At 36.8% G+C, this 56,735-nt stretch overlaps 3 protein-coding genes and 1 long non-coding RNA gene across 4 annotated transcripts; 1 reads left to right on the top strand and 3 right to left on the bottom strand.

The window, feature by feature from the left end:
- Nucleotides 1-37,733: 37,733 nt before the first annotated feature.
- Nucleotides 37,734-38,150, bottom strand: LOC138904496 (secreted RxLR effector protein 161-like). Its single transcript, XM_070192995.1, has one exon. It carries the CDS (start codon nucleotides 38,148-38,150, stop codon nucleotides 37,734-37,736), a length of 417 nt encoding a protein of 138 aa, XP_070049096.1.
- A 2,296-nt stretch (nucleotides 38,151-40,446) lies between these two features.
- On the bottom strand, nucleotides 40,447-41,160 carry LOC138904495 (secreted RxLR effector protein 161-like). Its single transcript, XM_070192994.1, has one exon. The coding sequence runs from the start codon at nucleotides 41,158-41,160 to the stop codon at nucleotides 40,447-40,449; it is 714 nt and encodes a 237-aa protein (XP_070049095.1).
- Nucleotides 41,161-44,775: 3,615 nt separating this feature from the next.
- Nucleotides 44,776-47,352, bottom strand: LOC104114376 (uncharacterized). Its single transcript, XR_004511628.2, has 3 exons — nucleotides 47,188-47,352; nucleotides 45,137-45,938; nucleotides 44,776-45,029 (listed from the first exon to the last, which is right to left on the bottom strand). It is a non-coding gene; the product is annotated as an uncharacterized lncRNA (long non-coding RNA).
- An 814-nt stretch (nucleotides 47,353-48,166) lies between these two features.
- Nucleotides 48,167-53,663, top strand: LOC104114374 (acyl-coenzyme A oxidase 4, peroxisomal). Its single transcript, XM_009624801.4, has 13 exons — nucleotides 48,167-48,303; nucleotides 49,291-49,395; nucleotides 49,672-49,778; nucleotides 49,972-50,049; nucleotides 50,127-50,250; nucleotides 50,504-50,577; nucleotides 50,667-50,726; nucleotides 50,859-50,968; nucleotides 51,193-51,352; nucleotides 51,945-52,021; nucleotides 52,800-52,971; nucleotides 53,049-53,141; nucleotides 53,302-53,663. Exons 2-13 carry the CDS (start codon nucleotides 49,296-49,298, stop codon nucleotides 53,431-53,433), a joined length of 1,287 nt encoding a protein of 428 aa, XP_009623096.1. The 5' UTR covers nucleotides 48,167-48,303; nucleotides 49,291-49,295; the 3' UTR covers nucleotides 53,434-53,663.
- Nucleotides 53,664-56,735: the final 3,072 nt, after the last annotated feature.

Here is a 56,735-nt window from a genome sequence, read left to right as displayed (position 1 = left end):
TGCCTAAAGTGAATTACCATAACCACAGAGAAGCAAACGACACCATGCCACATAAAACCCGAAAGGACATAACTAATACGCTATCAACCAAGCAATATCCAATACTATTCTCGCTCAAATTACGCTATAAGGCCACAATAGAACCGCACCATATGTGCATATAACCACGAATCGCAATTCCTCGTAGCATAGAAGAGTAACTCACAGATCATTTCAGAACACGAATAAGCTTCACATCAACCGAAGGGCACATCCTTCAACAATAGCAGTATGGAGCCAGCAATCCGGCTCGGTGTAGAATACACATCCTAATAGGGCCTACCAATGGGCCCCCAAATCAACTATGGTCAGCCACCAATAGATAAACAACCTCCGAAAGTCCACAATGACGGAATCATAATACCTTCTATCATCTAGCTAGCTCCGGCCACAACTTCACAGTCCACAACCATGAAACAATCTGCTCCTGAGAACTCCAAATCTCCAATTCCATAAAACACATGAATCACCATATTTGATTCCACCTCCACCGCCCGAATGCCTAACACCTCTCTCATACACAATCATCCCACGAGAAATACTTAAAATTCTTCAGTGCCACCTCGCAAAAATTTGAATATCAACAGTCGATCAACCAGGAGAGTGTCGCAATACCAGCAAAGTACCCATAAATCAAAACACACTGCCCCTTCTGAAATGTACACTCTCATCAAGCTATACCAGATAGTAATATCATTTACCTAGTCATCGAAAACCGTTCATGCTGCCTAAGAATTTATGTCCTTCCCTTCAAAACTGAACTGTGACCTTGTACATGTAAATCATATTCCCGCACAACATACCACATCTATTATGCCATCGTGTGACAAGCATACGAATTCTATTATCAACTCTGAGTCACTAGAAAATTACATACCTTAATAGTCAGAAACCTCTTTCTTTCTTCTTTCAAGGAGAAAATCATAACACACAACACGTTCCGTACATCGGTAGAAAATATCCGGTTCAAACCATGGTAGAACCTATCATGAACACTTTGAAAAATATTCGCACATAACCAAGCTATCTGAACTGAATTCCTCTAACTCCACCAAGCCACACGGGTTGCCAAATTAAAGAGCATTGCCACGAAACACCTGTAGATACTAGCCACATCATAAGTACCCAAAGAACCGATCATACCCATTACTGTGCTAACCCAACCTACTACCAAGCTGTCCTATTTCTCCAAGTTCTTTTTAAATTGCCTTCAAATTGCTACTTTTTCCTTGTTAGAACACTACTATCCTTAACTAAAACTTACCCCACGAACTCTAGCATAGAATCACACCGCCCTAAGGCTTATAAGCCGCCGAATTCACTTTGTATGTATTCCAAAGTTTCCACAACCAAAAATGCTTACTCCGAAGAGGCTTTATGTGAATCTAAAACTGTTTCCTTCACCTTCTTGATACTGAAATGCATAATTCACAATGATATAAGATGCCACGAGTCTCAACACCGTTCAATGCAACTCCCAGTTTTTTAGCCATATTTATAAATCTTGAATCCATTGTAACCATTCTCGAATTAACCGACCAAATGGACCGAAACGACCTGTGCCCCATTAGCACACCAACACCCAAGGGAATAAAGAGTAACCCACACTTCTATACAACCGAGCAAATTCCTGCTTCATGTACACTACATTCTCTGTGAATAACCACTCAATTATTTTATGGTCCTCCAATAACCATAGAGTGTAATACAATTTGTGTCCAGAAATTCCTTTACCCGAGTCATCCTCGACCTCTGCAAGTCAAAACTGATTTACCGGTATACCCCGAACCGAAACTAATACGACCCATAACCGTGCAATCAACTCATCGATGGCAGATTCCCTCACTTAGCCTTAAGCTGTAATTATATAAAATTAGAACCCGTAAGGATTTCTCCTTCTTAATTACCAAGGTCTCGCATCGTTAACCTGCCAGACTTCTCGAAGTTTTTTATTAAGCCTTTCATGAACATTCTGAATCTCCAGCCAGAATCACACACGCGACCTCCTACCGGATAGCAAGTAATATTCCTCGCAAAGCTTCATCAACATCACGCCACCGCTAGCTGCACACAGGAGATAACCCACATGTGGAATTCCTTACCGACATCTTCCAATGACACTGCACTGAGTGCAACGACCACTAAATCTGTAAATTCTCCTAAGTTCATGCTCGCCCACCATTTGTATAAGTCTACACTTTCACTATTGATATCAACTGTATGTCAACAATACCTTCCGAACTCAAGTCATATTGCACCTGACATGATAATCAGACCTTCACGCCTCTATTCATTTCAAACACACTCCTTTCTGCCATATTCAATTTTCCTTTGTACACTAACTATCACTCCAAATAGAGTCTGCAGGCCGATTCACATACTAACACGATTCCAAAACATTCTACACTTTCTCAAGGCACACGACTACCCTACTAGTGAATTAATATGCTAATCTGCTACTCTTACTTCGGTTAAATCATCTCCTTTAAGAAACTTCTCAACCTCTACTTCTCCTACTTGACCTGCTAGTACTTCAACCACCACGAAACACTTCCCGTCATGTCTTCCCTCATACTTTGCTACCCAACCACTGCATCAAATCGAAATGTATCTCTGTCGCACTTGAACCAATAAAATGTTACCGACTCTAAGTCTCTTCGAAGATCATCTTTCTCGAGCCATCAACATCAAAAATACCCATTCAAAACCATAATTACTACACAATCACTTACTCTTCTTGAGTCCAAACTCATTGACAAGACATGAGAATATAATTTGCCCCAAAATTTAACAACGTGAAAGATCCTTCAAAACATTCACACTCGAGACCGTACGTCACATCAAAACCAAAATCAAGCGCCTAATGGCCTTCCTTTACATTTCAAGGAAACACTTCTCGTCACATTCAAATCGTCTTAACACATCCCGCAGTTACATCATAGTAATCACAAAGCCATTCCATCGTTCATCGAGCCACGAATTCCACTCGTAGGGGCATTACCGGACATATGAGTCCGAATGTACAGGTTACAATTGAAGCTACCAAGCCAAAACTGCGGTTTAAACCTGGCCTCAAGTCCTCCAGACTAGCCCATCACCAAAACGCATAATACACATCACGAACATCGTTCATAGAATCACAAGCCAGCAATGCACAACTGATACCTAGCGCTCATGTGCGCATACGAATACGTGAAAGGAATTCAAAGAGTTATGTTTCAAGCTGAATCAATTTCGCACGATAGAATACAAGAAAGTGAAATTTTCCAAAGGGTTCTGCAGCCTCTCGAAGATAAGTACAGACGTCTCCGTACCGATCCGCAAGACTCTACTAAACTCGCTCATGACTCGTTAGACCTATGTAACCTAGGCTCTGATACCAATCTGTCACGACCCAAAACTAACCTCTGTCGTGATGGCGCCTATTGTGGAACTAGGCAAGCCGACTCATTTCCAAAACAAACCGATATATTTTCATTTCAAAGATAATTTCAAGGTTATTTAACATAAAACCTCCATTTAAAGAGTTCAAATCAAAGAAAAATAGAAGTACGAAAAAGAAAAGCCCGACATCGGGGTGTCACTAGACATGAGCATCTACTACAATCTGTCTAACAATATCAAGGATAACTCAGCCTGGAAAATAGCTAAATACAACTAGAGGAAGATAAGAGGGAGAAGAGCAGGGGCTGCGATCGCCAAATAACTACCTTGCTATCTCCAAGAAAATCTGCAACCAGAACACTCAATAACCACTACTGTGTCCAGCTAAACCTGAATCTGTACACAATGTGCAGGGAGTAACGTGAGTACGCCAACCCAGTAAGTAACAACAATAAATAAAGACTGAGCAGTAGTGACGAGCAATAAAGCATATAACGTTCATATCATGAAATCTTAGTAAAGTACAACATGCTTTAAAAATCAGTGTTTGAATCGAATCATCTCGTTTAAACCCGGTTCCAGTAAAAATTATTTAAAGATATTTTTCCAACAGTTTTTCAAACCAAGGCTTAATGCAAAGGTGAGCAAAAGAAATAATGAAATCATAAACAGTCCCTCGGGCAAAACATCACTCATAAACATCCTCTCGGGCAAACCTCACAGCCACTCGTGCCACTCGGGCATACCTCACAATCACTCTTGCCACTCGGGCATACCTCACAATCGCTCATGCCTCCCAGTCACTCAACACTCGGCACTCGCACTCAGTAGGTACCTACGCTCACTGGGATTGTGTACAGACTCCGGAGGGGCTCCTTCAGCCCAAGCGCTATAATCTGCACGGACAACTCACGTGCTATAATAATAAAGTATGTTGCAGGCGGGCAGTCCCGATCCACACTCATCCTCACAAATCAGGCCCTCGTCCTCACTCAGTCATAAATATGCTGCAGCCGGGTAGCCCCGATCCACGATCATCCTCACAAATTAGGCCCTTGGCCTTACTCGGTCATAAATATGCTGCAGGTGGGAAGCCCCGATCCACACTCATCCTCACAAATCAGGCCCTCGGCCTCACTCAGTCATGAACCTCTCAAGCCACTCAGGCATTTCAATAAAATAGGGCATTCAGCCCAAAACATTTATATGCATCAAAATAGAGTCATAAAACTGAGTTATGCGGTAAACAAGTATAAACATGACTGAGTATAGATTTTCAATCGAAAACAATGAGAGGATGGTAAGAAACAACCCCTAAGGGTCCAAACAGCATTGGCGCAAGGCCCAAACAGGACATTCGGCCCAATTTACAGAAATTCTTTCTAAAACATATAAGTATCAAATGGTTTCAACAAAGTATGCAACTTTACAGTTGCTACGGGACGGACCAAGTCACAATTCCCCAACAGTGCACGCCCACACGCCCGTCACCTAGCATGTGCGTCACTTCAAAATAGTAGAATGATACGAAATCTGAGGTTTCATACCCTCATGACCAGATTTACAATCGTTACTTACCTCAAACCGCGAAATTCTTATTCTGCAATGTCCTCTCGTGAATTGGTCTCCAAACGCCTCGAATTTGGTCATAAATAATTCGGTTCAGTCAATAAAATTTATTGGAATTAATTCCACAAGATAAAAATGATTTTCCATAAAAATTCGAAAATTAGCTCAAAAATTGCCCGCGGGGCCCACGTCTCGGAACTCGACAAAAGTTACAAAATCCGGAAGCACATTCAACCATGAGTCTAACCATACCAATATTACCAAAATCCGACCCCAACTCAACCCTCAAATCTTCAATTTAAACCAAGAGGGTTTTCAAATTTTCCCAACTCAATTCACTAATTAAATGATAAAAACAACCATGGATTCGGGTAATTTAACCAATATTGAGTTAAGAACACTTACCCTATTGTTTCCTCTAAAAATCACCCAAAATCGCCTCAATTCCAAGCTCCAAATCGCCAAAAACTGAAAATTTTCAGAACTTAAACTCAATGCCCAGACTTTTCTTCGTCGCGAACGCGGTCAGTGCCTCGCGTTCGCGAAGCACAAAATAGCTCCCGTCCAAATTCCTCCTTCGCAAACGTGACATCACCCTCGCGTTCGCGAAGCACAAAAATGCCTCTGCCTCAATGCCTTCTACGCAAATGGGTTCAACCCATCTCGAACGCGATGCTTCGTTCACTCTCACTACGCGAACGCGACACTCCCTACGCGAACGCGTAGACCAATTGCCTGGGGGTCTTCGGCTGCTTCCTCTCTTCTTCGCGAATGCATAACACCTCTCGCGTTCGCGATGCACACCCAGTCCACCCTTCGCGAATGCGTGCTTCTCTTCACGAATGCGAAGAGAAAATATGCCAGCCTCTCAGTTCCTCTTTGCGAATGCGAGGCTCCACTCGCGAACGCGATGAAGGAAACCAGATGGTGCATCATAAAAATTCCAGCAGAGTTCCAAGTCCAAAATCTAACCCGTTAACCATCCGAAACTCACCCAAGCCCCTCAGGACCTCAACCAAATATACCAATAAGTCCTAAAACATCTTAGGACTTAGTCATACCCTCAAATCACCTCAAACAACACTAAAACCATGAATTACACCCCAATTCAAGCCTAATGAACTTTGAAATTTCTAATTTCTACAAACAACTCCGGAACCTATCAAATCACGTCCGATTGACCTCAAATTTTGCACATGAGTCATAAATGACATAACAAAGGTATTTCAATTTTCAGAATCAGATTCCGACCCCGATATCAAAAAGTCAACCCCCGGTCAAACTTCTCAAAAATAAAACTTTTGGCATTTCAAGCCTAATTCCTTTACGGACAACCAAATAATATTCTGGACACACTCTTAAAGCCAAAATCACCATACGGAGCTATTGGAATCATCAAAATTCGAATACGAGACCGTTTATACATAGGTCCATATCCGGTCTACTTTTCTAACTCAATTTTTCAATTATGAGACGAACTCCGAGTTCCTCCCAGACCCGAACCAACTAACCCGATATTACATAATATAGCTGAATAACATAAAAGAAGTAGAAATGGGAAAAACAGAGCTATAACTCCCGAAACGACCGGCCGGGTCGTTACAATCTCCTGCGGAGTAATCTACGTAGGTGTGTTCCTTATAATGTTGAGTGAAAAGTTTCTTTTCTACCAGCTGGGCGTATGTGTTGAGATTTGAATTTGAATCTGGTTGAGAAAGTTGACTTGACTGTCACAAGAATAAATGCGAACTTAGCAGATGATTGAGGTATTTTATGGTGGGTGTTGCAAAAGCTTGAGAAGAACTTTCGTTGAACTGACTACAGTATTATGACAGTAATAAAGTATGGGTATTATGAGTTATTAGTATTTTTCTGTATGGCTTTGAGCCAAGTGGGGGAGCCTGCTATTGATAGTTCAATTTCATGGATATATGTTAAATTGTAGTTTTGGTCTGAGGCATACTAGTGCATTAGTTATGATTTGCAAAGGTGGAGATCGAGGATGACTCGGGTAAGGAAATTCCTGGATACGGGTTACATTGCACTTTATGAAAATATAAAAATTATGGAATGATTAAGTTGTTATTTTGAAGGATGTAGTGCGCACGAAATATGAATTTTATTGGTCGTGTTAAGGCAAGGTTACTTCTTTGAGTATTGATTGTGCTAAAGGAGCACGTGTCTTTCGGCCCGTTTGGGTGGAGAAAATTAGATTTGAGAAGAGTGGATGACTCTCGAGAGGGTTCTAATGGATTCAAAATGTATATGTGGCAATTGAATTTTTTTTTCGAATTTGTATATCACTAGAATCGATTACTTACATTGGATGGTATCGGGACATGCAGTAATTCTTTTTGACTATGGATTTTACATTTCAGTATAAGAAAGGAAAGAGGAAAAAATTTAAATTCACATAAGGTCCTTAAGGGTGGGTATCTCGGTTGTGGTATTTACGGAGATGCTTAAGAATAATACAGTGGCTTATGGGCCTTAGGGAGGTGTGATTTTATGTTAGGATGTCTTGTAGTGAGATTTGGGTAAGGATCCTAGTGTTCTGACAAGGAGAAGTGTCAACTTGAGAATAATTCAGAAGGAACTCGGAAAAAAAAGGACAACTGGATAGTAGGCTAGACCAATATGGTAATGGTATGTTCGGTTATTTTGGGGTAATTATGATATGGTGAGACTTTACGGGTGTTTTGTGGCAATACTCTCAGATTTAGCAACCTATGTGTCTTGGTCGAGTTAGAGGAATTCAGATATGATAGATTGGTTAATGTGCAAATGAATTTCAAAGTGTTCTTGATGGTTTCTACCATGGTTGAACCGGATATTTTCTACCGGTGTGGGGAACGTGTTGTGTATTGTGATTCCTCTTAGAAAGAAGCAAGAGAAAGGTTTCTAACTAATAGGGTATGTAATTTGCTGGTGACTCAAAGTTAATAATGAGATTCTTGTGCTTGTCACATGATGGCATGATAGATGTGGTGTGTTGTGCGGGATTAAGATTTACATGTACAAGGTGGCAGTTCATTCTTGAAGGGAAGGTCACGAATTCTAGACAGAATGGTCAGTGTTATATATTTATATGAATGTTATAACTGCTCGGTAATCCCTGAGAAGGGTGCGCATTTCAAAAGGCACATTGTGTTTTGATTTACGGATGTCATTGGTACTGTAGTACCCACCTGGTTGATAGAATATTGATATTCAAATTATTGCTATGTGGCACAGAAGAATTTTAGAAGTATTCCTAGTGTGCATGAAAGATGTGTTAGTCATTCGAGTGCTGGAGTTGGGATCAGTTACAGTGATTCATGTGTCTTATAAATTTGAAGACTAGGAGTTCTCAGAAGTATATTGTTTCAGGGTTGCGACCTATTTGAGGTGAGCATTTTATTTAAACTCAGTGGAGGCCCTAGTGGTATTAATTATTTGTGATAGCTACGCGCTATGAGTGCACATATATGTGAGGTTTGAGCCCATGTGCGGGTATTGGGGCAAGTATTCCTACTCGAAAAAATGCTTAGGCTATGATATGACTAGAGTTGACTGTTAAGATTAAAGTTATAATTTTTCTCGTATTCGTACCTTTGTTGAGAACTATCTAGACTATAGTTAAGGTTACAAAGAGGCTAATTCCCTAATTAAATTGGGTAGTTACTAATTCTTCGTTAACTTGCCGATTTGAGCTGTGATAACATAATTGCTCACGTCTACACTATAGCATATTATTTATACCAGTCTAGGAGCATGAGAATCTTATTTCATTTAGCTTATACATATATACCTGTTTAAATGCTCCAATATGATATGTTTGGACTGGAGGCCTGGGACTTTATCGGGTTGATTATGTTATGGCATGTGAGTTGTCAGTGCTGTTGATGTTAATGTGAGATCTAGGAGAGCTGGCTACCGTTATTAGATTTGTGTGCCTTGGTTCTACTATGTATGATGAGCTTATAGCATTGCAGTTGTGGTGGTACTTGTTGAATTTGCAATACAGTTCTCTACTTTGAGACATCTTCCATTTTGGGTACAAGGTTGCGCAATTGTGGCTTGAGTTGTATTGGTGTGGAATGTCAGTGGGATAGTTGTGTTTAATAATATATGATCATTGGACCTGGAATGGGTACTATCAGATTTTATTACGGTATATTGGGAGGATAATATTAAAAGTTGTCTTAGAAGGTGATTATGATTCTGGTTGGGTCAAGAAAGCTCAATGACTTGTGGATTTGATAAGGGGTTATGAGATTACACGTGTTTCTTTCATTATCAGCAGTGTACGAAGGTTTTAGAATGAGATTTTGGTTGATAGGGGTTTAATACCAATACCGGGTTGGTTTGAATAGTAACTGTGATCGAGAATGGTGCTGCGAGTATGTGAGTTGTGTAGTATGTTATGCGATTATATCTGGAGTTATGGCTATGGCTTGATACAGTTTTTTCAGACTTATACAGTGTATACAGACTTATACAGTGTATAGATATGAGATTCGGGTCTTGAAAAGAAATTCTAAATGTAGAAAACTGAATTCCAAGGTTTATGGGCTAAGGCTGAAGTAATGATCTTCAATTACGTGATATTGTCAGGCTTATATGGAATAGGGTGACGTGGGATCACCCCCGAGTATATGCGTCATAAGATGGAATAGTGATAGCTTGGAAACAACCCTTGGCACGTTCGAGGATGAACGTATGATTAAGCGGAGGAGAATGTAATGACCCAGTCGGTCATTTTGAGTATTACAACCTCGTTCCCCCATTTATGCTTTACAGTTGTTATGTGACTCGCCGGGGTGATTGGTTCGGGTCTGGTGAGGTTTTGGAATGAATTGGAATACTTAGTTCTAAGGTTTAAAGTTTAGATTAAAATAGTGACTAGATATCGACTTATGTGTAAACGACCCCGAAATAGAATTTTGATGATTCTAATAGCTCCATATGGTAATTTTGGACTTAGGAGCATGTCCGAAAAATTATTTGGAAGCTCTTAGCTAAATTAGGCTTGAAATGGCTAAAATAGAAATTTAGGTTTAGAAGTTTGATCGGAGAGTTAACTTTCTGATATCGGGGCCGGAATCCGATTCTGAAAATTTGAATACCTCCATTATGTCATTTATGACTTGTGTGCAAAATTTGAGGTCAATTGATCTTGATTTAATAGGTTTCAGCATTGAAGGTAGAAGTTGGAAATTGTTAGTTTTTCATTAGGCTTGAATTGGGGTGTGATTCGTATTTTAGTGTTGTTCAATATAAATTAAGGCATCGACTAAGTTTGTGTCATATTATGGGACTTGTTAGTATACTTGGTTGGGGTCTCATGGGCTCGGATGAGTTTTGGAGGAGTTTTTGGAAGAGTTTGGTGTTTTGAGCATAAGCTTGATCTAAAGGTCTATATTTAGTTCTAGAGATCGAAATTCGATTTCGAGACTTCCGGGATTTTGATAATGAATTATAGGAGTGATTTGAAAAGTTTGGTCTAATTTCATCAAGTCGCGATTGACTTTTTAGCACTAAACATGAGTTAATTGTTTAATGAGCGAAATTGGTATCGCATTGAGCAAATGAGCTATGAATTGAGTTTCGATTGAACGACTGGGTTCGTATTATTATTTGTGACTCATAGGAACAAGAGTCGTCGAATTACAAGTTCGTACGATGGAGTTAGAGCCTTTTTAGTGAAAAAATAACTGCTGGTGCAATCAAGTTCTGGTGTGGACTTTTAGTGACGAAAAATGAACTTTTAGTGACGGATGGGTAGAAACTTAAGGACCAAAAATGGTCATTTCCTTCATTTCGTTTTGGATTTTTGGAGCACGGCTCTTGAGCGATTTTGAGGATTTCTTCACGACTTCGACTTAGGTAAGTGTCCTATATCCAAAAGTGATTATATTTCATAAATCCATGGTTATATTCATCATTTATTTCAGATTTAAATGGAAGAAATCAAGATTTTTGCAAAACTTTTCAAGAATGAAAATTTTAGAATTGGAGGTCGAGTTATTATCGGAATTTGATAAAATTGGTATGGTTGGAATCGTAATTGAATGGGTTGTTGGATTTTGTGAGTTTCATCAAATGCTTAGACTTGGGCCCCACGGTCGATTTTTGAGTTAAATTTCGGATTTTATTGGAAAATTACTATTTTCATATGGAATTAATTCCTATAATTAGCATTGACTGAATTGAATTAACTGTGGCTGGATTTGAGGCATTCGGAATCCGATTCGCGAGGCAAAGGCATAGCATAATAAAGAATTACACAATTCAAGGTAAGTAAATGTTCTAAATTTGTTCATATGGGTACGAAACCCTAGATTATATGTTATATGATCGGTTTTGAGGTGATGCACATACTAGGTGACGGGTGTGTGTAGTTGAATAATTTGTTTTTATATGTACATTCTCCATGTAGTAGAGAAATTGAACCACAAATCATGTTTAGATTATGTGTTGGCATTGTAGGGACCCACAAAGGCCGTGTACATATTGAACTATCTGCTTGATTGTTGTTTTGTACTCAGCCACAATTTACTTATTTATTTTATCTCAGTCTCTATGACTTGTGTGCAAAATTTAAGGTCAATTGGACTTGATTTGATAGGTTTCGGCATTGAAGGTAGAAGTTGAAAATTGTTAGTTTTTCATTAGGCTTGAATTGGGGTGCGATTAGTGTTTTTGTGTTGTTCAATATAATTTGAGGCATCGACTAAGTTTGTGTCATATTATGGGACTTGTTAGTATACTTGGTTGGGGTCCCATGGGCTCGGATGAGTTTTGGAAGAGTTTTTGGAAGAGTTTGGTGTTTTGAGCATAAGCATAATCCAAAGATCCATTTTTAGTTCTAAAGATTGAAATTCGATTTCGAGACTTTCGAGATTTTGATAATGAATTATAGGAGTGATCTGGAAAGTTTGGTCTAATTTCATCAAATCGCGATTGGGTTTTTAGCACGAAACATGAGTTAATTATTTACAAGTGAAATTGGTATCTGTAACGACCCGGCCGGTCGTTTTGACTATTGCAATCTCGTTCCCCCATTTACTGCTCAAATTGTGAATTACAGTTGTTATTTGGCTTTCCGGGGTAATTGGTTTGGGTTCGGTGAGGTTTTGAAATGATTTGGAGCGCTTAGTTCCAAGATTTAGAATTTAAGTTGAAAAGGTTAATCGGATGTTAACTTATGTGTAACGACCCCGGAGAAATGTTGCTAAGGAAATTAAGGTTTGGTGGTGCCAAAGTAGATCATTTCTGTCGGGAAAAGGTCATTTCTGCGACCACTATACGGTCGCAGAATCACTCTGCGGACCGTATAATGGTCGCAAAGTGGAGCAGGAGAAGGGCAAGATTTGAGAAAAATCTGCGGTGCACTATGCGACCGCATACCTATTTTGTGGTGCATTATGCGATCGCAGAACAAGCATGCGAACCGCATAATGACCGCAGACCGGGTCAGTAACGCCCAGATTTGAAGGCCAAATTATGCGGCCGGTATGCGGACCGCATACCTATTATGCGGTCGCACTGCGTCGGAGCTTCCATTCTTTCTAATTTTTGACCTGACCCAACTTCGATTTATAGCCCTTGAAGCTCATTTTTTAGCCAAAATTTGATATTTTAGAGAGAGATGAGAGAATTTTAGAGAGAGAAAGTGAAGACTTAGTGATTTATCCATCAATTCTTGTTCAAGGTTTGAAGATTTCACAAGGATCTTGCTAGGGCTTCAAAGAGGTAAAAATTTATTTCCCTAATTCTTCAATTTCGGGTTTGGAGTAAAGATAGGTAATTAATAATATGATTCTTGGGTGTAGAGTATCATATATATATATATATATATATATATATATATATATATATATATATATATATATATATATATATATATATAAAATACCAATAGGAAAGATTGTTAAGTTCAAATGGGTAAGGATTGGGTTGAAAATGGTAGAAATCTTCATAAACTTTAATTGAAGATTTGAGGGTCGAGTTGGTGTCGGATTTTGGTGAAATTTATATGGTTGGACTCGTGGTTAGATGAGCGTTCATATTCTATAACTTTTGTCGGGTTCCAATACATGGGTCCCACGAGCGATTTTTGAGTTAATTTCGGATTTTATTGGAAAAATTAGTATCTCCTTATGAAATTAATTACAATAATTGGTATTGACTGAATCAAATTAATTGTGGCTAGATACGAGGCTTTCGAAGACCAATTCTCGTGGAAAGGGCATAGCGAAATAAGGAATTACACGGGTTGAGATAAGTAACAATTATAAATCTGGTCCTGAGGGTATGAAACCCCGGATTTTGGTATCATGTGATTATTTAGGAGGTGGCGCACATGCTAGGTGACGGGCGTGTGAGCGTGCACCGAGGGGATTGTGACTTGGTCCGTCCCAGAAAACTGTAAAGTTGAATAATTTATTGTTAGCTATATGATCTCTATATGTTGAAGAAATTTGACTATAAATCATGTTAGAAATCATGCTTAGGCTATGTTATAGTATTGTTGAGACCTGTAGAGGTCGCGTACTTATTGAATTATTTGCTAATTGATGTCTTGTACTCAGTCATGATTTTTCTTGCGTATTATACCTCAGTCTTTCTGGATATTTATTGATATACTATGTTATCTTTGTTTGGGCTGATCTTTGTGATTTCTGAGAGCCCGAGAGACTTGAGAGGTTGAGGACTGAGTAAGGCCGAGGGCCTGTCGGTGAGGTAAGGATATTATGGCATGTGAGTTGTCCGTGCAGGATATTATAGCACATGAGTTGTCCGTGCAACACGTGAGTTGTCCATGCAGATTATGGCGCTTGGGTTGTAGGAGCCCCTCCGGAGTCTGTACACACCCCCAATAAGCGTAGATACCCATTTAGTGTGAGTGCTAAGGGATGAGGGCTGAGAGCCGAGTGGTTGAGTTGTTGTGATAAGTTAAGTGACAGTTGCCTGAGAGGCTTACTTGCTTTACATTTGTTTTTGCACTTGGTTGCTATCTGTCATTGTTGTAAAATCTTTGAAAGAATTTATATCCGAATTACTTGAAATTGAACTGTATAAAATTGATTTGACTTAAACTGCCGGATTTGAAAGCATATTTATTCTTTGCTGGAACAACTGAAAGTGAACTATGACTGTGTAACTCGTCATTATCTTCAGTTCCTTAGTTATTATTGTTACTTGTTGAGTTGGTTGTACTCATATTACACCCTGCACTTCATGTGCAGATCCAGGTGTTTCTGAACATAGCAGGTGTTGATCATTTCGTGCGGTTGACTTTCAGGAGATTTTGAGGTAGCTGTCGTGTTCCGCAGACCTTGTCTCTCCTTCTCTATCTCCTTGTTTACTCTATTTGGTCTCAGACTATTATAGACCGTATTTTCCAGACTTGTACTCATATTAGATGCTCATGTACTCAGTGATACTAGTTTTTGGGAGTGTTGTATCGAAAATTGCTAGATCTTTGGTATTGTATTAAACGTTACGTTTTTAAATTTAAAGGAAATCGTGGGCTATTGATGTTGTCGGCTTGCCTAGTACTGAGATAGGCGCCATCACGACATGTTAGGATTTTGGGTCGTGACAGTATCGCATTGAGCAGATGAGCTCTGAATTGAGTTTTGATTAAACGACTAGGTTCATATTCTTATTTGTGACTCATAGGAATAAGAATCGCTGAATTCCGAGTTCGTATGATAGAGTTAGAGCCTTTTTAGTGAAAATAATAACTGATGGTGCAAGCAAGTTCTTGTGTGGACTTTTAGTAACGGAAAATGGACTCCCAAAAATGGTCATTTCTTTCATTTCGTTTTGGATTTTTGGAGCACGGTTCTTGGACGATTTTGAGGATTTCTTCACGACTTCGACTTGGGTAAGTGTCCTATATCCAAAAGTGATTATATTTCATAAATCCATGGTTATATTCATCATTTATTTCGGATTTAAATGGAAGAAATCAAGATTTTTGCAAAACTTTTCAAAAACAAAAATTTTAGATTTGGAGGTCGAGTTATTATCGGAATTTGATAAAATTGGTATGGTTGGACTCGCAATTGAATGGGTTGTCGGATTTTGTGAGTTTCGTCAGATTCCGAGATGCGGGCCCCACATGCGATTTTTGAGTTAAATCTCGGATTTTGTTGAAAAATTAGTATTTTCATATGGAATTAATTCCTATAATTAGTATTGACTGAATTAAATTAACTGTGGCTAGATTTGAGGCGTTCAGAGGTCAATTCACGAGGCAAAGGCATAGCAGAATAAAGAATTACACAGTTTGAGGTAAGTAAAAGTTCCAAATTTGGTCCTGAGGGTATGAAACCCTAGATTATGTGTTATATGATCGGTTTTGAGGTGACGCACATGCTAGGTGACGGGCGTGTGGTCGTGCACCGTACGAATTATGACTTGGTCAAATTTCATAGAACTGTGTAGTTGAATAATCGGTTGTTATCTGTACATTCTCCATGTAGTAGAGAAATTGAACCACAAATTATGTTTAGATTATGTGTTGGCATTGTAGGGACCCACAAAGGTCATGTACATGTTGAACTATCTGCTTAATTGTTGTTTTGTACTCAGTCACAATTTACTTATTTATTTTATCTTAGTCTCTATTGTTCATTATTGATGCATCATATCATTGTTGTTTGGGCTGATTTCATGATTATTGAGAGACCGAGAGACGGGAGAGATTTATGACTGAGTGAGGCTAATGGCTTGGTTGTGAGATATTATATTATAGCACGTGAGTTGTCCGTGCAGCACGTGAGTTGTCTGTGTGAATTCATATATTATACTATAGCACGTGAGTTGTCCGTGCGGATCCATCTATTATATTATAGCACGTGAGTTGTTTGTGCAGCACGTGAGTTGTCCGTACTGATCCATATATTATATTATAGCACGTGAATTATCCGTGAAGCACGTGAGTTGTCCGTGCGGATCCATATATTATACTATAGCACGTGCATTGTCCGTGCTGCACGTGAGTTGTTTGTGCGAATCCATATATTATACTATAGCACGTGAGTTGTCCGTGCGGATCCAGATATTATACTATAGCACGTGAGTTGTCCGTGCGGATCTAGATATTAATACTATAGCACGTGAGTTGTCTGTGCGGATCCAGATATTAATACTATAGCACGAGAGATGTCCGTGCGGATTATAGTGCTTGAGCTGTAGGAGCCCCTCCGGAATCTGTACACACCCCCAGTGAGCGCAGGTACCTCATGAGTGCGAGTGCTGAGTGTTGAGTGAGTGGAATGGCTGAGTGATTGTGGTCCTGAGAAGATGCATTTGATTTTATTATTGTTTCACTTCAGCTGGCATATATCATTGTTTTTTTTTTAAATTTCTGAGAGATATTACCTTATGTTTCAGTTGAACTTGACATGAAATTATGTTTTGGCCTTAATTGTTAAACTTGAAAGTATGCCTACTTTATTATGTTAGAAATTACAGTAATTGGACTTAGTTGTGAAGCTCGTCACTACTTTCAGTTCCTTATTTATTATTGTTACTTGCTGAGTTGGTTGTACTCATACTACACCCTGCACTTCATGTGAAGATCCAGGTGATCCCGGACATAGTGAGTGTTGATTCTTTCACACAGTTGATTTTTCGGAGATTCAGAGGTAGCTGCCATGTTTCGCAGACCTTGTCTCTCCTTACCTATCCTTTTGTTTATTGTATTTGGTCTCAGATTATTATAGACCGTATTTTCCAGACTTGTAATGTATAGATGCTCATGTACTCAGTGACACCAGGTTTTGGGAGTGTTTGTATTGGGATTTGCGAGATTTTTGGTGTTATATTTAAACATCATGTTTTCAAACTTAAAGGAAATCGTGGGTTATTGATGTTGTCGGCTTGCTTAGTATTGAGATAGGTGCCATCACGACAAGTTAGAATTTTTGGGTCATGACAGAACCGGCCAGGTACCGGGCCCACGATTTGATGGCCCCGGGCTAAACGGGTTGGCCCCGCGCACTAAGTAGGCCCAACGACTAAGTAGTGATCTTGTTTAAAAAAATTAAATAAAAATTAGAGACAAAAAGATGTTAAAAAAATATCTAAGGCAATGCCTTGTAAATTTATTATAGAATTGTGATCTAATTTTTTAATTAAAATTTTAAAGACAAAAATATTGTAAAAAGATATTCAAAGCAATGCCTTGTAATTTTATTATAGCAATAAAAAATATGGCAATATCTTTCTTAGTTTTTCTCCCCCTATGGAATGAGCACAACAAGGTGCTAATACCATAATTGAGAAGAAAAAGAAATTAATCAAGATGTGCCAAAATACAAGTTATAAAATAAATACTAATTTGTATTCACACAAGTTACATGCTATCTCTTACAAACTTCATAAATCCTTCAAGGTTCGGAGGAAGTTCCATTGGTGGTGACGGAAAAGTAGCTTGGTCATCGCCGCTTCCATTGTTGGGGGAAGCAGCATCCTCAACAAGTTCGGCTATAATTTCTTCGTAAGTTTCGTCTTCCACTGGTTGTGATTCAGTAAGTCCAAAGTTTCTTCTTTTCGAATGAATCCAATCTCTGAAAAGTACTGATTTTTTCAAACTCTCCCTCATAGACGCTCTATAATCACCGATTTAAAGTCTTGCTTGACTGAAAGCGCTCTCTGATGCCACTGTTGAAGCTTGAATAGTTAAAATATCTCGGGCCATCCATGAAAGAATAGGAAAGTATTTTTCTTTGTCCTTCCACCATTGCAAAATATTATAGGTGTCATCGGGATTCACTTCCTCAAGTTGCTGCGACAAATAAACTTCAAGCTCATTTAGGTTTGAAAAATCAATACTACTAGAACCAAAAGAACCCCTAAACCCCGTCCAAGGACTAAGTCCTCTTATTCCCGCAGTTCTTTTAGAAGATTGAGAATCAAAAGAAGAAGGAGTTGGAATATTTGGTCTAGTATTATTTAATGCAACTTGATAAGTATTATAAATAGTTTGAGCATTTATTCTAATTGAGGCTATTGCTTCCGGAAGTTTAGGCAACTCATCATCTTCAAGTGCTAAACCATTATAAACAGTTTCATACCAAATTTGAGGACCTCCTAATTTCATACAAGGATTTAACAAAGCAGCAACAACATAAATAGGGGGAATAAGGAAAAAAATATTTTTAAACTTTTTTCTCATAGAATCAATAGCAAGTTTATAAATTTTCCCACCCTTTGAAAAATGAGCAAATAAATTTGCAAGTTCTGCAATATAAACTAAACAGTTAGAAATAGTAAGATAATATTGCCCAGAAAATTTATTTGTAGCAATATAAAATTTTTCTAAAACATCAACAAGCATTTTCACATTAGCCTAATCCCCATTCATAAGGTGCTCGTCATCATCACTTACATGTGCATTAAACGTTGAGTTTATGGGGTTTCTATATTCATATGCAACAACCAAACTTTCATACATGTTATTTTATCTAGTTGGACAAGGTTTAGGAACCTTTCTTTCTCTTAGGCCACATTCATTGCATCTTTTAAAATACTCTCTAAGTCTACTTCTACGGTTTGAATGAAAAAGCCACTTAATAGCCATTTTAACCTTTTCAATTTGAATATTTAAAAGTCTCATATAATGCACAAACGCAGGGTGAGAAGGAAAACTATATGGTAAGCACATAACAGTTACCATTTTTGCCAATTCTTTCCGATCTTTTTTTGGATCATAATATAAAATACGACCGATAACAATATTAATTCCGATTGAAATTGATTTGAACCGGTACTAGGGTCAGCCTGACTAGGACTAGGTACACTTTCCCCTCGGCCAAAGCTTTCAGGCGTTGATATCTGACGTTATCTTTAGGGTGTGTCTAGCCAAAGATCACGTCCCGCCCCGCGATCCAAAATATTTAAAAGCTAATTTCATACCACAAGTTTTACACTTAGCCTTATTTTGTGAAACTAGTTGAGTAAAAAAAGGGCCAAACATGAGATGTTTCCTGCCATTTGGTAGGTTGTCTAGAAAAGGTAGGGCAGTATCGGGAGTATCAGATGAGTCATCATTTGGATTAACAGCGTTATCACTAGTTGGGTTAACATCAGGAGCAGAACTAGTGGGTGTATCATCATCCGGTTGAGTTTTATCAAGATCAATTTCCTCATCATCATTTTCATCAATAATATTATAATTATTAGAATATAGAGCATTCATTAATTCATGGTCTAAATGTTCACCGGGTGCAATATTATGATAAAATTCAATCTCGGTAAATTATAATAAACTATTATCGATATCAAGAATAACAAGTGTAGGACGGGTATGGGGTTTGCTTCTGGGAGCCGGGGGCAGGGGAGGAGGAACAACGGTACCACTAGATTCGTCAGTCTTGGATTTTTCCTTATTCTTATTTTTACCAAAATATTTCTTAAGGAAGACATCTTAATTAATCAAGTAATATCAAATAAATAAAACAAACAAAACTATAATAATAGACTTAAGAGTTGGAACGAGTTTACCGAATTGACGAACAACTTGTTGAAAATTGATTATCGTTGAAGGCTTGAAGACTTCAATTCACCAACTTTACAAATTTTTCACAAATTGCAACAACCTCAATATTTTTCGACTATTTTTTGGATAAAGTAAGCAATAGTAGCAAGTATAGAAGAAAATTAGAGAGAGTGTATGATAGATATGTAAGAAAATGAAAGAATTATGCGGTATTTATAGTTGAAAATACCTTTACTACAGGAAGTAAAATTTCCAAAATTAAATTTTTATATGCTCCTCTGTCTCTCCACTCTTGAAAGTCCTTTTCTAAAATTTAAAAATAATAACAAATAATTACTTCTAAATAGAATCAAACCCCTTATTCGATAGAGCCCAATTCGTAGGTAAAGCTTTCTAATCAGGCATGTGCTAAATTATGCTTCTCAAATTAGAAGTTTTAACTCTTCTCTTATTGTAGATTAGAAAATTCACTTATCTAAATATAGATTTTCCTAAAGATTTTTTTGATGATTAGGCTCAATTTAACAATTCAAAACAAACCGATAAAATTGATTCATAGCTTAACTTGTTATTTGTTTCGATATAATTGCAGACAACGAATAAGAGTTTTAAAAAAATGTGTACACTATTTAATCTTTTATTCTATTTTTGAGCTTTACATGAACCTTAGCATTTGATTTTATAAAATAAATCTCTGATACCATATGTAAGTAAATTTATAGGCAAAAATATTTGGGACCCTTGAACTTGACAATTTTTATTCAATTCTCCCTTAAACTTTAATGATATCACTACAAGAAGAGTGCTATTTACATGGATATTTCCTGGAGATTATATAGGAAAATCCGGAGGTAATTTAGTTTCCTGCTAATTTTACTGTAAAAAATAACATTCGATAGAAAAACCTTTGTAGATACTTATTACCTATGGATTTTAAAATCCTCAAGAGAGTTACCTGGGGGATTTTGAATCTGCATGTAAATTACTTACGGATATTATCTCAAAAAATACTAAAATTTTTGTGAAAAATAAAAAAAATTCTAGGGATTTTCATAATCAAAATCGGTAAGTAATTCCGAAAGAAAATTTCTTCTCGCAAATATTATTATTATTATTATTAATTTAATTTCTCCATACTAAATTCTTTTGTTGATGTAATGACCCGGCCGGTCGTTTTGAGTATTACAACCCCGTTTATCCATTTACTGCTCAAATTGGGTTGTACAGTTATTGTGTGACTTGCCATGGCAATTGGTTCGGGTCCGGTGAAGTTTTGGAATGAATTGGAATAATTAGTTCTAAGGTTTAAAGCTTAAGTTGAAATAGTTGACCAGATATTGACTTATGTGTAAATACCTCGGAATTTAATTCTGATGATTCCAATAGCTCCATATGATGATTTTGGAGTTAGGAGCATGTCCGGAAAATTATTTGGAGGTCCGTAGTGGAATTAGACTTGAAATGCCGAAAGTTGATTTTTTGGGAAGTTTGACCGGGGGGTGACTTTTTGATATCGGGGTCGGAATTTAATTCTGAAAATTTGAATACCTCCGTTATGTCATTTATAATTTGTGTGCAAAATTTGAGGTCAATCGGACGTGATTTGAAAAGTTCCGGAGTCGTTTGTAGAAATTAAAAATATCAAAATTTATTAGGCTTGAATTGGGGTATAATTCATAGTTTTAGCATTGTTTGAGGTGATTTGAGGGTTTCATTAAGTCTGTATGATATTTTAGGACTTGTCGGTATATTTGGTTGAGGCCCCGAGGGGCGCGGGTGAGTTACGGGGGGTTAACGGATCATTTTTTGCCTTGGTGAGATTGCTCATATCTGTTGCTGTATTTTTCTGATTTTCTCTTTTGCGTTCGCGAGTGGGCCATCGCATTCGCGAAGAGTGTTTTCTGAGTGTGAGGGTTTGTTCTTTGAGTTCGCGAAGGGAAGGACGCGAACGCGAAAGTATGGTCTTTGTGTGCATCGCGAACGCATGAGAGGTGTCGCGTTCGCGAAGAGGAGTGAGGTGATTGGGGACCCCAGGTTCTTGTTCAACGCGTTCGCGAGGTGGCGTTCGAGTTCGCGAAGGTCTGAGCTGGTAAAGCATCGCTTTCGCGAAGCCGTGGTCGCGTTCGCGAAGGGTAAGATTTGCAAAGCTTCGCGTTCGTGAAGAGTTAAATTTGTGGGCAGTCGAGTTATACTTCGCGAACACGAGGAACCTGTCGCGTTCGCAAAGAAGAGAGGACTGGACAGAAAGTTTAAGTTCAGAAAATGGGACGAACCATTTTTAACGATTTGGAGCTCGGATTAAGGCGATTTTTGGGCGATTTTCATAGGAAACAACGGGGTAAGTGTTCTTAACTCAATATTGATTAAATTACCCGAATTCATGGTTGTTTTTATCATTTAATTGGTGAATTAAGTTGGAAAAGTTTGAAAACTTAGTTTAAATTGAGGATTTGAAGGCCGAGTTGTGGTTGGATTTGAGTAATTTTGGTATGTTTGGACTCGTGGTTGAATGGGGATTCGGATTTTGTGATTTTTACCGGATTGCAAGACGTGGGCCCCATGGGTGATTTTGGGGGCGCAATTTCGGATTTTTGGAAAATATTAGTATTTTGATATGGAATTAATCCCTATAAGTTTTGTGGGCTGAATCAAATTATTTTCACTAGATTCGAGCCGTTTGGAAGTTGATACGCGCATAATGGGATTTCTGGAGCATTGTTTAGCTTGCTAGGCATTGGATTTGGCTTGTTTGAGGTAAGTAACTCTTCTAATCTTGGAGTTGAGGGTATGAACCCTGAATATATGTATTTCGTAAATTGTTGGGAGGTGACGCACATACTAGGTAACGGGCGTGTGGGTGTGCACTATAGAAATTGTGACATAATTGTTTCTGTAAAATTTTGTAGTTAAATGATCTTGGCATTTTCCATGCGATTTTATGAGTTAAAGAAATTGAGCTGAAAAGCATATTAAAAATCATGTTGAGGCTATGTGCCAGTATTATTGGGACCCACAGAGGCCATATTATTGTGAAATATTTATTTTAAATTGAAAATTCATACTCAGTCATATTTATTTCATTGCATATCATATCTCAGTCTCTGGTTTTACTTATTGATACATCATATCATCATTTTGGGCTATTCTCATGACATTGTGAGCCTATGAAAGAGAGACTAGAGAGATTGATGACTGAGGGAGGCCGAGGGCCTGATTGTGAGGATATTTTTGGGATCGAGTTGCATGCTGCAGCAGACCATGTTGGCTTTATATATATATTATACTATTGCACGTGAGTTGGCCGTGCAGATCTATATATTATACTATTGCACGTGAGTTGGCCGTACGGATCTATATATTATACTATTGTACGTGAGTTGGCCGTGCAGATCTATATATTATACTATTGCACGTGAGTTGGCCGTGCAACACGTGAGTTGGTCGTGCGGATCCAGATATTATTATAGCACGTGAGTTAACCGTGCAGATCCAGATATTATTATAGCACGTGAGTTGTCCGTGCGGATCCAGATATGATATTATAGCACGTGAGTTGTCCGTGCAGCACGTGAGTTATCCGTGCAGCAGGTGAGTTGTCCGTGGTTATAGCGCTTGGGCTGTAGGAGCCCCTCATGAGTCTGTACACCCCCAGTGAGCGCAGCCGATTATAAACAGGGATCGGGCTGCACGCCGCAGCAGGTATTGTATAGCGTTGAGTGATTGAGTGTGTTGAGCACAGTGAGAGAGAATGCGAGATAATGAGATTGAGTTCTCTGAGAGTGCGAGTACATGAGTGCAGTCTATGAGATACATTGCATTGACATGCACACATGACATATATGCATAGAGATATGTTTTTATCATGTTGTACGGTATCACATTATTCATGATTTCTCTCACATGTTGACAGATGAGCATAGTGATGCATTTGTTTTATACTGGTTATCTGGGAAAGAAAATGAGATATTTTATTTATCATTGAAAGGATTTTTAAAAAATTACTGTTTTCAAACTTATTCATATTTTTGGTAATCTTTGGTATACGATTCAGATTTTCATTGATGTACTTGAAAGGCATAACTATTTTCAGAAGTCATGATTTAGCTGAGCCTTTATTCTTGAGTTACTTCTGGTATTACTTATTTAATATTGTTATGAACTATTGTTGGTTATGGAAGTTGGACTCTGACCTTGGTAGAAGCTCGTCATTACTTTCAACCTACGGCTAGGTTTGTTATTTACTCAGTACATGGGGTCCGTTATACTGATACTACACTTCTGCACATTGCGTGCAAATATTGGTTGTCGTTGTTGCTGTGCTCGATGGTTGCGGGATCTGAAGATGTACCTGCGTTCCTGTTATAGCTGCCTCTTGTTCAGGGTAGCCTTAGATTTATAAAAGCTATGTTTATGTATTATTCAAACAGACTATGTATTATTTCATTTTCTCTTTGTATACTCTATTCTTAGAAGCTCATGATTTGTACTACCAGTTCTTGGGGATATGTATTGGTTTTAGATATTTTCTTTTAATTAATTTCATTGGAATTGATGGATGGAAATTGGCTTACCTAACGGGTTGGGTTAGGTGCCATCACGACTAATAGGATTTTGGGTCGTGACAAGGTGGTATCAGAGCTCTAGGTTCATAGGTTCTACAAGTCATGAGCAAGTGTCTAGTGGAGTCTTATGGATCGGTATTATGACGTCCATACTTATCTTCGAGAGGCTACAGGGCATTTAGGATATATATTTCCCATCTTTCTTTCCTTATCGTGCGGGTTTGATTCATCTTGGGACATAACTCTTTGAATTCCTTCCACGTATTCGTATGCGCACATGAGCGCTTGATATCAGTTGTGTATCGCCGGCTTGTAATTTCAGGGATGATGTGCGAGATGTGAATTCTATGTTTTGGTGATGGGCCAGTCTGGAGGACTTGATGCCATGATTAGACCGTAGTTTAAGCTCGGTAGCTTCAGTTATAACTTGTACAATTAGACTCATATGTCCGGTAATGAACCTACAGTGGAATTTGTGGCTCGATGAGCGGTGGAATGGCGGTATGATGGGTATGATGTGACCGCGGGATGTGTTAAGATGATTTGAATGTGACGAGAAGTGTTTCCTTGAAATGTAAAGAAATGGCCATTGGGTGCTTGATTTTCGTTTTAATGTGACGTACAGTCTCGAGTATGAATGTTTTGAAGGATCTTTCATATTATTAAATTTTGGGATAAATTAAATTCTCATGTCTGGGTAATAAGTTGGACTCAGATTAACTAAGTGATTGCATAGTAATTGTGACTGCGAAAAGATATAACAAGATGCCAATTTGAGGCTAGGGAGGTGGGTTATCTCCTGGAGAGTAATCTACATAGGTGTGCTCCTTATATGTGAGTGGAGAGTTACTTTTTCTGCCAGCAGGGCGTATGTGTGGAGATTTGAATTTGAATCTGGCTGAGAAAGTTGACTTGAGTGTCAAGAGAATGATTGCGAGCTTAGTAGATGATTTGGGGTATTTTTATGGTTGGCGTTGTATGAGCTTGAGAAGAATTTTTCGTTGAGCTGACGGAAGTATTAGGGCAGTAGTATAGTATGGATATTGTGAGTTATGGAGTGTTTAAATTTATGGCTTTGAGCCAAGTGGGGGAGTCTGTTGCAGACGGCTTAATTTCATGGTTATATATTAAATTTTAGTTTTGGTGTGAGGCATACTTGTGGATTAGTTATGACTTGCAGAGATGGAGTTCGAGAATGACTTGAGTAAACGAATTCTTGGATACGGGTTATATTGTACTTTATGAGTATGTGAAAATCATGGGATGAATGAGTTGTTATTTTCAAAATATGTAGTACGCACAGAGTATGAATTTGATTGGGGGTATTAAAGTAGTGTTACTTCTTTGAGTGTTATTATGCTAATGGGGCACGTGTCTTTTGACCCATTTGGGCGGTGCAATTAGATTTGAGCAAAGTGGGTGACTCCCGAGAAAATTCTAGTGGTTTGAGAATTTTATATAGTAATTGAGAATTTCTTCGGACTTGTGTATGGATAAAATCTGAGATTTAAGTTGGATGGTGTCGAGACTTGTGGCATTTTTGTATATCATTATGGATTTTATATTTTGATATCAGGAAGGTGAATGAAACGGCCTTAGATTCAAATAAGGTATTCTCAGAGTGGGTGTTTCGGTTGTGGTATTTATATGGTTAATTATAATGTGGTGAGACTCTACAAATGTTTTGGTGGTAACATTATTGGGTTTGGTGACCTACGTAGTTTGGTCGAGTTAGAGAAATTTAGTTCTTTTAGCTTGGTTATGTGCAAATGGATTTCAAAGTATTGTTGATGGTTTCTACCATGGTTTGAACCGAATATTTTCTACTAGCGTGAGAAACGTGTTGTGTATTGTGATTTCCTCTTGGAAGGAAGCAAGATAATGGTTTCTAACTAACCGGATATATAATTTGTTGGTGACCAGAGTTGATAATGAGATTTTTGTGCTTTTCACATGATGGCAAGATAGATATTATGTGTTGTGCGGAAGTTAGAATTACATGTACAAGGTGGCAGTTCAGTCTTGAAGGAAGGTAATAAAGTTTGGTCAGAATGGTCATGAATTCTTAGACAACATGGACGGTTCCAAATGACTAGATGAATACGATTACTACTTGGTGTTGTATGAGAAGGGTGCATATTATAGAAGGCGCATTGTATTTTGACTTATGGATGTTTAATTAGTATTGCGGTACTCTTGAAAACTTCCTTTGATTTGATGTCCGATTCGTAGTTCTAGGTGTTATTTTGGCGATTTGGTTGATATACTGCGGATATTCAAATTTTTCCAAGTGGCACGGAAGAACTTCCAAAGTATTTCTCGTGGGATGATCGTGAATGAGAGAGGTGTTAGGCATTCGGGCGGTGGAGATGGAATCAAATATGGTGATTCGCGTGTTCTATGGATTTGGAGATTGGGAGTTCTCAGGAGCAGATTGTTTCATGATTGTGGACTGTGAAGTTGTGGCCGAAGCTAGCCGGATGATGAAATGTGTTATGATTCAGTCATTATGGATTTTCGGAGGGATTTTTATCTATTTGTGGGTAACCCGAGTTGATTTGGGGGACCATAGGTAGGCCCAATTAAGATGTGTATTCTACACCGGGCCGAAATGGTTGGCTCCATACTGCTATTATTGAGGGATGTGTCATTCGGTTGATGTTGAACTTATTCGTGTTCTAAAATGATCTGTGAGTTACTCCTTTATGCTACGAGGAGTTGTGATCCATTGGTTATGTGCACAGATGGTGCGGTTCTATTTGAGCCTTATAGCGGAATTTGAGCGTGATGAGTATTTGGGTATTGCATGATCGATTGCATAATAGTTATCCCCTTTCAGGTTTTGTGTGGCATTTCTATCATTTGCCTCTCTGCCGTTATTAATTTGGAGCAGGGTGGCTCGGGGTATATAATATGAACTTTGTGTTAGAATCGGGTGATGGTTCTACGGTGTATGATGAATTTTCAATATTTCGTTGTGGCGGTACTTGTTAATCTGGCGGGACAGTTCTCTCATTTGAGTCATTTTCTATGACTGGGTACATTTGATTTGTTGCTTATTGGTGCACGGGTTGTGGCTCTGAGTTATATTAGTGCGGTATGTCTGTGGAACAGTTATGTTTAGTAATATAAGGTCATTGGACCTAGAATGGGTACTATCAGGTTTAATTTCGGTATATTCGGGAGTATAATATTGAAAGTCGGCTCAGAAAGTGATTACGGTTCTGGTTGGGGCGAGAGAGCTCCGTGACTTGCTGATCTGGTAAGTGGTCATGAAATTTTGCGTGTTTCTTTTATTATCAACAGCGGTTATGGTTATGGTTATGGCTTGATACAGCTTGTTCAAACTCATACATGGTGTAAATGTAAGATTCGTGTCTTGAAAGAAATTCTAAAGGTTAGATATTAAATTCCAAGGTTTATGGGCTAAAGTTAAATCAATGATTTCAGTTGTATTGTGTTGTCAAGCTCATATGGAATAGGGTGACGTGGGTTCACCCCCGGGTACGTGTGTGGTAAGATGGAACAGTGATTTGATGGCTTGAAAACAACTCTTGGCACGTTCGAGGACGAACGTATGTTTAAGTGGGGGAGAATGTAACGACTCGACCGGTCGTTTTGAGTATTACAACCCTGTTTACCCATTTACTGCTCATATTGGGCTGTACAATTATTGTGTGACTTGCCGGGGTAATTGATTCGGGTCCGGTGAGGTTTTGGAATGAATTGGAACACTTAGTTCCAAGGTTTAAAGCTTAAATTGGAATAGTTGACCAGATATTGACTTACGTGTAAACGACCTCGGAATTTAATTCTGATGATTCCAATAGCTCCATATGGTGATTTTGGACTTAGGAGCGTGTCCGAAAAATTATTTGGAGGTCCGTAGTGGAATTAGGCTTGAAATGCCGAAAGTTGAATTTTTGGAAAGTTTGACCGGGGGGTTGACTTTTTGATATCGGGGTCGGAATCCGATTCTGAAAATTTAAATACCTCTATTATGTCATTTATGACTTGTGTGCAAAATTTGAGGTCAATGGGACGTGATTTGATAGGTTCCGGAGTCGTTTGTAGAAATTAAAAATTTCAAAGTTCATTAGGCTTGAATTGAGGTGTAATTCATGGTTTTAGCATTATTTGAGGTGATTTGAGGGTTCGACTAAGTCCGTATGATATTTTAGGACTTGTCGGTATATTTGGTTGAGGTTCCGAGGGGCTCGGGTGAGTTCCGGGGGGGTTAACAGATCATTTTTTGCCTAGGTGAGGTTACTGATATCTGTTGCTGCATTTTTCTGATTTTCTCTTTCGCGTTCGCGAGTGGGCCCTCGCGTTCGCGAAGAGTGTTTTCTGAGTGTGAGGGTTTGTTCTTCGCGTTCGCGAAGGGGAGATGCGAACGCGAATGTATGATCTGTGTGTGCATCGCGAACGCTTTGAGAAGTGTCGCGTTCGCGAAGAGGAGTGAAGCGATTGGGGACCCCAGGTTCTCGTTCTATGCGTTCGCGAGGTAGCGTTCACGTTCGCGAAGGTCTGAGCTGGTAAAGCTTCGCTTTCGCGAAGCCGTGGTCTCTTTCGCGAAGGGTAAGATTTACAAAGCTTCGCGTTTGCGAAGAGTTAAATTTGTGGGCAGTCGAGTTGTGCTTCGCGAATGCGAGGAACCTATCGTATTCGCGAAGAAGAGAGGCCTGGACAAAAAGTTTAAGTTCAGAAAATGGGACGAACCATTTTTAAAGATTTGGAGCTCGGATTGAGGAGATTTTTGGACGATTTTTAGAGGAAAAAATGGGGTAAGTGTTCTTAACTCAATATTGGTTCAATTACCCGAATCCATGGTTATTTTTATCATTTAATTGGTGAATTAAGTCGAAAAAGTTTGAAAACCCTCTTAGTTTAAATTGAGGATTTGAAGGCCGAGTTGTGGTCGAATTTGAGTAATTTTGGTACGGTTGGACTCGTGGTTGAATGGGGGTTCGGATTTTGTAATTTTTACCGGATTGCGAGATATGGGCCCCACGGGTGATTTTTGGGGCGCAATTTTGGATTTTTGAAAAATATTAATATTTTGATATGGAATTAATCCCTATAATTTTTGTGGGCTGAATCAAATTATTTTGACTAGATTCGAGCCGTTTGGAAGTTGATACGCGCATAATGGGATTTCTGGAGCATTGTTTAGCTTGCTCGGCATTGGATTTGGCTTGTTCGAGATAAGTAACTCTTCTAATCTTGGAGTTGAGGGTATGAATCCCGAATATATGTATTTCGTAAATTGTTGGGAGGTGACGCACATGCTAGGTGACGGGCGTGTGGGCGTGCACTATAGAAATTGTGACATAATTGTTTCTGTGAAATTTTGTAGTTAAATGATCTTGGAATTTTCCATGCGATTTTATGAGTTAAAAAAATTGAGCTGAAAAGCATATTAAAAATCATGTTGAGGCTATGTGCCAGTATTATTGGGACCCACAGAGGTCATATTGTTGTGAAATATTTATATTAAATTGAAAATTCATACTCAGTCATATTTATTTCATTGCATATCATATCTCAGTCTCTGTTTTTATTTATTGATACATCATATCATCATTTTGGGCTATTCTCATGACATTGTGAGCCCATGAAAGAGAGACTGGAGAGATTGATGACTGAGGGAGGCCGATGGCCTGATTGTAAGGATATTTTTGGGATCTGGCTGCACGCCGCAGCAGGCCATGTTGACTTTATATATATATATATATATATATATATATATATATATATATATATATATATATATAAAATACTATATAACATGAGTTGGCCGTGTGGATCTATATATTATACTATTGCACGTGAGTTGGCCGTGCGGATCTATATATTATACTATTGCACGTGAGTTGGTCGTGCGGATCTATATATTATACTATTGCACGTGAGTTGGCCGTGCGGATCTATATATTATACTATTGCACGTGAGTTGGCCGTGTAGCACGTGAGTTGGCCGTGCGGATCCATATATTATTATAGCACGTGAGTTAACCGTGCGGATCCAGATATTATTATAGCACGTGAGTTATCCGTGCAGTACGTGAGTTATCCGTGCGGATCCAGATATGATATTACAGCACGTGAGTTGTCCGTGCAGCATGTGAGTTGTCCGTGCTTATAGTGCTTGGACTGTAGGAGCCCCTCATGAGTCTGTACACCCCCAGTGAGCGCAGTCGACTATAAACAGGGATCGGGCTGCACGCCGCAGCAGGTATTATATAGCGCTGAGTGATTGAGTGTGCTGAGCACAGTGAGAGAGAATGCGAGATAATGAGATTGAGTACTCTGAGAGTGCGAGTACATGAGTGCAATCTCTGAGATACATTGCATTGACATGTACACATGACATATATGCATAGAGATATATTTTTCTCATATTGTACGGTATCACATTATTCATGATTTCTCTCACATATTAACAGATGAGCATAGTGATGCATTTGTTTTACACTGGTTATCTGGGAAAGAAAATGAGATATTTTATTTATCATTGAAAGGATTTTTAAAAAATTACTGTTTTCAAACTTACTTATTTAATATTGTTATGAACTATTGTTGGTTATGAAAGTTGGATTCCGACCTTGATAGAAGCTCGTCACTACTTTCAACCTATGGCTAGATTTGTTACTTACTCAGTACATGGGCCGCTTTATATACTCTATTCTTAGAAGCTCATAATTTATACTACCAGTTCTTGGGGAGAGAGATGTACTAGTGAAATTTTGGATCGTGACAGTTGACTACACTTTTCTTGTTGAATATTTATTACACCAATATCTCTCTTCCATTGAATGTTTGTGTTTTCGATTTTAATTGAATTTTTCTTCCTGATTGTTTATTTTATATTTTCTGATCATAATTTTTTGTATACCCAATATAGATGTCACATATGTACTACCTTTCTTTAATACCTATGAATTAGGTTCCATGCATTATTTCCTAGAAGAGACACGTTGTGCAATCCTCATCGGCAACCTATTATAAAGGTCGAAAGGTTATATAGGCTACATCCGATGTGGTACAAGAGATAAGCCATTTCTCTCCCAATTTTTCCGTCTACAAAATAAAGTTGTAAAATTATGTATTTACTATAATTGTTTTAGGAAAGATAGGGTAAGTGTGGATTCAAAAATACAATATAATTCTTTTTCAAGAATTAAACACACTTTACATGATTTAATAAAAATGGTAAACGATCCCTAGAAAAATCCCCAAGAAATAAATTTCCAGCGAAATTCGTATAACCAAGATCCCTAGGTAATTTCTCAATTAAGAAATCTCCAAAAAAATCCCAAGGTAAATATACCTACTAAATCCGCAGGTAATTTTCCCTAGGAATTGCCTGCGAATTAACAAAATCTTTGTTTTTGTTCATTTACCTACGGATTTACTTATGAAAATGGTACTTGGAAATGATTTTTCCAAGTAATATTTTGGTGCAAAATGGCACCAAGTTTACCTGTGAATTTTTCTACAAAAATAACTATTTCAGCTGTCACATTCACAAAGATTACTGGCCTAATTTCACTTAATTAAATGAACTATACCCTTACAAAACTTATTGGTACTCCTACATAGTTGTTCAATTTTAATGTCATTCTCAACTCTAGGTCTTTGATTTCAGGCCCTTTCGAGGAGAGTATCTTTTTGGTTAATATCATCCCAACTCGCATGGACTTCCGGTCTTTCTTAGTTGACAACTTTATTGTAATTTTTAGTTCTCTAGTTACTCCTGCACAAGTAACAGTAGTTATGGATCTGATTGAGGAGCGTTGTGAAGAATGGATAGGGGAGATGCCCTTGAAGATCACTTACCCGGCTCTGGAAGGACATGAGTGGAGAATTGTCTCCGAATTTGATCCAAAAAATACAGGACGGAGTTACCTTATTGGTGAGTCTTGGTCGGGTTAGTGTTTAAGGAAGAAAACCTTATTGTAGGTTCTTTTTTATTTAAATAGTGCCAAATCAAAAATAAAAGGAAAAAAATACTTGTACGCATATTAGATTGCTAACTCAATTGATCCTAAAATATTATAGAATTGAGGAATTTCATATTTTCGCATGAAAATCCGTAGGAAACTTCTGGGGTAAAATCCCTAGGTAATTTGCACTTTTCTTGTATTGTATTAAATAGCCATTTAAATTCGTTTTTTCATAGGTTGAAGCCCTTTTTTTTTTTTCCTCATTTGACATAGAAAGTAGCTACAAACTCATTTGGTTTTTCATCCTATTTATTCTCTTCCCTTTTTCCTCCATTAAAATGCAACGTGGTGAAATTTCTTTCTCGTGCCATCAACTTCATAAGTTTATTTGAATCCCTTATTGTCATATTTTCTTTCTCTTCTTCCTTCCTCTTCATTCCAATGGGAAGGTAGTTTGTGCATGTGAATATCCTCCAATCTTGAAAATTTTATGATTTAGTGACAATTCGTGACCGAGATTCTTCGACTGTAAGTACTATAAGCTACATATATTTCAGATTTATTTCTTATAATTTTTATTTTATTTGAATTTTCTTAAGTTCTGATTTTATTTATTTTGATTCAATACAATCTAAATTGCGGGATCCTTGTGAACATTTCAAATGATATGACCTTAAATTTTCAAGGCAGGTAAATGTTGTGATTTTGAGTTTGTTGAGGAAGACCAACAATCAACAAAAATGTTTGAAGTGGAGGAGAATATTAAAGCTATTTTTGTGTTATAGTGTGATGTGTAACGTGATAATGTATTTGGATTGTTGTCAGTTGGACGGAATTTATGTGTATTTGGGTTGATTTTGAGTTGTTGTCTTTAATTTAGTTAAGCTATTTTGTGTTGTAGATGGATCGATTATTAGGCTATGCATAATTTAATAAATACTGAATGGTACCGAAATCGAAAATTGGTAGTTGGTATTTTGTATTTTGATATTTGGTATGATAATTGGTTTAAGTTAAAATATTTAGTATTTTTTATTAAAAAATAAAATACGAAAAATACTCTGCCGAAATATATACTAAGTTACCAAAACATATATTATTGATTATAACCTAGCTACTAAGCTACACAATACTTTTTTGTGGAATTCATATTGAGGTTGACAGTGAAACTCATGTACTTCTTTAGTGAAATGGAGGAACAAGATAGGCTGCATATTCCGACTCTTACTCTGCGGGCTGCCAAGTATTTTAACATAATATTTTTACGATTTAAGGGTGCTTCTTACTCAAGTATTGATGTTGCATCAGTTGGATTAGTCCTTGTTGTATTCTTTAAATTAAGCAATTAACTCTAAGCAAGTAACACGACATTTTCAATAATTAACTTTATTCCTTTATGCACACTTTCCCCCTCTCTATGGGTTAATACTTACCGATTTTGGACAAAGATTTTATGAACAGTCAGGTAAGTTTAGAATATTTTTATTGTTGTATTTGTGAGTACTTTAATTAAAAATATTACATTCTATGGTTCTATGCATTAGTTAGTATTTAAGCCGAACAAATCAAAGTTATCAAAACAAAATCGAAAGGGGAAAAATTGAACCATATTAAATTTAATTAGGTAGAGTATGTTAGCATAAACTTTAATTGCATACCAGGAACTTGAACATGATAATCTTACACAAAACCGAACAGAAAATATACCTGAATCGTAAGCCATCATCGTGAAGAAGAAGCGTTAATTTAAATTGGTTTCTCGCCCCTTGCCCTAGCTTTCGTTACCGCCGACTTTAGTGATGGAAGAGAGAAAATAAGATACAGTAACCCTAACGGGTGGGGAGATGACCAATTTATAGAGGTTCTCATTTAATCCGATATGTCCATCAAGTAACCGATTAGACGGATGAGATTTGCTCATTAATTAAATATTAATTATGGGCCTTAAACTTATTGGGCCATCAAAAATTATAAAAATCTTACATTCTCCCACTTGGCCCAATAATCACATAATATTAATATTTAATATAGTAACATTAGTTGTGCATAAATAAATCTCTTATATAATGTCCACCATAAATACCACAATACGATAAACTAGTAAATGTGAGTTATGGCGGTTATATATAATTTGTCTACATACTCCCTTCCATATACTACAACATTAGTAATTTATCGTATCATGTTCATAAGTTATAAAATATTATGGTCCACAATAATGTCTCATTGAGACTTATCCTGCAACATCTCAAAACAATAATGTGTACACCATTATGAGAAACATGAAATCATTAATGTATATCAGAAACATGTAAATGAGCTCAGAGTGTCAAAAATCATAAATATATCAATCATAAACACAGCCAAGACTCATTCTATGTACATATTCTTTAAATGTCTTTGGTTGTAAACCTTTCGTTAATGGATCTGTAATCATGAGATCAGTTCTAATATGCTCAAGTGACACTCTTTGTTTCTGAACTTTCTCCTTGACGGTAAAGTACTTTAATTCCATATGCTTGGCACCTTTGGAGTACTTATCATTCTTGGAGAAGAATACTGCTGCAGAATTATCACAGTAAATTTTCAGCGGCTTAGTAATGGTGTCAACAACCCCAAGTCCTGAAATAAAGTTTCACAGCCATAATGCATGAATTGTGGCTTCAAAACATGCCACAAATTCTGCTTCCATCGTAGATGTAGCAATGACAAACTGTTTGGCACTCTTCCACGATATTGCTCCTTCAGCTAATTGGAATAAATAACCAAACGTGGATTTTCTAGTGTCAATACATCCAGCGAAATCTGAATCCGAGTATCCAACAACTTTCAAATGCTTGGATCTCCTATACAGGAGCATGTAATCCATCGTTCCTTTTAGGTACCTCAAAACTTTCTTTGTAGCTTTCCAATGATCAATTTCTGGGTTACTCTGATATCTTCCTAGCATTCCGATCGCAAAACTAATATCCGGCCTTGTGCAAGTCTGAGCATACATCAGACTACCAACAATTGAAAAGTAAGGAATTGATTCCATTTCCTTTTGTTCTACATCATTCTTAGGGCATTGCATGAGACTAAATTTGTCCCATTTTTGAATTGGAACAATTCCTGCCGAACAATTATTCATATTAGATCTCTCTAGAATTCTTTCGATATAGCCTTTCTGAGGCAATCCCAATAATCTTTGTGATCTACCATGGAATATTTATATTCCTATCACATAGGATGCCCCAACCATATCTTTCATTTCAAAATTCGTAGAGAGAAAATCTTTAGTCTCACGCAATATGCCTAAATCATTAGCAGCAAGTAGAATATCATCAACATATAGGACTAAAAAAATAAACTTTCTCCCATTGATCTTTTGGTATATACACCCATCAACGATATTTTTCACAAATCCAAAAGATGTTATGGTATCATTAAACTTTATATACCATTGTCGTGAGGCTTGTTTAAGTCCATATATTGACTTCTTCAGTTTACACACCATTTGACCTTTTTCTTTAGTTTTGAAACCCTCTGGTTGGTCCATATAAACTTCCTCCTCGAGGTCTCCATTAAGAAAGGCAGTTTTCACATCTATTTGGTGTAACTCTAAATCATAATGAGCCACCAAATCCATAATAATTCTTAACGAGTCTTTCTTTGAGACCGGTGAAAAGGTCTCTTTATAATCAATGCCTCCTTTTTGAGTATAACCCTTTGCAACAAGTCTAGCTTTGTATCGTTAAATATTGCCATTTGAATCATGTTTGGTCTTAAAGACCCATCTACACCCCATTCTTTTAGAACTTTCTGGCAATTCAACGAAATCCCAGACTTTATTGTATTCCATGGATTTTAGCTCTTCCTTCATGGCATCAATCCATTTGTCAAATTCATTACTTTCTATGACTTGTGAAAATGAAACCGGATCCTTATTAAGACGGATCTGTAATCATGAGATCAGTTCTAATATGCTCAAGTGACACTCTTTGCTTCTGAACTTCCTCCATGAAGGTAAAGTACTTTAATTCCATATGCTTGGCACCTTTGGAGTACTTATCATTCTTGGAGAAGAATACTGCTCCAGAATTATCACAGTAAATTTTCAGCGGCTTGGTAATGGTGTCAACAACCCCAAGTCCTGAAATAAAGTTTCGCAGCCATAATGCATGAATTGTGGCTTCAAAACATGCCACAAATTCTGCTTCCATCGTAGATGTAGCAATGACAAACCGTTTGGCACTCTTCCACGATGTTGCTCCTTCAGCTAATTGGAATAAATAACCAAACGTGGATTTTCTAGTGTCAACACATCCAGCGAAATCTGAATCCGAGTATCCAACAACTTCCAAATGCTTGGATCTCCTATACATGAGCATGTAATCCTTCGTTCCTTTTAGGTACCTCAAAACTTTCTTTGTAGCTTTCCAATGATCAATTTCTGGGTTACTCTGATATCTTCCTAGAATTCCGATCGCAAAACTAATATCTGGTCTTGTGCAAGTCTGAGCATACATCAGACTACCAACAATTGAAAAGTAAGGAATTGATTCCATTTCCTTTTGTTCTACATCATTCTTAGGGCATTGCATGATACTAAATTTGTCCCATTTTTGAATTGGAACAATTCCTGCCGAACAATTATTCATATTAGATCTCTCTAGAATTCTTTCGATATAGCCTTTCTGAGGCAATCCCAACAATCTTTGTGATCTATCACGGAATATTTCTATTCCTATCACATAGGATGCCCCAACCATATCTTTCATTTCAAAATTCTTAGAGAGAAAATCTTTAGTCTCACGCAATATGCCTAAATCATTAGCAGCAAGTAGAATATCATCAACATATAGGACTAAAAAAATAAACTTGCTCCCATTGATCTTTTGGTATATACACCCATCAACGGTATTTTTCACAAATCCAAAAAATGTTATGGTATCATTAAACTTTATATACCATTATTGTGAGGCTTGTTTAAGTCCATATATTGACTTCTTCAGTTTACACACCATTTGACATTTTCCTTTAGTTTTGAAACCCTCTGGTTGGTCCACATAAACTTCATCATCGAGGTCTCCATTAAGAAAGGCAGTTTTCACATCTATTTGGTGTAACTCTAAATCATAATGAGCCACCAAATCCATAATAATTCTTAACGAGTCTTTCTTTGAGACCGGTGAAAAGGTCTCTTTATAATCAATGCCTCCTTTTTGAGTATAACCCTGTGCAACAAGTCTAGCTTTGTATTGTTAAATATTGCCATTTGAATCATGTTTGGTCTTAAAGACCCATCTACACCCGATTCTTTTAGAACTTTCTGACAATTCAACGAGATCCCAGACTTTATTGTATTCCATGGATTTTAGCTCTTCCATCATGGCATCAATCCATTTGTCAAATTCATTACTTTCTATGGCTTGTGAAAATGAAACCGGATCCTTATTAAGACGGATCTATAATCATGAGATCAGTTCTAATATGCTCAAGTGACACTCTTTGTTTCTGAACTTCCTCCTTGACGGTAAAGTACTTTAATTCCATATGCTTGGCACCTTTGGAGTACTTATCATTCTTGGAGAAGAATACTGCTCCAGAATTATCACAGTAAATTTTCAGCGGCTTGGTAATGGTGTCAACAACCCCAAGTCCTGAAATAAAGTTTCGCAGCCATAATGCATGAATTGTGGCTTCAAAACATGCCACAAATTCTGCTTCCATCGTAGATGTAGCAATGACAAACTATTTGGCACTCTTCCACGATGTTGCTCCTTCAGCTAATTGGAACAAATAACCAAACGTGGATTTTCTAGTGTCAATACATCCAGCGAAATTTGAATCCGAGTATCCAACAACTTCCAAATGCTTGGATCTCCTATACATGAGCATGTAATCCTTCGTTCCTTTTAGGTACCTCAAAACTTTCTTTGTAGCTTTCCAATGATCAATTTCTGGGTTACTCTGATATCTTCCTAGCATTCCGATCGCAAAACTAATATTCGGTCTTGTGCAAGTCTGAGCATACATCAGACTACCAACAATTGAAAAGTAAGGAATTGATTCTATTTTCTTTTGTTCTACATCATTCTTAGGGCATTGCATGAGACTAAATTTGTCCCATTTTTGAATTGGAACAATTCCTGCCGAACAATTATTCATATTAGATCTCTCTAGAATTCTTTCGATATAGCCTTTCTGAGGCAATCCCAACAATCTTTGTTATCTATCACGGAATATTTCTATTCCTATCACATAGGATGCCCCAACCATATCTTTCATTTCAAAATTCTTAGAGAGAAAATCTTTAGTCTCACGCAATATGCCTAAATCATTAGCAGCAAGTAGAATATCATCAACATATAGGACTAAAAAAATAAACTTGCTCCCATTGATCTTTTGGTATATACACCCATCAACGGTATTTTTCACAAATCCAAAAAATATTATGGTATCATTAAACTTTATATACCATTGTCGTGAGGCTTGTTTAAGTCCATATATTGACTTCTTCAGTTTACACACCATTTGACCTTTTCCTTTAGTTTTGAAACCCTCTGGTTGGTCCATATAAACTTCATCCTCGAGGTCTCCATTAAGAAAGGCAGTTTTCACATCTATTTGGTGTAACTCTAAATCATAATGAGCCACCAAATCCATAATAATTCTTAACGAGTCTTTCTTTGAGACCGGTGAAAAGGTCTCTTTATAATCAATGCCTCCTTTTTGAGTATAACCCTTTGCAACAAGTCTAGCTTTGTATCGTTAAATATTGTCATTTGAATCATGTTTGGTCTTAAAGACCCATCTACACCCGATTCTTTTAGAACTTTCTGGCAATTCAACGAGATCCCAGACTTTATTGTATTCCATGGATTTTAGCTCTTCCTTCATGGCATCACTCCATTTGTCAAATTCATTACTTTCTATGGCTTGTGAAAATGAAACCGGATCCTTATTAAGACGGATCTGTAATCATGAGATCAGTTCTAATATGCTCAAGTGACACTCTTTGTTTCTGAACTTCCTCCTTGACGGTAAAGTACTTTAATTTCATATGCTTGGCACCTTTGGAGTACTTATCATTCTTAGAGAAGAATACTGCTGCAGAATTATCACAGTAAATTTTCAGCGGTTTGGTAATGGTGTCAACAACCCCAAGTCCTGAAATAAAGTTTCGCAGCCATAATGCATGAATTGTGGCTTCAAAACATGCCACAAATTCTGCTTCCATCGTAGATGTAGCAATGACAAACTGTTTGGCACTCTTCCACGATGTTGCTCCTTCAGCTAATTGGAACAAATAACCAAACGTGGATTTTCTAGTGTCAATACATCCAGCGAAATCTGAATCCGAGTATCCAACAACTTCCAAATGCTTGGATCTCCTATACATGAGCATGTAATCCTTCGTTCCTTTTAGGTACCACAAAACTTTCTTTGTAGCTTTCCAATGATCAATTTCTGGGTTACTCTGATATCTTCCTAGCATTCCGATCGCAAAACTAATATTCGGTCTTGTGCAAGTCTGAGCATACATCAAACTACCAACAATTGAAAAGTAAGGAATTGATTCCATTTCCTTTTGTTCTACATCACTTAGGGCATTGCATGAGACTAAATTTGTCCCATTTTTGAATTGGAACAATTCCTGCCGAACAATTATTCATATTAGATCTCTCTAGAATTCTTTCGATATAGCCTTTCTGAGGCAATCCCAATAATCTTTGTGATCAATATTTCTATTCCTATCACATAGGATGCCCCAACCATATCTTTCATTTCAAAATTCTTAGAGAGAAAATCTTTAGTCTCACGCAATATGCCTAAATCATTAGGAGCAAGTAGAATATCATCAACATATAGGACTAAAAAAATAAACTTGCTCCCATTGATCTTTTGGTATATACACCCATCAACAGTATTTTTCACAAATCCAAAAGATGTTATGGTATCATTAAACTTTTTATACCTTTGTCGTGAGGCTTGTTTAAGTCCATATATTGACTTCTTCAGTTTACACACCATTTGACCTTTTCCTTTAGTTTTGAAACCCTCTGGTTGGTCCATATAAACTTCCTCCTCGAGGTCTCCATTAAGAAAGGCAGTTTTCACATCTATTTGGTGCAACTCTAAATCATAATGAGCCACGAAATCCATAATAATTCTTAACGAGTCTTTCTTTGAGACCGGTGAAAAGGTCTCTTTATAATCAATGCCTCATTTTTGAGTAAAACCCTTTGCAACAAGTCTAGCTTTGTATCGTTAAATATTGCCATTTGAATCATGTTTGGTCTTAAAGACCCATCTACACCCGATTCTTTTAGAACTTTCTGGCAATTCAACGAGATCCCAGACTTTATTGTATTCCATGGATTTTAGCTCTTCCTTCATGGCATCAATCCATTTGTCAAATTCATTACTTTCTATGGCTTGTGAAAATGAAACCGGATCCTTATTAAGACGGATCTGTAATCATGAGATCAGTTCTAATATGCTCAAGTGACACTCTTTGTTTCTGAACTTCCTCCTTGACGGTAAAGTACTTTAATTCCATATGCTTGGCACCTTTGGAGTACTTATCATTCTTGGAGAAGAATACTGCTCCAGAATTATCACAGTAAATTTTCAGCGGCTTGGAAATGGTGTCAACAACCCCAAGTCCTGAAATAAAGTTTCGCAGCCATAATGCATGAATTGTGGCTTCAAAACATACCACAAATTCTGCTTCCATCGTAGATGTAGCAATGACAAACTGTTTGGCACTCTTCCACGATGTTGCTCCTTCAGCTAATTGGAACAAATAACCAAACGTGGATTTTCTAGTGTCAATACATCCAGCGAAATCTGAATCCGAGTATCCAACAACTTTCAAATGCTTGGATCTCCTATACATGAGCATGTAATCCTTCGTTCCTTTTAGGTACCTCAAAACTTTCTTTGTAGCTTTCCAATGATCAATTTCTGGGTTACTCTGATATCTTCCTAGCATTCCGATCGCAAAACTAATATTCGATCTTGTGCAAGTCTGAGCATACATCAGACTACCAACAATTGAAAAGTAAGGAATTGATTCCATTTTCTTTTGTTCTACATCATTCTTAGGGCATTGCATGAGACTAAATTTGTCCCATTTTTGAATTGGAACAATTCCTGCCGAACAATTATTCATATTAGATCTCTCTAGAATTCTTTCGATATAGCCTTTCTGAGGCAATCCCAACAATCTTTGTTATCTATCACGGAATATTTCTATTCCTATCACATAGGATGCCCCAACCATATCTTTCATTTCAAAATTCTTAGAGAGAAAATCTTTAGTCTCACGCAATATGCCTAAATCATTAGCGGGAAGTAGAATATCATCAACATATAGGACTAAAAAAATAAACTTGCTCCCATTGATCTTTTGGTATATACACCCATCAACGGTATTTTTCACAAATCCAAAAAATATTATGGTATCATTAAACTTTATATACCATTGTCGTGAGGCTTGTTTAAGTCCATATATTGACTTCTTCAGTTTACACACCATTTGACCTTTTCCTTTAGTTTTGAAACCCTCTGGTTGGTCCATATAAACTTTCTCCTCGATGTCTCCATTAAGAAAGGCAGTTTTCACATCTATTTGGTGTAACTCTAAATCATAATGAGCCACCAAATCCATAATAATTCTTAACGAGTCTTTCTTTGAGACCGGTGAAAAGGTCTCTTTATAATCAATGCCTCCTTTTTGAGTAAAACCCTTTGCAACAAGTCTAGCTTTGTATTGTTAAATATTGCCATTTGAATCATGTTTGGTCTTAAAGACCCATCTACACCCGATTCTTTTAGAACTTTCTGGCAATTCAACGAGATCCCAGACTTTATTGTATTCCATGGATTTTAGCTCTTCCTTCATGGCATCAATCCATTTGTCAAATTCATTACTTTCTATGGCTTGTGAAAATGAAACCGGATCCTTATTAAGACGGATCTATAATCATAAGATCAGTTCTAATATGCTCAAGTGACACTCTTTGTTTCTGAACTTCCTCCTTGACGGTAAAGTACTTTAATTCCATATGCTTGGCACCTTTGGAGTACTTATCATTCTTGGAGAAGAATACTGCTGCAGAATTATCACAGTAAATTTTCAGCGTCTTGGTAATGGTGTCAACAACCCCAAGTCCTGAAATAAAGTTTCGCAGCCATAATGCATGAATTATGGCTTCAAAACATGCCACAAATTCTGCTTTCATCGTAGATGTAGCAATGAAAAACTGTTTGGCACTCTTCCACGATGTTGCTGCTTCAGCTAATTGGAACAAATAACCAAACGTGGATTTTCTAGTGTCAATACATCCAGCGAAATCTGAATCCGAGTATCCAACAACTTTCAAATGCTTGGATCTCCTATACATGAGCATGTAATCCTTCGTTCCTTTTAGGTACCTCAAAACTTTCTTTGTAGCTTTCCAATGATCAATTTCTGGGTTACTCTGATATCTTCCTAGCATTCCGATCGCAAAACTAATATTCGGTCTTGTGCAAGTCTGAGCATACATCAGACTACCAACAATTGAAAAGTAAGGAATTGATTCCATTTCCTTTTGTTCTACATCATTCTTAGGGCATTGTATGAGACTAAATTTGTCCCATTTTTGAATTGGAACAATTCCTGCCGATCAATTATTCATATTAGATCTCTCTAGAATTCTTTCGATATAGCCTTTCTGAGGCAATCCCAATAATCTTTGTGATCTATCACAGAATATTTCTATTCCTATCACATAGGATGCCCCAACCATATCTTTTATTTCAAAATTCTTAAAGAGAAAATTTTTAGTCTCACGCAATATGCCTAAATCATTAGCAGCAAGTAGAATATCATCAACATATAGGACTAAAAAAATAAACTTGCTCCCATTGATCTTTTGGTATATACACCCATCAACGGTATTTTTCACAAATCCAAAAGATGTTATGGTATCATTTAAATTTATATACCATTGTCGTGAGGCTTGTTTAAGTCCATATATTGACTTCTTCAGTTTACACACCATTTGACATTTTTTTTTAGTTTTGAAACCCTCTGGTTGGTCCATATAAACTTCATCCTCGAGGTCTCCATTAAGAAAGGCAGTTTTCACATCTATTTGGTGTAACTCTAAATCATAATAAGCCACCAAATCCATAATAATTCTTAACGAGTCTTTCTTTGAGACCGGTGAAAAGGTCTCTTTATAATCAATGCCTCCTTTTTGAGTATAACCCTTTGCAACAAGTCTAGCTTTGTATCGTTAAATATTTCCATTTGAATCATGTTTGGTCTTAAAGACCCATCTACACCCGATTCTTTTAGAACTTTCTGGCAATTCAACGAGATCCCAGACTTTATTGTATTCCATGGATTTTAGCTCTTCCTTCATGGCATCAATCCATTTGTCAAATTCATTACTTTCTATGGCTTGTGAAAATGAAACCGGATCCTTATTAAGACGAATGTCAAAATCTGACTCTTGCAAACAAACCACGTAATCATCCGAAATAGCCGATTTTCTAATTCTTTGAGATTTTCTTAATGGCATTTATTGTGGTTCATTTATGTCAGATATTTGTGAGTCGGTTTCTTCATGAAGTGTTTCATCCAAATATTGCTCGGTGTTGTCAAAGTGTTCTTCAACAACTGGAATAATATTTTATATTTGTGTGGAAGTAGGCACATTCGTGGGTAATAGAATATTGACCCTCACCTCTTTTATTTCCCCACTTTGCTTTTCAACACTCCCACTAACTTTATCATTCTCAATGAATCTTGCATTACCGGTTTCAATAATTCTCGAACTATGGTTTGGACAGTAAAACACATACCCTTTAGATTTCTCTGGGTAACCAATAAAGTAACCACTTACTGTTCGAGAATCTAATTTCTTTTCTTGTGGAGTATAAACTCTAGCTTCCGCTGGGCAATCCCAAACATGCAGGTACCTTAAACTAGGTTTTCTTCATGTCCACAGTTCAAAGGGGTCTTTGGAACTGCCTTACTAGGAACCTGTTTAATAAATATACAGCGGTTTTAAGAGCATACATCCACAATGATTTGGGTAATGAAGAATTACTCATCATGCTCCTAACCATATCCATAAGTGTTCGATTACGCCTTTCTGCAACACTATTTTGTTGAGGTGTTCCTTGCATAGTATACTGTGCACATATGCCATGTTCCTCGAGGAACTTTGCAAATGGACCTGGACATTGTCCCGATTCATTATATTTTCCATAATATTCACCACCTCTATCTGACCTAATAATTTTCACCTTTTTATCTAATTGCCTTTCAACCTCATTAACAAACACCTTGAGAGCATCTGTTGCTTGAGATTTTTCTTTCAGCAAATATATGTATCCATAACGTGAAAAATCATCGATAAAAGTGATAAAATATTTCTCTCCACCAAAAGATGGAACATCAAAGGGTCCACAAATATCGGTGTGTATTATTTCAAGAAGCTAGGTGCTTCTTGTGGCACCTTTCTTACTATGATTGGTTTGCTTTCCCATAATGCAATCCAAACATATAGTAAGATCAATAAAATTTAGATTTGGAAGAATCTTATTCTTTACTAATCTTTCTAACCTTTCTTTGGATATACGACCCAAACGTCTATGCCACAAGTAAGCAGAACTGTCATCTAGTGAACTATGTTTAATTCCAATATTATGTTGAACATTAAGAAGGGATTCAGAAAAATCAATATCGAGTTTCAATTTATATAAACCATCACTAAGAAAATCAGAACCATAAAAAATAGCATTCTTATATAAATTAAAACATCCATTTCCAAAGTTTAAATCAAATCTAGAAACATCAAGTCTTGAAAGAGAAATCAAATTCCTAGAAATTGAAGGTACATACAAAGTCTGTAATAGATCAAGGTGACGTCCAGTCTCCATGATTAAATGATAAGTCCATATGCCTTTAATTGGAGCCTTCATACGATTTCTCATGAATAAGAAATCCTTATTTGGATTTGTAGTTTGGATCGTAAGGAATCCCTGCAACGTAGTAGATATATGAGCAGTTGCACCAGAATCAAGTCACCAAGTATTATTAGGAACTTCTATTAAATTTGATTCGAAACATACAAAAGCACTAATTGTACCTTTTTTTCCGAACCAAGCTTTGCGTTTCAAGCAATCTTTCTGATAGTGTCCTTCCTTGTTACAGAAATAACACGTATCTGCCTTATGTTCCTTCTTAGCATCCTGTGAAGCTTTAGCAGGTGCTTTCTTCTTCTTGAACTTGTTGGGCTTCACTTTAAGTCCTTTACCAGCTCCTTGACCCATGAGGTTAATTGAATGACTCCCTTATTTCTTAAGTCTTGACTCCTCTTGAGTAAGCATACTGGACAATTCATTAACATTCCACTTATCCTTAATAGTGTTATAGTTAATTTGAAAAGATCCATACTCACGAGGTAACGAGTTTAGAATAAACTGAACCAAGAAGGAATCATCCACTTTCATCTCCAAGGTCTGAAGTCTTGCTACAATGTTAGTCATCTCGATGATATGGTTTTGCATACTATGCGACCCATCAAACTTCATGGTCGTGAGTTCAGCCATTAGTGTACCAACGAGAGAATTATCTGCAGAACGAAAATATTTTTCCACAAACTTCAGGTATTTCCTGGCACTTTCTGTTTGTGGAATAGTACGCTTAATGTTGTTGGCAATATTCATTCACATAAACATAAGTCTTAGCCTATTAGAGCATTCCCATGCTTTATGGAAAGACTTCTCATCCGCACTGCTCGAATCAGTAATGACAGCGGGTTTTATCATTCAGCAGAGCCAAGTCAAGATCCATCACACCTAAGTGGAATTGGATATGTTCACGCCATTCAGAGAAGTTCAATCCGTTGAACACAGTAACAAACGAAGCAAGCGAATGAAAAGGAATAGCTACAAAATAGATAATACATGCTCACAAATCAATATGAATTCAACAAAACAGTTAAAAGCATATCGCAATTCTCCTTTGGGTAAATACTACGACACACTATCATAATTTAAATGCCATTTAGTCTTTGGGTAAATCCTTAAGTTCTAGCAATAGTGAAAATTAATTTATCCACTAATTTTTAATTATAGGCATTTCATTAATTTCATGGATAAATTATAATTTTATGTATGCATATTTTCATAAACAAACTAGTTTGGCCACTTTGGTGACTAACAAATTATATAACATAAGTGCACACACAAAATAGAGATCATAAGATTTTATGCATGTGAATATTTTAAACAATCTAGTTTGGTCACTTTGGTGACTAACAAACTATATACACATTAATCACATACATAAAATAAACAATAAATAGTTTCACCAACCTAATAGTCCATAACAGATTACTATACGGCCTAAGAAATAAATAACTAATTTCAAATCAACTTATGACATTAAGGCATCATTAACGTTACTCCTGAATCATCGAATTCTTGCACATCATTATAATCGTAACTTCTAATATCACAATTTATATAATACAAAAATCTATTCAAGTATAGAGAAATACTTTTGTCATATTCTTACACAAAAATCAGTACTTAAATAAGTTAAATCAATAAACTGTAACAAATAATCATGGTGTGGCATTTACTATTATTAGAATAAATAATAGTATTAAATAATAGAGACTGTTAACCTAAAAAATGATTCTAAGGCAAACATAATTGAACAATTTTAGTTTCAAGTTAAACATAATGAAACCAGTAAAAATTGTTAATTTTAATTGATGCATAGAGCTAATGGGGACGAACACCAACCTAATTTAGTAAGACCCTCACAATCTTTCTGTTCCCGGCTTTAATAATGTTTTTGGACTTAACTAACATGGCAGATGATTCATGCTGCCATCCCACTTGATTATATTTTGCCCATTATAACTTATTTATACCAAACATAATAAGGCTTGCTTTCGAGATTGAATATCAATTTTATAGATCTACTAGAAATTCAAATCTAGTTATGTTGGGTTTCAGAAAACTTAAGGCTCAATTTTCTGAAGCGGAAGAGACAATAAATATTTTCATAGAAGAAGATTATCAGTTCTACTTCCAGGCTCATGATACCACATGTTAGCATAAACTTTAATTGCATACCAGGATCTTGAACATGATAATCTGACACAAAATCGTACAGAAAACATACCTGAATCGTAAGCCATCATCGTGAAGCGGAAGCGCTAATTCAAATTGGTTTCTCGTCTCTTGTTAATTCATCGATTCTTAGTGTAATCGGAAGATTTGATTTGGAATTGAAACCCTAATAATGAGAAAAGAGAGAAAAAGAGAAGAGTAAAAATATCTGAGAAGAGAAATCAATTTCTTATTCTTATGTTCTGTCCAGAATGTTCGTGTATATATGAAAGTGAATGACTAAATAAAAATGGGCTAGGTATACATAAAGGCCCCAAACTAAATATGAAACAATGAGGCCCAATAGTTAATTCTCTTAGCTGTTGTCAAGTGGCCCAGTATTGTCAAGACCTCTTGCCCTACCTTTCGTTATCGCTGACTTTAGTGATGGAAGAGAGAAAATAAAATACGGTAACTCTAATGGGTGTGGAGAGGGCCAATTTATAGAGGATCTCATTTAATTCGATACGTCATCAAGTAACCGATCGGACGGATGAGATTTGTTCATTAATTAAATATTAATTATGGGTCTTAAATTTATTGGGCCACCAAAACTTACTAAAATCTTATAGAGTATTATCCAAAGTGGACGGATATGGTCTCTGTCATTATTATCCACAGCCCACAAGGCAACAACATGTTGTACGTCATGCGCTATGTATAATTAAATTTCTTATTAGTTGTACACTTGTACTCGCTCCGTTCACTTTTACGTGTCACATTTTAATTTTTCATACTCCTTAAAAAGAAATAAATTAAATATATAATTTATTATAATATTTATAGTAATTAATGTATATTTTATTAAATTTAAAAAAATAATTTAAAATAAGTACTAAATAAATAATATGAGTATAACAAGAAATTTATTTTATTGGATGAGTACTTTTTTCCATATAAAGAAAAAGAGCGGATACTTTATAGGAAAAAACGAAAAAAAAGAAAAAGAGTGATTTGGCACTGGACGTATTCTTGTTTCTGACGTGCATTTAAATCCACCTAGAACTACGTGCCACTCTAATCAATTTTAGTTTCATATCTTCTACTGCTTCTTCTTGTTCGTTTCTTCAACAGCTGACTGCATCTTAATCTGCTTTACTCCGTCAAAGTTCATCATCCAAATATCAAGGTGCAGTTTTTTCTTCTTCTGAATTTTCGAGGATTTTTCTTTAATTTATTCTTTAACTCAATCACTATGTTACTATTTACGCATTAATAGTAATTTGTTAGATTTCAATGGTGTATCTTTTTCTTTTGAAATTTTTAGTTAGTTGCTTCTGAGTTGCATTCAGATTGGATCAGATAAACATAAATATATAAAAATTAATTTTTGGTTTCCTTTATGATTTGTTTCGGAAATAGAATAGCTAAGAAAAAGGTTCAAGATTTAAACTTTGAAAATTTCTTTGTGGGGGAAGGGGGATATTATTTTCCTAGTTAATTGGGCTACACTTTTAATCTTTGAATGGTGAATAAAACTGAGGAATTTGTAGAATCTGGAAAATTGGCCATTAAGTATTTGAATTTTAATATATTTAGACTGTACATGTTTGATCTCCTCCTCATTTGTTTTTAGCTTATGAGTTGAGGCTGATTTAGTTGGACTACTAGGTGTAGTTTTTCCCTATTAAATAAACTATACCTTTACAAATCAATAAGGGAATCCCTTATTTAGTCCGGCTTTGACTCGTTTGTTAAGGAATTACTCCCTCCGTTTCAATTTATGTGACATAGTTTGACCGACATGGAGTTTAAGAAAGAAAGGAAGACCTTTGAAACTCGTCACCTTAAATATGTCATAATATTTGTGTGGCTATATAACTTATGAAACTTATAGGCTTAAACTTGGCATAACATTTGTGTGGCTAAAAAGTTTCTCAGTAATGGTAAGAGAAGTTTAAGGTTAATTATTTACAAATATAAAAATGTGTCATTCTTTTTGGAACGGTTTAAATACGGAAATAGTGTCACATAAACTGAAATGGATGGAGTATATTACAAAGGACGAAGTGTACTAGGCAAAGAGTTCTTTTTATTTTTATGAGTGTTTGGTTTTGTATGTACGTAGTTCTCCTATGAGTCGTTTGATTGAGGACGAACATTGATCACGATGCAGCGAAAATGCAGAAAGAGGCAAAAAGCTCCTATTTTGATATGCCAGCATTGGATGTTTCTGTTGCATTTCCTCAAGCAACTCCAGCCTCCAACTTTCCTACATGCAGTAAGATCGAAACCTGATTCTATTTGTATATTTACTTACTCTGTTTATCACTTGAATATACAAAGTCTCCACTCTTTTCAAGAATGTAATAAATTGCTTGATGTGCTTATTTGTATGTAATAAAGTCTCCTATTTTGGCCAGATTGTACTTCTACTAGTTTTTTATGGGTGTGCTATTTCTAAAAATAATTTATGTGATAGAAGAAAAAACGTTGTTGCTTTCTATCTTTGCCTCCTTATTCTGCGGGGTCATTGCGCTGACTGTGATGTTTACAGCTTCAGACTATTTTCAGTTTGACGATCTGTTAACTCCTGAGGAGCAAGCCATTAGAATGAAAGTGAGGGAATGCATGGAGAAAGAGGTTGCTCCTATAATGACGAAGGTATTTCCTTTGTTCTCTGTATTTGTTGGATGTGCTAATATCTTTTTGGATTCCGTTATTACAGTAATTGCTAATGTTGTGGGTAGAAAACAAAGATATATCCTTAATGCTTCAAGTCTCACATCTTCTGAGCAAATCTTTTAGTGATATAGATGCACTTAAAAATGAACCCCTTTTTAATGTTTCTGAACAGTACTGGGAGAAGGCAGAGTTTCCTTTTGAAGTCATTCCAAAACTTGGTGCCTTGCACATTGCTGGCGGCACTATCAAGGTGCTTTAGAGATTGACAAATATTTATATCTTATCACTTTGAGCGTCAATGAGCAATCTACTTACTTGTGGCTTTAGGGGTATGGTTGTCCAGGTTTCTCAGTTACTGGTAGTGCCGTTGCTGCAGCAGAAGTTGCCAGAGTTGATGCAAGCTGCTCTACATTCATTTTGGTGCATTCATCTTTAGCAATGCTCACCATTGGTAAGTCTTGTTATTGTTTGAAAATTGCTGCTGTGTATCCTTTTTGCTTTGTAGACACGTTGTTTGTCGAAAGTATAGCTCTATTTACCAGAGAGTGGTATTAGTCGACTGATCTTTTGGCGGGAGATATTCTTTATTTTATAGTATGGAATCATTCCATTACTATTAACTCAAGAAATAGACATCTCTGAGATATACGGTTTATGTCGATATGAGGTGAACTAATTATACCTTGTTGGTTTGTCAAGAATAGGGCTATGTGGGTCCGAAATGCAAAAGCAGAAGTACTTGCCGTCATTGGCTGAACTTAACACTATAGCTTGTTGGGTAAGAAACTTTTGTTATGGTATTTTCTTCAGCATTTATATCTGCAGTTACCAAACATAAGTTTGTAATCTCTGTCTCTTTGAACTTAGGGGCTAACTGAGCCGGACAATGGAAGTGATGCAAGTGCTTTAGGGACAACTGCGAGAAAGGTCTAGATTCTGCATTTTAAATTCAATCTTCAATTTCTATGCTGTTCTGAATTTGATTTTCTTTTTAATTTAGGAAAAGGTTGCTAAATATTCTTTTGGAAATTCTGTTATCTTCCTGATTCTAAATGATAGGTTGAAGGAGGTTGGATCCTTGAAGGGCAAAAGCGTTGGATAGGAAATGCAACTTTTGCAGATATACTGGTTATTTTTGCTAGAAATACATCCACAAACCAGATAAACGGGTAAGTACCAACATACTGTTTCTATATAATGTTAGTTGCGCTGGTAACTTAGGATCATACGAATTATCTCGTGGAATATGACTCTGCATCGTAGTTATGTGAATAAAATGACTTTTGCTATGGATTTCTCTCTGTCCCTTCACATGAACGTAGACCTTCCCTTTCATCCTCCCTCTTGACCATCTTAGTTTGTTTCTCACTATTGGTTTTTGCCTTGGTCTCAGTTTCATAGTAAATAAGGATGCTCCAGGATTGCAAGCTACTAAAATAGAAAACAAAATCGGACTACGGATGGTTCAAAATGGAGACATTCTCTTAAAGAAAGTTTTTGTCCCTGATGAGGATAGACTACCTGGTGTCAATTCTTTCCAGGATACAAACAAGGTACATAATATCGCCGGGGTGCTTTATTTGCTGTTGATAATCAATCATACATGCCAAAAGACGTTGTACATGCGACAAATAGTGCACCTCAGCTTTGTTGCTAATTTGCTTCGAGCAAAAGACAATTTTTTTGGGAGATTTTATATTGGCTCACAAGCTTTGGTCTATCTAATGAACTTATCTACATATTCATTATGTGCATAGATTTTCATCTTCATCTAAACATGATATTGTACATCTCCAATTTAGTTAATGTTTCCATTGCTTACTTATCAAACAGAGTGCATCCTACCCCTATGGAAAAAGGAGCGAAAAAATAAAAAGAAACATAAAACAGAACTAGAATTGGAGGGGTGTTGATGCGGTTGATCTGTAGGCAACACCCCTGAAATATAAGGGGTGTTGCCTCACATCCACCCAAATCGCTCTTCTCCACTCTCCAATTTTGCTCACATCTTGTTTTCCTTTTGTTTTGATGCGTTTTAGTCTACAATAATTGTTTATTTTAATGTAGTTGGTTTGATATTGGTGATTGATTTAGCTAGCTGATAGTTGGGTTATTGTTTCACTATCTTTCTCTTTCCTTGAACAGGTGCTTGCGGTATCACGTGTCATGGTTGCATGGCAGCCTATTGGCATTACAATGGGTGTTTATGATATGTGTCACAGGTAACAATAGAGAAGCTCATCAGTTTTTGTTTTATCATAAAATGGAAGTTGTTGTGACATGCTTCAGATCATGGACTTTGACCTAATTATTATTTAGTAAGGTAAGGAAGCTGAGTTTTGAGACTGGTATTCTGTGTTGTTCCGTAGTAGAAAAATAAGTACTTAGCCTTCCTCAATCCAAGATTCCTTTGATCGACTCCTTTCTCCAGACAATTGCATATTGTAGTCTCACAGTATAACAGATGATTTGTCATGTAACTTTACTGATATTCATTGTTCTTTAACCGAGACAGTCTTATCAAAGTGTGTGACCATCTAAAAGCTTAAGATGATAGAGAAACACAGTCTTAATTACTTAATTGTATCTTCAACACGCTCCTTACGTGCGGGTTTGATTTTTTCATGAGTCAAGCACGTGGAAATTCTTTTTGATAATAGATAGAGGTGAGAGTCCAACCTAGGACCTGTGCTTTAATACCATGTCGAAGTGTGTGACCGTTCATCTAAAAGCTTAAGCTGATAGAGGGAAAACATTTTTAATTGCTTAATATGTCTTCAACAAGTCTAATAACGTGGAAGTTTTTAGACTAACCAATGAGAATGATGCAAAACCCTCTGTGAAAGTAAATAGATGTTAGTTCCTATGAGCTTTTTAACCATATCGCTCACCGTAAGAACTTGTATGAGCTTTCCATTATCCCCTCTCCTTTGTCAATGTTATTCTAGATTTCCCTTTTTCAGCCTTTCATGTTGGCTAAATTCTCCGTGAAACTGCAAGGTACTTGAAGGAGAGGAAGCAGTTTGGAGCTCCATTGGCTGCTTTCCAGCTCAACCAACAGAAATTGGTTCAGATGTTGGGCAACATTCAGGCAATGATTCTTGTTGGTTGGCGGCTTTGCAAGCTGTACGAGAGTGGTAAAATGACTCCTGGCCATGCAAGTTTGGGGAAAGTAAGACCTCTTTCTTCACATTATTAAATGTTTGATACGTGCCCTTTAGGACTAAAGTAACAAATTGTTTGTTTCAGTCATGGATTACCTTGAGGGCGAGGGAGACAGTTTCTCTTGGACGGGAATTACTAGGTGGCAACGGAATCTTGGCTGACTTTTTAGTCGCAAAGGTTTGTGAACAATATCCAATGCTCCCTGCCCTGTTAGATACAAATCATGGAACATTTAGCGCTATGAAATTTCACTCGTAAATCATGTAGAGATCTCATTTTATGCTTGCAGCTTACTTTATTATGCTCTCATGGTTTCCATTTCAATCTTGGCGTGTAGGCATTTTGCGATTTGGAGCCCATCTATACGTATGAAGGTACTTACGATATCAACACGTTGGTAACAGGTAGAGAAATTACCGGTCTTGCCAGTTTCAAGCCTGCACCATTAAGGCAAAAGAGTCGCCTGTGAAAATCTTCCTTCCCTCTGAAGTATTCTGTTGGATTAAGCTTTGTTTTAGCAAAGTGTAACTCTGGAATACTTCTATCCAAAGAAAGAACTGCTTAAGAATTTGAATTCCCTGGAGATCTTTTAACGTTAATAATGGCAAAGAAGTTAGAATACCACATATATTGTAATAATAGCAACATATCAAATGATTCAACTTTGTTTTATTCAAGAAAATCTGATGTTGGAAATTAGCTGCTAATCTTTCTTTCTTTATATATGCAGTCTGTTGCTTTGCTTTTATAGGGTTTACTAGGAATTATGACATATGTCAATGTCTTTTAGATGTGAGAATATGGGAAATGAACAACTTTGTGGAAGTGGATCTGAAGTCAATAGGGGCGAAAGGGGGGAGAGTACTTTGACTTGATCAAGTTTTTTTTTTTTTTAATTAGCAAGTGATCTAATCACTTGTCTAGAATGTTTATAATTTAATATGATACTGCTAACATCAAAATGTAGCACATCAGGGAAGGGTTCGTTTAGTCGAATTGAAATCTGTTTGCCCAAACTTAGGGATCTACTTATTTTGAAAAGAATTTTTCCCCAATGACAATAATTTTGAAAGAGTGAAATTTTCTGGTTGATCAAACATTTAAGAAACACTTTTATTTATAGTTTAGCAGCGGTTTGCGTTTTTTAGTGCAAATTATTTTAAACTATTCTACAGCTAGTATTATTTAAATAGATAAATGATTTGGATTTTAATTCCATTTAATTAAATTGTTAAAATTAAACTGTAGGATAGGGAGAGGGAGCAAGTTTATGGGACTTTGGTAATAAAATGTTTTGATAACAAAGCATGAGGTTAGTTTGTCTTGAAAAACAATTAAAATAGTGTGTGTACTATGCGACTTTTTCTTAGAGAGAGAGAGAGAGAGAGAGAGAGAGAGAGAGAGAGAGAGAGAGAGAGAGAGAGACCAATAATAAAAGAAGTGAAGAATGAGAAAATATCATCCCAAGACGAGCTATTGTTCGTGAATCATAATTAACAAAAACGATCTTTATTTTTTGTTTAGATAAAAGAACATGATGTTACGAACTCTCACAAAAAAATGAACGAATCTGAGAACACATTTTCAAATTATTTGGTCACACATTATGACAAAAACTTCCCAGCCCAAAAAAAAAGAAACAATATTATTATTGTTATGAAAATAATTATATTGTGAATGTCCATTTATTACTCCGATATAGATAATCTTCCTGAAAAAGATTATCCATTTAGTACTCTATTGAAGTTTATCTACAAGCAGCTGATGCAGGCAGGTTGCAAGCAGCTTAATGAAATGATTTGCAACAGCTTCTTATTAAACAGACAGGTTGCAAGCAGCTCATGCATACAGCTTACAAGCAACTAAAGAAAAGCATTGCAGTTGCTTCCTGAAAAGCCTCGCAGCTGCTTCCTTTCTTCTATAAATAGAGGAGTTTTCAGTTCATTATGTACAAAAGTTTGAAGTTTGAATAATATATCAGTTTCTCCCTATACTTGTCTTTACTTTACAGTCTTTATTTTATAACACGTTATCAACACGAGACTCTGCATCTCGAGCAAATACTTTGAAAGTATCACAGGTACGAACTTTTTTTTTTCTAAATAATGTCAAATCTTTCTAAACTTGAATTTGTAGCCCTGGATATATCGGGCAGAAGCTACATATCTTGGGTGCTTGATGCCGAAATTCATCTTGATGCGATGGGTCTGACAGACACCATCAAGGACAAAAATCAGGCATCAAACCAAGATCGTACCAAAGCAATGATATTCCTACGCCATCACCTTGTTGAGGGTCTGAAAATGGAATATCTTACTGTTAAAGATCCAGTCATACTGTGGGATAATTTGAAAGATAGATATGACCACCTGAAGATAGTCGTTCTTTCACATGCACGTTATGATTGAACTCATCTAAGGCTACAAGATTTTAAATCTATCAGTGAGTATAATTCTGTTATGTTCAGAATTATTTTCCAATTAAAATTATGTGGTAATAATATTACTGATCATGATATATTGGAGAAAACTTTCACCACTTTTCATGCCTCGAACATGCTCCTGCAGCAGCAATATCGAGAGATGGGATTCAAAAAGTATTATGAACTTATCTCACATCTTCTTGTAGCCGAGCAACATAATGGGTTATTAATGAAAAACCATGAAAGCCGACTTACTGGTTCTTGTCCATTCCCTGAAGTAAATGAGACGAACTTCCACCAAACTAAGCGTGGAAGAGGACGTGGCCCCAGTCGTGGTCATGGCCGTGGTCAGGGAAGAAATACTAATCATGGTAATAATAATGCACCAAAGAACCATCCTCACCACCAGCAGTGGAAAAGGAAGGAACAAAAGTATGAAGCGGTGCAAGTAGCAAACGCAGAATACATGCTATAGATGTGGAGGAAAATGGCACTGGTCACGTACATGTCGTACGCCAAAGCATCCGGTTGAGTTGTATCAAGCCTCCCTGAAGAAGACCGAGAAAAATGCTGAAGCAAATTTTATTTCTGAATATAATTTAGACTTCATGCATTTGGATATAGCTGATTACTTTGCACTCCCGGAAGGAGAAACAAGTCATGTGATCGGTGATGAATCTGTAGAGATGTAAATATTTTAATTTTTATTTTTTGTAGTAGATAGTATGGTTATGTAATAGTTATATATAAATAAAAGTTATGCTTTGATAATAATGTTTACTATCATATTTATTTTGTTTATGTCATTTTGAAAAATATGGATAATCCTCAAATTATGTTTGGATCAAAGACCAATCATGAAGATATTTGTGTAATTGATAGTGGAACAACTCATGCCATATTCAAAGATCAGAAATAATTTTCTTATTTGCACAAGGAAAAAGTAAATGTTTCTACAATTTCTGGTAATATAAGTTTGATTGAAGGCTCCGAAAGAGCTATTGTATTTCTGTCTAAGGGAACAAAACTTATTATAAACAATGCATTATTCTCCTCCAAGTCCCGAAGAAACTTGTTGAGTTTTATGGATATCCGCCGAAATGGGTATCATGTTGAGATGATAAATGAAATGAATATGGAATATCTTTGTAGTACAAAGAATGTTTCTGGCCAGAAATGCATTATAGAAAAGTTACCAACTTTATCTTTTGGCTTATACTATTCAAAGATTAGTACAGTTGAAGCACACTCTATCGTAAACCGGAAGTTTACTAATTCAAATACTTTTGTGCTTTGGCATGGCCGTTTGGGCCATCCTGGATCAATAATGATGAGACTAATTACTGAAA

This window comes from Nicotiana tomentosiformis, chromosome 2, assembly GCF_000390325.3.
Source record: "Nicotiana tomentosiformis chromosome 2, ASM39032v3, whole genome shotgun sequence".
Taxonomy (NCBI): Eukaryota; Viridiplantae; Streptophyta; class Magnoliopsida; order Solanales; family Solanaceae; genus Nicotiana; species Nicotiana tomentosiformis.
The sequence above is the reverse complement of the archived record's forward strand: the minus strand, read 5'-3'. Positions and strand labels throughout refer to the sequence as shown.

Excerpts from the sequence above, each read along its gene's own strand:
- LOC138904496 (XM_070192995.1), bottom strand. The coding sequence starts at position 38,150 with ATGAATAATTGTTCGGCAGGAATTGTTCCAATTCAAAAATGGGACAAA.
- LOC138904495 (XM_070192994.1), bottom strand. The coding sequence starts at position 41,160 with ATGAATAATTGTTCGGCAGGAATTGTTCCAATTCAAAAATGGGACAAA.
- LOC104114374 (XM_009624801.4), top strand. The coding sequence starts at position 49,296 with ATGCAGAAAGAGGCAAAAAGCTCCTATTTTGATATGCCAGCATTGGAT. Across the intron at positions 49,396-49,671 it reads CTCCAACTTTCCTACATGCA|CTTCAGACTATTTTCAGTTT; the intron begins GTAAGATCGAAA and ends TGATGTTTACAG. Across the intron at positions 50,251-50,503 it reads TTTAGCAATGCTCACCATTG|GGCTATGTGGGTCCGAAATG; the intron begins GTAAGTCTTGTT and ends TGTCAAGAATAG.